At 35.3% G+C, this 70,623-nt stretch overlaps 3 protein-coding genes and 4 long non-coding RNA genes across 8 annotated transcripts; 3 read left to right on the top strand and 4 right to left on the bottom strand.

Moving 5' to 3' along the window:
- Positions 1 to 2,162: 2,162 nt before the first annotated feature.
- LOC149893623 (uncharacterized) lies at positions 2,163 to 9,429 on the top strand. Of its 2 annotated transcripts, XM_090091562.1 has the most exons (5): positions 2,163 to 2,216; positions 5,469 to 8,288; positions 8,522 to 8,587; positions 8,847 to 8,903; positions 9,062 to 9,429. In XM_090091562.1, exons 2-5 carry the CDS (start codon positions 5,498 to 5,500, stop codon positions 9,379 to 9,381), a joined length of 3,234 nt encoding a protein of 1,077 aa, XP_089947688.1. In that variant the 5' UTR covers positions 2,163 to 2,216; positions 5,469 to 5,497; the 3' UTR covers positions 9,382 to 9,429. The 2 variants fall into 2 exon arrangements, with proteins under 2 accessions (XP_089947688.1, XP_089947690.1); XM_090091564.1 differs by having other exon boundaries at positions 2,183 to 8,288.
- A 10,241-nt stretch (positions 9,430 to 19,670) lies between these two features.
- Positions 19,671 to 26,954, top strand: LOC149893622 (uncharacterized). The gene is made up of 5 exons (XM_090091550.1): positions 19,671 to 19,743; positions 22,996 to 25,815; positions 26,049 to 26,114; positions 26,374 to 26,430; positions 26,589 to 26,954. The coding sequence occupies exons 2-5, from the start codon at positions 23,025 to 23,027 to the stop codon at positions 26,906 to 26,908; spliced, it is 3,234 nt and encodes a 1,077-aa protein (XP_089947676.1). The 5' UTR covers positions 19,671 to 19,743; positions 22,996 to 23,024; the 3' UTR covers positions 26,909 to 26,954.
- On the bottom strand, positions 19,694 to 27,855 carry LOC149893621 (uncharacterized). Its single transcript, XR_016453866.1, has 2 exons — positions 27,604 to 27,855; positions 19,694 to 26,796 (listed from the first exon to the last, which is right to left on the bottom strand). It is a non-coding gene; the product is annotated as an uncharacterized LOC149893621 (long non-coding RNA).
- An 895-nt stretch (positions 27,856 to 28,750) lies between these two features.
- On the bottom strand, positions 28,751 to 36,894 carry LOC149893620 (uncharacterized). The gene is made up of 2 exons (XR_016453873.1): positions 36,468 to 36,894; positions 28,751 to 32,282 (listed from the first exon to the last, which is right to left on the bottom strand). It is a non-coding gene; the product is annotated as an uncharacterized LOC149893620 (long non-coding RNA).
- Positions 36,895 to 41,462: 4,568 nt separating this feature from the next.
- LOC149893619 (uncharacterized) lies at positions 41,463 to 48,738 on the top strand. The gene is made up of 5 exons (XM_090091697.1): positions 41,463 to 41,526; positions 44,779 to 47,597; positions 47,831 to 47,896; positions 48,156 to 48,212; positions 48,371 to 48,738. Exons 2-5 carry the CDS (start codon positions 45,110 to 45,112, stop codon positions 48,688 to 48,690), a joined length of 2,931 nt encoding a protein of 976 aa, XP_089947823.1. The 5' UTR covers positions 41,463 to 41,526; positions 44,779 to 45,109; the 3' UTR covers positions 48,691 to 48,738.
- On the bottom strand, positions 45,417 to 49,637 carry LOC149893618 (uncharacterized). The gene is made up of 2 exons (XR_016453870.1): positions 49,386 to 49,637; positions 45,417 to 48,578 (listed from the first exon to the last, which is right to left on the bottom strand). It is a non-coding gene; the product is annotated as an uncharacterized LOC149893618 (long non-coding RNA).
- Positions 49,638 to 50,532: 895 nt separating this feature from the next.
- On the bottom strand, positions 50,533 to 58,676 carry LOC149893617 (uncharacterized). The gene is made up of 2 exons (XR_016453872.1): positions 58,250 to 58,676; positions 50,533 to 54,064 (listed from the first exon to the last, which is right to left on the bottom strand). It is a non-coding gene; the product is annotated as an uncharacterized LOC149893617 (long non-coding RNA).
- Between the last annotated feature and the right edge of the window lie 11,947 nt (positions 58,677 to 70,623).

The raw sequence follows: 70,623 nt of genomic DNA, 5'->3' as shown, positions 1-70,623 counted from the left end.
TAGTTTCTGCACCACAAGCCAAGCACTAGTTCAAACTGGAGATAATAAAAGGAAATCGAATGATCTCACTTCTCAAACCACTGAGCTGCCATTGGTCGGCAGTCTCTTGTTTGGAGACCATTGAGCTGCCATTGGTTGGCTGTTTAATCGTTGCGATTGGTCGGCAGTTTTATCGTTGGAGACCATTGAGAGATATAAAAGGAATTTTTTTTTTGAGCACAACATTAAACGTTAAATCGTTAGATGTTGTTATAAAGGCACCATTAGAATGCGATGTCCTCAAATATTTTCCTCGATATTTTAATAAGTAAACAAAAACAAAACTAAGTCTTGCAACTGGCGAAAACTTTCAATAAGCAAACAAAGCAACAACTTTCCTTTCGAGTTTTTTACATTTTAAACAAAAGACAAACAAAGAAAAAAAAAAAACAAACAAAAACAAAAACAAAAACAAAAAAACAAAACAAAAACAAAACAGAAAAGGGAGAATGAGTGAGTCGACTGATTTCGCTCAACTGTCTTAAACGAGAAGTCATAAACGTTTGCTTGTGCCAGCAAGTTGCAAATTAAGTTGTAAATGAACTGCACCGCAAAAGCTTAACCACAGTTTATTAAGCATATTAAGCCTTTGCTGACATGTTAAGACATTTTAAGCCTTTGCTATTATCATGAGGCTTTTGCTCCACGAGCCAAAAAAGTACGCTAGAGTTGACAAACTGCATCGCGGTCGAAAAGTGTAATTACGCCAACACTTTTATCCGTTTTAAGCATTTCGTTTTCGCACGAACAACAATTAAAGCAGCTCGTTGAGCTTAACGACGTTCGTATTTTTTTTCGAAGCCAAAACTTCGGCTATAAGTAGAATGAAGAGGCACTTCGAAAAACAACAAAGCTGTTCGCAGTCGATAGCAACGAGCGACAACATCTCTGCGAGTCTGGCATCAAGGTAAACAGTTTTTTTTTACATTTTCATTTGTAAGTGCCACTTTTGTGTACATTATGTATTCAAAAATTTCTTGCTGACGCTAGATTTTTCGTTTTCAATGAACAACAGTTGCAACCTCTAGTCGTTTGCTAAAACAGCTTGCTAGGACAACCAAATCAATCATATGTTGTGAAAATTTCTTTTTGTTCAACTGACTAAGGAAGATCGAGCGAACGCTTTTTTTTTTATAACTTGTTTGTATCATATTGCTATTAAGAAAACAGCGTTGTGTATACTAAACGTGACATAATTGGCAATTATCCGTAACTAAAAATAAGATAGAAATTACAAACTTGATACCATATTTTAATTACTCTAACAAAACTAGACGTCATCGCGTGAGAAAATAAATGTTCATAACACATAACCTATTTTTTTGTTTTTTTTTTCTTCTCTTTTTTCCTTTTAATCTCTTTTCTTTCGTCCAAAAAGCGTTTTGATTTTTGCCTCGCCACAAGCGATGAAATCGATAAAAAAACCTGCTCGGACATTCTCAATTCTCAACAACAAAAGCAATCAAAGTTCTAGCTCTCGAGCACGTGCGCCGACAGGTTGATGAAACCGTTCAAATATGCTCGATCGCTAGAATTTAAAGAAAGAAACAAGCCAGAAACAAACCAAAATAAAAAAAACAAAAACAAAAATGGACATCTTTAGAACGCTTAAATTTTATAAAATATTTTCCTCTGCGTTTTTAACCAGCTAAACTGTCGTAAAGTTTTTTCGGTGCAGTTCATTTAAAAAACTTAGTTTTCAACTTTTAAACGTTTTAGACTTCTCGTTTAAGGCAGTCGAAAGAAATGAGTCGACTCACTCTCTCTCTCCCTATTCGGTTTTGTTTTTGTTTATTTGTTTTTGTTTTTTCTTCGTTTGCCTTCGTTTGCCTTTGTTTGCTTTTGGAAAAGTTGTCGCCATGCGAGACTTAGTTTTTTTTTTTTTTTGCTCAAATTGAGCACAAGTGAGTTTCTAGTCTTGAAAGTGTGCAAAGTGTGGGCCAATCTGGTGGCTGGAGTGATGACACGTGAATGCTGGAAATTCCAGACTTTGAGCGGATTCAGCGTACATAGAAAGAAAATGTAGCATTCACGTGGGTCTCTCCTAAGCGTGCCATTGGTCGGTCTGCTGTCCTTAAGTACCCCCCTCCCCCCCCTCAACGTCACGTTTGCTCAACTTTCTCGGTCTTTGGCGCCCAGAGAAAGCTTGAGGAAGGATAAAAAATGGCGAGGTTTCGGTACTGCGTTTTCTGTTTTTCTTATTTGTTTTTGTTTGTTTGCTTGTTTGTTTGTTTGTTTGTTTGTTAATTTTTTTAATTTTTTTTTTTTTGTTTGTTTGTTTCGTTCGTTTGTTTGTTTGTTTGTTTCGTTTGCTTCGTTTGTTTTGTGATGTTTTGTTTTCCCTTCTTGATGGCACAAAACAGAAGCAAACAAGACTTTCGGTTATATTCGGTTATATTCGGTTCAATAAAAGTTTGTTGGTTTCTGCACAACAACAACAACAACCACAACAACAAAAGTCCCTCTGTCCCTCAAAAGCAGTTTCTCCTCTGTCCTAAAGAAGAGCCTCTTTGTAATCGATCTTGTCTGAATGCAGCTCTCCTTTTGCCTACAGGTTTTTATTCCAACCCTTTTGTTGTTGTTAGTGCCATGTTGTTGTTATTGTTATACTCTGTAAAAGCAGTTGTTGCTGTTGTACTTGTTTGTTGTTTCTAAAGACACTGTTGTTGCTGCTGTTAGCGCTGTTAGTAATCACCCACTTGGCTTGTATTTTTGTTTCTTGTTTTTGTTTTTTGTTTTATTTATAAACACTCTCTGAGTAAGTGATGCTGTTGCTGTTGTTGTTGTTACAGTTGCAATGAGTGTTTGTTAATGTTCCCCCACTTGGCTTGTACTTTTGTTTTCTGTTTTGTTTTGTTTTTTTTTTGTTTTTGTTTTTTTTTTCTCAACACTCTCTGAGTAAGTGATGCTGTTGCTGTAGTCGTTGTTATAGTTGCAATGAGTGTTTGTTAATGTTCACCAACTTGGCTTGTTTATAATCTATTTTATTTTATCAACACTCTCTGAGTCAGTGATGGTGTTGCTGTTGCTGTTGTCGTTATTATGCTTGCAATGGGAGTTGTTACTGTTCACCCACTTTGCTTGTTTTGTTTTTATTTCTTTATTTTATCAACACCCTTTGAGCCAGTGATGCTGTTGCTGTTGTTGTTGTTATAGTTGCAATGAGTGTTGTTAATGTTCACCCACTTTGCTTGTGTTTTTGTTTTTGTTTATCAACACCCTTTGTGTCAGTGATGCTGTTGCTGTTGTTCTTATTACAGTTGCAATGAGTGTTTGTTAATGTTCACCAACTTGGCTTGTTTATAATCTATTTTGTTTTATCAACACTCTCTGAGTCAGTGATGCTGATGCTGTTGTTGTTATTGTGCTTGCAATAAGTGTTGCTAATGTTCACCCACTTTGCTTGTTTTGTTTGTGCTTTTGTTTTTGTTTATCAACACCCTTTGAGTCACTGATGCTGTTGCTGTTGGTGTTATTATAGTTGCAATGAGTGTTAATGTTCACCCACTTTGCTTGCTTTGTTTGTTTGTTGCTTTTTTTTTTTATCAACACCCTGCGAGTTAGTGATGCTGTTGCTGCTTTTGTCATTTTACTTGTATTTATAGTTGTTACTGTTCAGCCACTTTGCTTGTTTTTTAATCTGTTTTATTTTATCACCACTCTCTGAGTCAGTGATGATGTTGCTGATGCTGTTGTTGTTATTTTACTTGCAATGATAGCTGTTACTGTTCAGCCACTTTGCTTGTTTTGTTTGTTTGTTTGTTTGTTTTTTTTATCAATATCCTCTGAGTAAGTGATGCTGTTGCTGTTGTTGTTGTTATAGTTGCAATGAGTGTTTGTTAATGTTCCCCCCCTTGGCTTGTACTTCTGTTTTCTGTTTTGTTTTGTTTTTGTTTTTTTTGTTGTTTTTTTTCTCAACACTCTCTGAGTAAGTGATGCTGTTGCTGTAGTCGTTGTTATAGTTGCAATGAGTGTTTGTTAATGTTCACAAACTTGGCATGTTTATAATCTATTTTATTTTATCAACACTCTCTGAGTCAGTGATGCTGATGCTGTTGTTGTTATTATGCTTGCAATAAGTGTTGTTAATGTTCACCCACTCTGCTTGTTTTGTTTGTGCCTTTGTTTTTGTTTATCAACACCCTTTGAGTCACTGATGCTGTTGCTGTTGGTGTTATTATAGTTGCAATGAGTGTTAATGTTCACCCACTTTGCTTGCTTTATTTGTTTGTTGCTTTTTTTTTTATCAACACCCTGCGAGTTAGTGATGCTGTTGCTGCTTTTGTCATTTTACTTGTATTTATAGTTGTTACTGTTTAGCCACTTTGCTTGTTTTTTAATCTGTTTTATTTTATCACCACTCTCTGAGTCAGTGATGATGTTGCTGATGCTGTTGTTGTTATTTTACTTGCAATGATAGCTGTTACTGTTCAGCCACTTTGCTTGTTTTTTTTTTGTTTTTGTTTTGTTTGTTTGTTTGTTTGTTTTTTTATATATCCTCTGAGTTAGTGATGCTGTTGTTGTTATTATGCTTTCAATGAGAGCTGTTACTGTTCACCCACTTTGTTTGTTTATAATCTGTTTTATTTTATCAACACTCTCTGAGTCAGTGATGCTGATGCTGATGCTGTTGTTGTTATTATGCTTGCAGTGAGAGTTGTTACTGTTCACCCACTTTGCTTGCTTATTGTCTATTTTATTTTGTCAACACTCTCTGAGTCAGTGATGCTGATGCTGATGCTGTTGTTGTTATTATGCTTGCAATGAGAGTTGTTACTGTTCACCCAATTTGCTTGTTTTGTTTTTTTATTTGTTTTTTTGTTTGTTTTTGTTTTGCTTGTTTTTTTTTATCAATACCCTCTGAGTCAGTGATGCTGTTGCTGTTGTTGTTGTTGTTGTTATAGTTGCAATGAGTGTTTGTTAATGTTCCCCCACTTGGCTTGTACTTTTGTTTTCTTTTTTGTTATGTCAACACTCTCTGAGTCAGTGATGCTGATGCTGTTGTTATTATGCTTGCAATGAGAGTTGTTACTGTTGTAGTTATGTCTGTCATTTGTCCTTGTTAGCAAGTTCTATTTGCCCTCTCTTGCCTTTTTTCAACACAGTTTCTTTCTTTGAGTCATATGGTTGCGAGATCCTCTCAAACTCCATCTCTTTATTTATTTGTTTCTTTTTTTTTTTTTTTTTTCTCATTCTCCTTCTCATAATAGCAATCACTGCTGCCACCATGCATGTAATGCTAGTTGCTCTCATTCTTTTTCATTTGCTAGTGGAAACTTTGTTTCTTCTTGTTGCTCTCTTTTCTTTCTTTTTTCTCTTTTGCAGAGGATTCGAAAAAACACAGCTCTTCCCTGCAGTTGTAAACATTCCAGGATTCCAGGATGCAGGCAGAAGAAAAACACTCTCACTAACTGTCTTCTTTTTTTTAGCATAAACCGTTGCAAACAAACACCTGAACATGTCTTCTTCACAAGAAAACAACACTGTTGTTGCCCCTTCTCCGAACTCTAAAGCGAAAAAAAAGAAAAGAAGGCAGTCACAAGAACAGAGAGACTTAAAGCTCAAAAACAAAGTCAGGGCCGCATTAGTTGCAGCGTGTGGCTCCGTAAACAGGGTTGTACCTTTCTATGGTACCAAGAAGAGGTACGCTGTTAGCTGTCCGATGCCTTTGTGCAAACATTCCTCCACAAGCATTAAAAGACACTTGACTAAAAAAGATCATTCTTGGACTTTGGATGAAGCTTCCATCTTTTACTCTGCAATGGTCAGGAAGTTTCAGCATGCTCGTCTCGAACGCAAGTCCGGCTGTCCAAAACCTTACCCCTGTTTGCAATGTTGGAAGTATTACGACCGACTGGACATACACTTGAAAGAGACTCATTTCTACGATTCCAAGACGATCAAACAAAAGATTGCAGAGGCAAAGCGATACGACAACGACAAGCTCTATGTCCCTCAATTTATTCGACCTGCCTTCTTTGGTATTAAGCCAGTAGCTGAACAAGCGTCTGCATCAGGCTCTGCATCCTCTGCTCCTGGGCCTTCCTCCTCTTTTTCTTCTCCGGTTCTTTCCTCTGATCCTCTTTTAAGCTTGCCCTCATCAGTTGCTGGTTCGTCCGAGGCTCCTTCTGCAAACCACTGCACCTCTGTAGAAAACAAAGAGCTGAACACCGAATCCGTCCTAGACTCTGATTTTAATTCCTTAAAGCACTTGGTTTCCAACTCCTCCGTCTTGACAGAAGATAAGAGACTCTTGTTTCAGCTGGACAAAGATGCTTTTCACTTTTATTACCAGTCAGCAGATGAGCTCTTCAGAGATTTTGAAAAGTGGCTTGTGGTAGCCAACAACAACACTTTGTCACAAGCAAAGATCTACAAAAATGCAGTTGTTGAAATATTGACATGTTGTGACAGCACGCTGACGCTGCACCCGAACGCTCTCACCAATTCCAACGTTTTGGAGGATAGATACTTTTCCATGCACTTTAAAAACATTCAGCTCAATTCCAAGCTGAGTGAACTTGACCAAACAAAAGCCATGTCTTGTCACACGTTGTACAACCGCCTTGTCTACCTTTGTCTCCTGTTTCGTTTCAGTGAAGCCAGGAATGTCTATTTCGGACTTTCTCATGAGGCCATCCGACGTTTGCGCTGCAAGGTGGAGGAGTTACAAAAAGTGCTGAGGCCCTTTCGTTCTTTGAGGAGGAGCCTTGTGAAAAGCAAAAAATGCATCAACATCATCAATGTCAGTTTGCTGAACGAATATGGCAAGTCTGCATACGTAAGACAGTTAGTGGAATCGATTAGAAAGCCGTCTCTTACACCGACTAGAGACAATGCTGTGTCTCTACGAAACCATCTTCTGCTCTCTGTCACTGTAATTAACAGTTTAAGAAAATCTAACATTGCTCTTTTAAACATTAGAGACTACATGGCTGCTGAGAAGAGTGAGTGTGGATATTGCATTGTGCAAGAGCGCTACAAAACAGCATACAAGTACGGAGCCAAAAACATTCTAGTGCCGAACGACTTGAAAGTGTTGATCGATATTTATTTGCTGAGATACAGAGACCTTCTTGTCAACGACTCTCACTACATGGCTGCAGACACCAAGACTGTTTTGGAGTTGAGCGACTGCTACAGGCCCCTTTTTCCATCGATGAGACCCAACAAAGACGAATGTGTGACACTCGGTGCAACTAGAGTGCCTGTTTACCAGATGGGTTCCTCTGCTATCTCCTCTTGCCTGACGTCCTGCTTCAGAAAAAGCCAAGTAAACATTCCCATGAAGCGTCTTACTCCCACTTGCATTCGCGGTTCGATAGCCACTTACTTTGCCAACAACAGCAAAGAAGATCGCGAGCGGTTTGCTACACTCTACATGAAGCACAGCAGGAACACAATGGATAGCTTTTATGTGTCCCAGTGGAACGCTGCAGAGGAGTTGCGCTTTGCCCTGGGCATCGGACAGTCCTTCGGAGTCATAGAGTCTTTGACTGTTGAAAAGTCTGAGAGACCACCAAAGAAGGAGAAGGATGTGATGGACTGGCTCCAAACTAATGCAGAGGAGTACGGTTTTCATGAGGTTGAGGACATCTTTGAGGAAGATTTAGACTCCGGTTCTGACTCTGAAGAATGTGCTGCTACTTTCAGCTGTACCACAGTGGTTCCGTTTTCTCCAGCTGTAGAAAACAATGTTCCTTTAGAGGATAGCAACGACCATGCCGTAGATTTCTTGTGTGAACCTACCTCAACTCCTGTTTCGTCTGTTCCATCTGAACAAACAATCGCTGGTCCAGTTCTTGAACTATCCCCTGCTCTTGCACAACTAGTTCCTAACGAACAAGCTGTTTGTATGGATGTAGATCAGACTCTAGCTGTTCCTGTTGGCACAGCTTGTTCTCCTCTTGCATTAACATTATTTCCTGATGAACCGGATTTTATTGAACACCATGCAAAACTTTCTCCAGTTTACTTTAATGAGCAAGTGGTTGCCAAACCTGTTTCTGCTTCTCCTTCTCAGCAAGTCGCTTTCTGTCCTTCAAAAGAGGTCTTTTCTGTTCCTCTGACTCCTAGCCTTGTTGCTTTTCAGCAAACATTGGCCAAACCCAGTTTGTTTCTTTCATCTGATCCAGTTTCAGCTGTTCCTGTCCAACAGGCTGGTACTGTTCTTGCAAAGCAGCTCTCACCTTATGCTGTTCAATCTGTTGGTAGCCTATTTAGCCAAAGTCTTGCCTCTACATCCAGAGGTAAATTCTTTTTGATTTTTGATTTTTGATTTTTATGCAAATCTCAACACGCTTTCAAAAAATGAAAATGCCCAAATCAACTCCTTGCCCTATTGTTATTGTTAGAGCTGTAAAAAAAACAAAACAAAACAAAAAAACAACACAGAAGTGTGTATGTATTTGTTGCAGGACTAATTCTGTGATTGCTTAAATGTTTATACAAGTGAATGATACTAAAACTGATTATGTTTTAGAAGTAAAAGATCCAAGAAGAAAAAAAATCAAGTTGGAAATGCCATCTTTCACTCAAGAACTCATCGGTAATGTAAAACCTAATTTATACAAAGATATATAAACACAAACCTCTTCTTGCACAATTTCAGATGGTTAACTGTTAACAAAAACTAGCCATCATTGCTAAGTGCACTTTTAGAAAGTTGTGTCTACCCGATTTCTAATGATGAAGTTAGAAACATCACCGTTAGAAATCATGCACAGCTTGTTATCATCTCTAACACTTAGAAACTGTTGATGGTTTTTATGAATTAGAAAAATGAACATGGTTTTATTTTATTTCAGGATCAACTCAGCCAAGAACAAAGGAAAACAAAGCAGAAGTTAGCCAATGCCATTTAGGTAATCTTTCAAAAACCAGTTATTGCTATCAGTGCAAACAATAAGGTCAACAAAAAAAAAATAAATAAAAAAACAGAATAAATCTTGTCTTACTTCAGAACCAAATGAATATTTGATTTAATCACTTTGTGTTATGACTTGAGTTTGTAAAATTTTAGATGAAATAGTTGAAGAGCTGAATGCTTGCCCTGGCCACAACGAATGGTTCAACACCAGAAGTTTTCCACGATGTGCAGCTTTGGTGTTGGCATACATCTTGCAAGACGTGTTTACAGATGTAAGCTCAAGTTGCTCGTACAAAGATTACCTTGGCATCTTGGCAAATCATAGCAGTGACAAGCTCATTCATGTCTTGCAAAAGTACTCCTACCAAAGCCATATTAAAGACAAAATTAAAAACATGAAGCTAAAAATTCAAAAAGAGGGTAGTTTAGAAAAGTTTGTTCAATATGGCAATATCGTGAAACCATTTATGTAGTTTAGATAAGTTTGTTCAGTTTGGCAATAAAGATGGGCCTTTTGTGTAGTTTGTTTTATCTATGCTTTTGCAAATATTTTTATCTGTTTCGCTAAAGACATAATAAACAAGAAGTTCTGTTAAACTGTTCTCACATTTCTTATTTAAAGATAGTTCAAACTTTTTTTTATCTTTAAAAAAAAAAAAAAGAAGTCGTTTTGTTATTCTGTGAAAACTTTTAATAGAGTTGCATTTAGAATTACTTCTGATGTTTTTAAGAGTTTGTTAAAAAGCAAAATAATATTTCCTGTGATGTTAAACTGCATAAGTGAAATTTAAAAAAGGAAAACTGCTCCAACCATTTTTCGGAAAAAGAAATCAAAAAGTTCCTTATTTTAAAAGATCTAGACATCCATTTCTTCTTCAGCAAAATAGCGAGGCTTTTTTATGAACTCTTACTCTCTATTTTTTCATATCTTTACACAAAGGATTTTGTTTAGATCAATGTAAACATACATAGAAGTATATTATGTTTTTTTTTTTTTTTTTGTTTTTATGCAGTCTAACTTTTGTTTCACTTCTATTTTATTTTACGTTTATCTTGTATTTTATCATGCCTTATTGGTTTTTGCGTTTTGTGATGTCAAGCTGCGTAAGCTAAACTTAAAAGGGGAAAACTACGCTAACTTTTCTTTGAAAAAATATTCAAGAAGTACCTTAAACGAAAGAGAAAGCACACGAATCTTGCCATCCAATTCTTCTTCTGCAAAGTAGCGAGGCTTTTTATGTACTTTTGCTCTCTAATTTATCTCTATTTACGCAAAGGGTTTTATTTCAATGTAAACACGTATAAAAGAATACTTTGTTAAAAATAATGTTAAAGGAGTTGCGTAAAAAAAAACGTCTGAATAAAGTTTCTTTACAAAAAAAACAACTAAGAAACAAGCGCGCCTAAGAAAAACCAGATCGCGATTCACTAAGTCAAAAAACGAAAGAAACAAAGTTTAAAAGGTCTTTCTAGACAACAAATTCTATTTTTGGCAATGCAGTTTTTGTATTTATGCAACCTAACTTTTGTTTGACTTCTATTTTATTTTACGTTTACCTTGTATTTTATCTTGCCTTTTTGTGTTTTTTGATGTCAAGCTACATAATCTAAACTTAAAAGAAGGAAACTAGGCTAACTTTTCTAGTAGAATATTATGTTGTTGGTTTTGTATGCAGCCTAACTTTAGTTTCATCTATATTTTATTTTGCGTTTATCTTATATTTTATCTTGTCTTTTTGAGTTTTGTATTTTGTGATGTCAAGCTACATAATTTAAACTTAAAAGAAGAAAACTAGGCTAACTTTTCTTTGAAAAATTGTTCAAAAACTACCTTACACCGATAGAGATAGCTCACGAATTTAAAAAGTTGCATCTATTCATCTTCTTCTTCAGCAAAGTAAAGCTTTTTATGCACTTTTACTCTCTAACTTACCTATATTTGCGTAAAGGATTTTATTTAATTCAATTTAAACATAACTAGTAGAATATTATGTTGTTGGTTTTGTATGCAGCCTAACTTTAGTTTCATCTATATTTTATTTTGCGTTTATCTTATATTTTATCTTGTCTTTTTGAGTTTTATATTTTGTGATGTCAAGCTACATAAGCTAAACTTTAAAGAGGAAATTTACGCTAACCTGTCTTTGAAAAACTATTCAAAAACTACCTTTAACAAAGTAGCGAGGCTTTTTATGCGCTTTTACTCTCTAACATACCTATTTTTGCGCAAAGGATTTTATTTAATTCAATTTAAACATGCCTAGTAGATTATTATGTTGTTGGTTTTTTATGCAGCCTAACTTTAGCTACATCTATTTTTCATTTTACGTTTGTCTTATATTTTATTTTATCTTTTTGTGTTCTGTGATGTCAAGCTACATAAGCTAATGTTAAAAGAGGAAAGCTGCGCTAACCTTTCTTTGAAAAACTATTCGAAATCTATTTTTGAGATAATCTAGATTTAAAAGAGGAACACTACGCTAATTTTGCTTTGAAAAAACTCTCGAAAACTAACTTATTCGATAGAGATAGCACACAAATTTAAAAAATTGTATCTACTCATCCACTTCTTCTACAGCAAAGTACTGAGGCTTTTTATGCACTTTTATTCTCTAACATACCTATATTTGCGCAAAGGATTTTATTTAACTCAATGTAAACATACATAGAAGAGTATTGTTACCCGTTTGTTTTATGCAGCCTAACTTTAGTTTCATCTATACATTATATTGCGTTTACCTTATATTTTATCTTGCCTTTGTTAGTTTTGTGTTTTGTTATGTCAAGCTTCATAATCTAATCTTAAAAGGGGAAAACTGCGCTAACTTTTCTTTGAAAAAGTACTCAAAAAGGACCTAAATCGATATAGATAGCTCACAATTTTAAAAAGTTGCATATAGTCATCTTCTTCTTCAGCAAAGTATCGAGGCTTTTTATGGATTTTTACTCTAACTTTCCTATATTTGCGCAAAGGACATTATTTAATTCAACTTAAACATGCCTAGTAGATTATTATGTTGTTGGTTTTTTATGCAGTCTAAACTTTGTTACATCTATATTTTACGATTAACTTATATTTTATCTTGCCTTTTTGAGCTTTGTGTTCTGTGATGTCAAGCTACATAGTCTAAACATAAAAGAGGAAAACTACGCTAAACTTGCTTTGAAAAACTATTCAAAAACTACCTTTAACAAAGTAGCGAGGCTTTTCATGCACTTTTACTCTCTAACATACCTACATTTGCGCAAAGGATTTTATTTAATTCAATTTAAACATGCCTAGTAGATTATTATGTTGTTGGTTTTTTATGCAGCCTAACTTTAGTTTCATCTATATTATGTTTTAGGTTTATCATATATTTTATCTTTTCTTTTTGAGTTTTGAGTTTTGTGATGCCAAGCAACTTAAGCTAAACTTAAAAGTGGAATGCTACGCTAACCTTTCTTTGAAAATCTATTCATAAACTACCCTAGACAAAAGCTAGATTTAAAAGAGGAAAACTACACTATTTTTACTTTGAAAAAACTTTCGAAAACTACCTTAATCGATAGAGATAGCACACGATTTTAAAAAATTGCATATAGTCATCCACTACTTCTGCAGCAAAGTAGCGAGGCTCTTTATGCACTTTTTCTCACTAGTTTGCTTATATTTACGCAAAGGAATTCATTTAATTCAATCCAAACATATATAGAAGATTATTATGTTACGATTTTTTTTTTCTTTTATGCAGCCTAACATTTATTTCACCTACATTTTATTTTACGATTAACTTTTATATTACCTTTCCTTTTAGTGTTTTGTGTTTTGTGATGTCAAGCTACATAAGCCAAACTTTAAAGAGGAAAACTACGCTAAGCTTTCTTTGAAAAACTATTCAAAAACTACCTTAAACAAAGTAGCGAGGCTTTTTATGCACTTTTACTCTCTAACATACCTACATTTGTGCATAGGGTTTTATTAGATTCTAGTAGGTTATTACGTTGTTGTTTTTTTATGCAGTCTAACTTTAGCTTCATCTATATTTTATTTTACGTTTATCTTATATTTTATTTTGTCTTTTTGAATTTTGTGTTTTGTGATGTCAAGCTACATAAGCTAAACTTAAAAGAGGAAAGCTACGCTAACCTTTCTTTGAAAAGCTGTTCAAAAACTACCTTAGACATAATCTAGATTTAAAAGAGAAAGACTACGCTATTTTTGCTTTGAAAAATCTTTCGAAAACTACCTTAATCGATAGAGATAGCACAGGATTTTAAAAAGTTGTATCTAGTCATCCACTTCTTTCACAGCAAAGTAGCGAGGCTTTCTATGCGCTTTTACTCTCTAACATACCTATTTTTGCGCAAAGGATTTTATTTAATTCAATTTAAACATGCCTAGTAGATTATTATGTTGTTGGTTTTTTATGCTGCCTAACTTTAGCTACATCTATTTTTCATTTTACGTTTGTCTTATATTTTATTTTATCTTTTTGTGTTCTGTGATGTCAAGCTACATAAGCTAATGTTAAAAGAGGAAAGCTGCGCTAACCTTTCTTTGAAAAACTATTCGAAATCTATTTTTGAGATAATCTAGATTTAAAAGAGGAACACTACGCTAATTTTGCTTTGAAAAAACTCTCGAAAACTACCTTATTCAATAGAGATAGCACACAAATTTAAAAAATTGTATCTACTCATCCACTTCTTCTTTTTATGGATTTTTACTCTCTTATTTACCCAAATTTGCGCAAAGGACTTTACTTAATTCAACTTAAACATGTCTAGTAGATTATTAAGTTGTTTGTTTTTTATGCAGCCTAACTTTAGTTTCATTTATATTTTATTTTACGTTTATCTGATACTTTATCTTGTCTTTTTGTGTGTTGTTTTGTCAAGCTACATAAGCTAAACTTAAAAGTGGAAAAGTACGCTAACCTTTCTTTGAAAATCTATTCAAAAACTGCCTTAGACATAAGCTAGATTTAAAAGAGGAAGACTACGCTATTTATGCTTTTAAAAAACTTTCGAAAAATACCTTAATCCATTGAGGTAGTGCACGAATTTACAAAGTTGTATCTAGTCATCCACTTCTTCTATAGCAAAGTAGCGAGGCTTTTTATGCACTTTTGCGTTCTAATTTATCTCTGTTTACGCATATGGTTTTTGTTTATTTCTATGTAATGATATACAAAAGAGTATTTTGTTAAAGATTATGCTGCAGGAGCTGCGTAAAAAAACTCTGGCGACCTTTCCTTAAGAAAAAAGCAACTGAAAGACATGTGCGCCTTAGAAAATTCAAATCGCGATTCACCAAATTAAAAGACGAAAAGAACGACCTTTAAAAGCTCTCACTAGACATTTGTGTTTATGATAGGCAATGCAGTTTTTGATTTTATGCAGCCTAACATTTGTTTCATCTATATCTTATTTTACGTTTATCTTATACTTTATCTTGCCTTTTTGAGTTTAGTATTTTGTGATGTCATGCTAAATAAACTATACTTTGCTAATTTTTATTTGAAAAAATATTCAAAAACTACCTGAATTATAAGCTAGATCTAAAGGAGGAAAACTACGCTAACTTTTCTTTAAAAAAAATATTTAAAAACTACCTTAAACATAAGCTATATCCAAAAGAGGAAAACTATGCTAACTTTTCTTTAAAAAAATATTTAAAAACTACCTTAAACATAAGCTAGATCTAAAAGAGGAAAACTACGCTAACTTTTCTTTGAAAAAATACTCAAAAACTACCTTAAACATAAGCTAGATCTAAAAGAGGAAAACTACGCTAACTTTTCTTTGAAAAAATACTCAAAAACTACCTTAAACATAAGCTAGATCTAAAAGAGGAAAACTACGCTAACAATTCTTTGAAAAAATATTCGAAAACTACCTTTAAACATGATTTAGATTTAATAGATGAAAACTACGCTAACATTTCTTTGAAAAAACATTCAAAAACTACCTTTAAACATGATTTAAATTTAATAGATGAAAACTACGCTAACATTTCTTTGAAAAAACATTCAAAAACTACCTTTAAACATGATTTAAATTTAAAAAAGGAAAACTACGCTAACATTTCTTTGAAAAAATATTCAAAAAGTACCTTAATCGAAAGAGATAGCACACGAAATTAAAAAGTTGCATTTAGTCATCCGTTTCTTCTTCATCAAAGTAGCGAGGCGTTTATGCACTTTTTATTCTCTAAGTTATCTCTACTTACGCAAAAGGCTTTTGTTTATTTCAATGTAAAACTTTTCAAAAGAGTATTTTGTTAAAGATTATGCTGCAGGGGCTGTGTAAGAAAACTCTGGTGACCTTTCTTTAAGAAAAAGCAACTAAAGTAGATGTGCGCCTAAGAAAATCCAAATTGCGATTCACTAAATTAAAAGACATATACAACAAACTTTAAAAGTGAAACTATTTTTACAAGCGTATTTGGTAAAGATGAAATGTTCTTATGACATTTTAACGTTACGAAAGGGATTTTCTTCTGTTCAAATATTTATTACAATTTAAAGTGTTAAATAATGTTACAGAAACGACCTAAAACGCCTGTTGTATTAATTTAAACGAACAAAATAGATAAAAAAAAAGAAAAACTATCATTAAAAAAAAAAAAGTAAAAAAAGAAAAGAAATAGAAGTTGAGGAAAAATAAAAATAAGAACTTCTAACAAAGAGCTCTTCTTTTTATTTTTCAGATTTTAGATGCTTAATTCCTTGAATGAAAAGTTGAACTGATGACTCACTACTAAGGTTGTTCCTAGCCTTCCGTTCTCAAACTAGGCCATTCTGAGAGGCTGTTTGATTAAGTACCGTTGATAGTAGTATCGCACGTAAGAGACTTCTAAAACTCTGATTATTATTAATTCCTGGAATGAAGAGATGACTTCATACTCACTAACGAGGTTGTTCTTAGCCATCCGTTCTTAAACTAAGCAAAACAGTGAAGTTGTTTGATTAAGTATCACAGTTTGCTGATTTGCACATGCACCATTGCCGAAACTGTGATGCTTGGTTCCTTGATTGGATTGAAGAAGCTCATCACCATGCATTTTACAAGCTGTCCGTTGTTATGTTTTGCAATTCAGTGGTTCTGTTTTGCAATTCATTTTCTGTTTGTTTAAGTATCATCGATGGTGGTGTCGTGCATGCAAACTTTCCGAAACTCTGATGCTTGTTTTTCTTGAATGGAGAGATGAGCTTATACTTTAGGTGACTTTTAAAACTGCAGTAATTAGTGCCTCGAATGGAAAAACGAACTCATTCATTACAGACCAAGGTTGTTCCTGGCCATCCGTTAACATATTAGGCAACAGTACAGCGAAGCTGTTTGTTTTACAAGCTTTTGTCGTTTCGAGAAATCACTACATTAAGCATTCGATGGTGATACACGACTGATGGCCAGGTTCTGATTTTCGAATGAAAAGAAGAGTCGCATCCGACCACCGGTCGGCTTTCGACGCAAAACAGCTGTACACACTCGTCCAACGATCCAGTGACTAACTGTTGCAACGAGAAAGTTAGCTTTATTTGTCGTGCAGATTGTCCGCTTTGACGTAAAATGCTAGAAATTTGCTGAACGCTCGGTTTGCGCCGCCCAAGAGTCATTCTGTTTCTGCGTTGCCAGCGTCTGTCGGCTAAATACAACTGTAGACTCCGCGCAAGCTTTTTCACCGCAAAAGTTGTACAGAGCCACACCGAAGGCTAAAATCGACTTTAAGGTCGAAGGTTAAAATCGACCCTAGAGGTTTGAAAACGACGTCACGAAATTTTCAAGACATCATCGAAGAAAATTACGGCGGCCAGATGCAACTCTTAGTACTAACTCTACTAATCTTAGTACGTTAAGCATTCCAGTCGAGAGATCAGACGTTTTTTCGTCACCTAAGAGACCGGCCGATGCGTTTGCGACGCTGCGGAAAGAAAGAAGATGGCAAACCACAGGGTTGTTACCGTAACAAACCTCCGTGAGTACCTCCATCTCGAGTGGCTTTTGAAGAAACGTTCGTTTTAAACTCAAAGGGATGGTTGTTAAAGCTCACAAACGCCTGGTTAACGATTTTCTAACGGCAGACACCGTGTTTACAATGGATACAGACCGATTAACTGAGCCCAAAGCGCAAGATCTATCAGAAAACTCCTCTAGGTCGATGCAACGAGACGACTAGACACGTGCGTCTAAAGGCATTTTACAATTGAAGGACGCCCCTCGTGGGCCCTTTAACCTTAACACTAAACTCCTGCTTGATATCCTCGTCCCCAGGTTTCCAAACCGTAACCCCAACCCCCTCTAATCCTAACCCCCTTACCCTCTAACTCTCCCCCCTCAAAAAAACAAAAAACATAAAAAAGCAAACAAAACGAAAAAAAAACTTGCTTCCCTCCTCACTTTTAGCTCTAGGATGCAACACCTTTTTGCCGCCCTCCGCTAGAAGGGAGTAGGGAGTAACGAAAGCTTGACATCAAAGTAGCGTTTCGTATGAGATTTGTTTGCCAAAATTTGAGCGTTTTTAAAAAAGCCAAGACTTCGTCAGAGGGGTTTCTTCTTTTCTCCTAAAGCTATCGATCGATTAAAAAGCTCAAAGCAAAGAAATTCAAAACAAAATACAAAAACGGGAAGTTTTAGTTTCTGCACCACAAGCCAAGCACTAGTTCAAACTGGAGATAATAAAAGGAAATCGAATGATCTCACTTCTCAAACCACTGAGCTGCCATTGGTCGGCAGTCTCTTGTTTGGAGACCATTGAGCTGCCATTGGTTGGCTGTTTAATCGTTGCGATTGGTCGGCAGTTTTATCGTTGGAGACCATTGAGAGATATAAAAGGAATTTTTTTTTTGAGCACAACATTAAACGTTAAATCGTTAGATGTTGTTATAAAGGCACCATTAGAATGCGATGTCCTCAAATATTTTCCTCGATATTTTAATAAGTAAACAAAAACAAAACTAAGTCTTGCAACTGGCGAAAACTTTCAATAAGCAAACAAAGCAACAACTTTCCTTTCGAGTTTTTTACATTTTAAACAAAAGACAAACAAAGAAAAAAAAAAAACAAACAAAAACAAAAACAAAAACAAAAAAACAAAACAAAAACAAAACAGAAAAGGGAGAATGAGTGAGTCGACTGATTTCGCTCAACTGTCTTAAACGAGAAGTCATAAACGTTTGCTTGTGCCAGCAAGTTGCAAATTAAGTTGTAAATGAACTGCACCGCAAAAGCTTAACCACAGTTTATTAAGCATATTAAGCCTTTGCTGACATGTTAAGACATTTTAAGCCTTTGCTATTATCATGAGGCTTTTGCTCCACGAGCCAAAAAAGTACGCTAGAGTTGACAAACTGCATCGCGGTCGAAAAGTGTAATTACGCCAACACTTTTATCCGTTTTAAGCATTTCGTTTTCGCACGAACAACAATTAAAGCAGCTCGTTGAGCTTAACGACGTTCGTATTTTTTTTCGAAGCCAAAACTTCGGCTATAAGTAGAATGAAGAGGCACTTCGAAAAACAACAAAGCTGTTCGCAGTCGATAGCAACGAGCGACAACATCTCTGCGAGTCTGGCATCAAGGTAAACAGTTTTTTTTTACATTTTCATTTGTAAGTGCCACTTTTGTGTACATTATGTATTCAAAAATTTCTTGCTGACGCTAGATTTTTCGTTTTCAATGAACAACAGTTGCAACCTCTAGTCGTTTGCTAAAACAGCTTGCTAGGACAACCAAATCAATCATATGTTGTGAAAATTTCTTTTTGTTCAACTGACTAAGGAAGATCGAGCGAACGCTTTTTTTTTTATAACTTGTTTGTATCATATTGCTATTAAGAAAACAGCGTTGTGTATACTAAACGTGACATAATTGGCAATTATCCGTAACTAAAAATAAGATAGAAATTACAAACTTGATACCATATTTTAATTACTCTAACAAAACTAGACGTCATCGCGTGAGAAAATAAATGTTCATAACACATAACCTATTTTTTTGTTTTTTTTTTCTTCTCTTTTTTCCTTTTAATCTCTTTTCTTTCGTCCAAAAAGCGTTTTGATTTTTGCCTCGCCACAAGCGATGAAATCGATAAAAAAACCTGCTCGGACATTCTCAATTCTCAACAACAAAAGCAATCAAAGTTCTAGCTCTCGAGCACGTGCGCCGACAGGTTGATGAAACCGTTCAAATATGCTCGATCGCTAGAATTTAAAGAAAGAAACAAGCCAGAAACAAACCAAAATAAAAAAAACAAAAACAAAAATGGACATCTTTAGAACGCTTAAATTTTATAAAATATTTTCCTCTGCGTTTTTAACCAGCTAAACTGTCGTAAAGTTTTTTCGGTGCAGTTCATTTAAAAAACTTAGTTTTCAACTTTTAAACGTTTTAGACTTCTCGTTTAAGGCAGTCGAAAGAAATGAGTCGACTCACTCTCTCTCTCCCTATTCGGTTTTGTTTTTGTTTATTTGTTTTTGTTTTTTCTTCGTTTGCCTTCGTTTGCCTTTGTTTGCTTTTGGAAAAGTTGTCGCCATGCGAGACTTAGTTTTTTTTTTTTTTTGCTCAAATTGAGCACAAGTGAGTTTCTAGTCTTGAAAGTGTGCAAAGTGTGGGCCAATCTGGTGGCTGGAGTGATGACACGTGAATGCTGGAAATTCCAGACTTTGAGCGGATTCAGCGTACATAGAAAGAAAATGTAGCATTCACGTGGGTCTCTCCTAAGCGTGCCATTGGTCGGTCTGCTGTCCTTAAGTACCCCCCTCCCCCCCCTCAACGTCACGTTTGCTCAACTTTCTCGGTCTTTGGCGCCCAGAGAAAGCTTGAGGAAGGATAAAAAATGGCGAGGTTTCGGTACTGCGTTTTCTGTTTTTCTTATTTGTTTTTGTTTGTTTGCTTGTTTGTTTGTTTGTTTGTTTGTTAATTTTTTTAATTTTTTTTTTTTTGTTTGTTTGTTTCGTTCGTTTGTTTGTTTGTTTGTTTCGTTTGCTTCGTTTGTTTTGTGATGTTTTGTTTTCCCTTCTTGATGGCACAAAACAGAAGCAAACAAGACTTTCGGTTATATTCGGTTATATTCGGTTCAATAAAAGTTTGTTGGTTTCTGCACAACAACAACAACAACCACAACAACAAAAGTCCCTCTGTCCCTCAAAAGCAGTTTCTCCTCTGTCCTAAAGAAGAGCCTCTTTGTAATCGATCTTGTCTGAATGCAGCTCTCCTTTTGCCTACAGGTTTTTATTCCAACCCTTTTGTTGTTGTTAGTGCCATGTTGTTGTTATTGTTATACTCTGTAAAAGCAGTTGTTGCTGTTGTACTTGTTTGTTGTTTCTAAAGACACTGTTGTTGCTGCTGTTAGCGCTGTTAGTAATCACCCACTTGGCTTGTATTTTTGTTTCTTGTTTTTGTTTTTTGTTTTATTTATAAACACTCTCTGAGTAAGTGATGCTGTTGCTGTTGTTGTTGTTACAGTTGCAATGAGTGTTTGTTAATGTTCCCCCACTTGGCTTGTACTTTTGTTTTCTGTTTTGTTTTGTTTTTTTTTTGTTTTTGTTTTTTTTTTCTCAACACTCTCTGAGTAAGTGATGCTGTTGCTGTAGTCGTTGTTATAGTTGCAATGAGTGTTTGTTAATGTTCACCAACTTGGCTTGTTTATAATCTATTTTATTTTATCAACACTCTCTGAGTCAGTGATGGTGTTGCTGTTGCTGTTGTCGTTATTATGCTTGCAATGGGAGTTGTTACTGTTCACCCACTTTGCTTGTTTTGTTTTTATTTCTTTATTTTATCAACACCCTTTGAGCCAGTGATGCTGTTGCTGTTGTTGTTGTTATAGTTGCAATGAGTGTTGTTAATGTTCACCCACTTTGCTTGTGTTTTTGTTTTTGTTTATCAACACCCTTTGTGTCAGTGATGCTGTTGCTGTTGTTCTTATTACAGTTGCAATGAGTGTTTGTTAATGTTCACCAACTTGGCTTGTTTATAATCTATTTTGTTTTATCAACACTCTCTGAGTCAGTGATGCTGATGCTGTTGTTGTTATTGTGCTTGCAATAAGTGTTGCTAATGTTCACCCACTTTGCTTGTTTTGTTTGTGCTTTTGTTTTTGTTTATCAACACCCTTTGAGTCACTGATGCTGTTGCTGTTGGTGTTATTATAGTTGCAATGAGTGTTAATGTTCACCCACTTTGCTTGCTTTGTTTGTTTGTTGCTTTTTTTTTTTATCAACACCCTGCGAGTTAGTGATGCTGTTGCTGCTTTTGTCATTTTACTTGTATTTATAGTTGTTACTGTTCAGCCACTTTGCTTGTTTTTTAATCTGTTTTATTTTATCACCACTCTCTGAGTCAGTGATGATGTTGCTGATGCTGTTGTTGTTATTTTACTTGCAATGATAGCTGTTACTGTTCAGCCACTTTGCTTGTTTTGTTTGTTTGTTTGTTTGTTTTTTTTATCAATATCCTCTGAGTAAGTGATGCTGTTGCTGTTGTTGTTGTTATAGTTGCAATGAGTGTTTGTTAATGTTCCCCCCCTTGGCTTGTACTTCTGTTTTCTGTTTTGTTTTGTTTTTGTTTTTTTTGTTGTTTTTTTTCTCAACACTCTCTGAGTAAGTGATGCTGTTGCTGTAGTCGTTGTTATAGTTGCAATGAGTGTTTGTTAATGTTCACAAACTTGGCATGTTTATAATCTATTTTATTTTATCAACACTCTCTGAGTCAGTGATGCTGATGCTGTTGTTGTTATTATGCTTGCAATAAGTGTTGTTAATGTTCACCCACTCTGCTTGTTTTGTTTGTGCCTTTGTTTTTGTTTATCAACACCCTTTGAGTCACTGATGCTGTTGCTGTTGGTGTTATTATAGTTGCAATGAGTGTTAATGTTCACCCACTTTGCTTGCTTTATTTGTTTGTTGCTTTTTTTTTTATCAACACCCTGCGAGTTAGTGATGCTGTTGCTGCTTTTGTCATTTTACTTGTATTTATAGTTGTTACTGTTTAGCCACTTTGCTTGTTTTTTAATCTGTTTTATTTTATCACCACTCTCTGAGTCAGTGATGATGTTGCTGATGCTGTTGTTGTTATTTTACTTGCAATGATAGCTGTTACTGTTCAGCCACTTTGCTTGTTTTTTTTTTGTTTTTGTTTTGTTTGTTTGTTTGTTTGTTTTTTTATATATCCTCTGAGTTAGTGATGCTGTTGTTGTTATTATGCTTTCAATGAGAGCTGTTACTGTTCACCCACTTTGTTTGTTTATAATCTGTTTTATTTTATCAACACTCTCTGAGTCAGTGATGCTGATGCTGATGCTGTTGTTGTTATTATGCTTGCAGTGAGAGTTGTTACTGTTCACCCACTTTGCTTGCTTATTGTCTATTTTATTTTGTCAACACTCTCTGAGTCAGTGATGCTGATGCTGATGCTGTTGTTGTTATTATGCTTGCAATGAGAGTTGTTACTGTTCACCCAATTTGCTTGTTTTGTTTTTTTATTTGTTTTTTTGTTTGTTTTTGTTTTGCTTGTTTTTTTTTATCAATACCCTCTGAGTCAGTGATGCTGTTGCTGTTGTTGTTGTTGTTGTTATAGTTGCAATGAGTGTTTGTTAATGTTCCCCCACTTGGCTTGTACTTTTGTTTTCTTTTTTGTTATGTCAACACTCTCTGAGTCAGTGATGCTGATGCTGTTGTTATTATGCTTGCAATGAGAGTTGTTACTGTTGTAGTTATGTCTGTCATTTGTCCTTGTTAGCAAGTTCTATTTGCCCTCTCTTGCCTTTTTTCAACACAGTTTCTTTCTTTGAGTCATATGGTTGCGAGATCCTCTCAAACTCCATCTCTTTATTTATTTGTTTCTTTTTTTTTTTTTTTTTTCTCATTCTCCTTCTCATAATAGCAATCACTGCTGCCACCATGCATGTAATGCTAGTTGCTCTCATTCTTTTTCATTTGCTAGTGGAAACTTTGTTTCTTCTTGTTGCTCTCTTTTCTTTCTTTTTTCTCTTTTGCAGAGGATTCGAAAAAACACAGCTCTTCCCTGCAGTTGTAAACATTCCAGGATTCCAGGATGCAGGCAGAAGAAAAACACTCTCACTAACTGTCTTCTTTTTTTTAGCATAAACCGTTGCAAACAAACACCTGAACATGTCTTCTTCACAAGAAAACAACACTGTTGTTGCCCCTTCTCCGAACTCTAAAGCGAAAAAAAAGAAAAGAAGGCAGTCACAAGAACAGAGAGACTTAAAGCTCAAAAACAAAGTCAGGGCCGCATTAGTTGCAGCGTGTGGCTCCGTAAACAGGGTTGTACCTTTCTATGGTACCAAGAAGAGGTACGCTGTTAGCTGTCCGATGCCTTTGTGCAAACATTCCTCCACAAGCATTAAAAGACACTTGACTAAAAAAGATCATTCTTGGACTTTGGATGAAGCTTCCATCTTTTACTCTGCAATGGTCAGGAAGTTTCAGCATGCTCGTCTCGAACGCAAGTCCGGCTGTCCAAAACCTTACCCCTGTTTGCAATGTTGGAAGTATTACGACCGACTGGACATACACTTGAAAGAGACTCATTTCTACGATTCCAAGACGATCAAACAAAAGATTGCAGAGGCAAAGCGATACGACAACGACAAGCTCTATGTCCCTCAATTTATTCGACCTGCCTTCTTTGGTATTAAGCCAGTAGCTGAACAAGCGTCTGCATCAGGCTCTGCATCCTCTGCTCCTGGGCCTTCCTCCTCTTTTTCTTCTCCGGTTCTTTCCTCTGATCCTCTTTTAAGCTTGCCCTCATCAGTTGCTGGTTCGTCCGAGGCTCCTTCTGCAAACCACTGCACCTCTGTAGAAAACAAAGAGCTGAACACCGAATCCGTCCTAGACTCTGATTTTAATTCCTTAAAGCACTTGGTTTCCAACTCCTCCGTCTTGACAGAAGATAAGAGACTCTTGTTTCAGCTGGACAAAGATGCTTTTCACTTTTATTACCAGTCAGCAGATGAGCTCTTCAGAGATTTTGAAAAGTGGCTTGTGGTAGCCAACAACAACACTTTGTCACAAGCAAAGATCTACAAAAATGCAGTTGTTGAAATATTGACATGTTGTGACAGCACGCTGACGCTGCACCCGAACGCTCTCACCAATTCCAACGTTTTGGAGGATAGATACTTTTCCATGCACTTTAAAAACATTCAGCTCAATTCCAAGCTGAGTGAACTTGACCAAACAAAAGCCATGTCTTGTCACACGTTGTACAACCGCCTTGTCTACCTTTGTCTCCTGTTTCGTTTCAGTGAAGCCAGGAATGTCTATTTCGGACTTTCTCATGAGGCCATCCGACGTTTGCGCTGCAAGGTGGAGGAGTTACAAAAAGTGCTGAGGCCCTTTCGTTCTTTGAGGAGGAGCCTTGTGAAAAGCAAAAAATGCATCAACATCATCAATGTCAGTTTGCTGAACGAATATGGCAAGTCTGCATACGTAAGACAGTTAGTGGAATCGATTAGAAAGCCGTCTCTTACACCGACTAGAGACAATGCTGTGTCTCTACGAAACCATCTTCTGCTCTCTGTCACTGTAATTAACAGTTTAAGAAAATCTAACATTGCTCTTTTAAACATTAGAGACTACATGGCTGCTGAGAAGAGTGAGTGTGGATATTGCATTGTGCAAGAGCGCTACAAAACAGCATACAAGTACGGAGCCAAAAACATTCTAGTGCCGAACGACTTGAAAGTGTTGATCGATATTTATTTGCTGAGATACAGAGACCTTCTTGTCAACGACTCTCACTACATGGCTGCAGACACCAAGACTGTTTTGGAGTTGAGCGACTGCTACAGGCCCCTTTTTCCATCGATGAGACCCAACAAAGACGAATGTGTGACACTCGGTGCAACTAGAGTGCCTGTTTACCAGATGGGTTCCTCTGCTATCTCCTCTTGCCTGACGTCCTGCTTCAGAAAAAGCCAAGTAAACATTCCCATGAAGCGTCTTACTCCCACTTGCATTCGCGGTTCGATAGCCACTTACTTTGCCAACAACAGCAAAGAAGATCGCGAGCGGTTTGCTACACTCTACATGAAGCACAGCAGGAACACAATGGATAGCTTTTATGTGTCCCAGTGGAACGCTGCAGAGGAGTTGCGCTTTGCCCTGGGCATCGGACAGTCCTTCGGAGTCATAGAGTCTTTGACTGTTGAAAAGTCTGAGAGACCACCAAAGAAGGAGAAGGATGTGATGGACTGGCTCCAAACTAATGCAGAGGAGTACGGTTTTCATGAGGTTGAGGACATCTTTGAGGAAGATTTAGACTCCGGTTCTGACTCTGAAGAATGTGCTGCTACTTTCAGCTGTACCACAGTGGTTCCGTTTTCTCCAGCTGTAGAAAACAATGTTCCTTTAGAGGATAGCAACGACCATGCCGTAGATTTCTTGTGTGAACCTACCTCAACTCCTGTTTCGTCTGTTCCATCTGAACAAACAATCGCTGGTCCAGTTCTTGAACTATCCCCTGCTCTTGCACAACTAGTTCCTAACGAACAAGCTGTTTGTATGGATGTAGATCAGACTCTAGCTGTTCCTGTTGGCACAGCTTGTTCTCCTCTTGCATTAACATTATTTCCTGATGAACCGGATTTTATTGAACACCATGCAAAACTTTCTCCAGTTTACTTTAATGAGCAAGTGGTTGCCAAACCTGTTTCTGCTTCTCCTTCTCAGCAAGTCGCTTTCTGTCCTTCAAAAGAGGTCTTTTCTGTTCCTCTGACTCCTAGCCTTGTTGCTTTTCAGCAAACATTGGCCAAACCCAGTTTGTTTCTTTCATCTGATCCAGTTTCAGCTGTTCCTGTCCAACAGGCTGGTACTGTTCTTGCAAAGCAGCTCTCACCTTATGCTGTTCAATCTGTTGGTAGCCTATTTAGCCAAAGTCTTGCCTCTACATCCAGAGGTAAATTCTTTTTGATTTTTGATTTTTGATTTTTATGCAAATCTCAACACGCTTTCAAAAAATGAAAATGCCCAAATCAACTCCTTGCCCTATTGTTATTGTTAGAGCTGTAAAAAAAACAAAACAAAACAAAAAAACAACACAGAAGTGTGTATGTATTTGTTGCAGGACTAATTCTGTGATTGCTTAAATGTTTATACAAGTGAATGATACTAAAACTGATTATGTTTTAGAAGTAAAAGATCCAAGAAGAAAAAAAATCAAGTTGGAAATGCCATCTTTCACTCAAGAACTCATCGGTAATGTAAAACCTAATTTATACAAAGATATATAAACACAAACCTCTTCTTGCACAATTTCAGATGGTTAACTGTTAACAAAAACTAGCCATCATTGCTAAGTGCACTTTTAGAAAGTTGTGTCTACCCGATTTCTAATGATGAAGTTAGAAACATCACCGTTAGAAATCATGCACAGCTTGTTATCATCTCTAACACTTAGAAACTGTTGATGGTTTTTATGAATTAGAAAAATGAACATGGTTTTATTTTATTTCAGGATCAACTCAGCCAAGAACAAAGGAAAACAAAGCAGAAGTTAGCCAATGCCATTTAGGTAATCTTTCAAAAACCAGTTATTGCTATCAGTGCAAACAATAAGGTCAACAAAAAAAAAATAAATAAAAAAACAGAATAAATCTTGTCTTACTTCAGAACCAAATGAATATTTGATTTAATCACTTTGTGTTATGACTTGAGTTTGTAAAATTTTAGATGAAATAGTTGAAGAGCTGAATGCTTGCCCTGGCCACAACGAATGGTTCAACACCAGAAGTTTTCCACGATGTGCAGCTTTGGTGTTGGCATACATCTTGCAAGACGTGTTTACAGATGTAAGCTCAAGTTGCTCGTACAAAGATTACCTTGGCATCTTGGCAAATCATAGCAGTGACAAGCTCATTCATGTCTTGCAAAAGTACTCCTACCAAAGCCATATTAAAGACAAAATTAAAAACATGAAGCTAAAAATTCAAAAAGAGGGTAGTTTAGAAAAGTTTGTTCAATATGGCAATATCGTGAAACCATTTATGTAGTTTAGATAAGTTTGTTCAGTTTGGCAATAAAGATGGGCCTTTTGTGTAGTTTGTTTTATCTATGCTTTTGCAAATATTTTTATCTGTTTCGCTAAAGACATAATAAACAAGAAGTTCTGTTAAACTGTTCTCACATTTCTTATTTAAAGATAGTTCAAACTTTTTTTTATCTTTAAAAAAAAAAAAAAGAAGTCGTTTTGTTATTCTGTGAAAACTTTTAATAGAGTTGCATTTAGAATTACTTCTGATGTTTTTAAGAGTTTGTTAAAAAGCAAAATAATATTTCCTGTGATGTTAAACTGCATAAGTGAAATTTAAAAAAGGAAAACTGCTCCAACCATTTTTCGGAAAAAGAAATCAAAAAGTTCCTTATTTTAAAAGATCTAGACATCCATTTCTTCTTCAGCAAAATAGCGAGGCTTTTTTATGAACTCTTACTCTCTATTTTTTCATATCTTTACACAAAGGATTTTGTTTAGATCAATGTAAACATACATAGAAGTATATTATGTTTTTTTTTTTTTTTTTGTTTTTATGCAGTCTAACTTTTGTTTCACTTCTATTTTATTTTACGTTTATCTTGTATTTTATCATGCCTTATTGGTTTTTGCGTTTTGTGATGTCAAGCTGCGTAAGCTAAACTTAAAAGGGGAAAACTACGCTAACTTTTCTTTGAAAAAATATTCAAGAAGTACCTTAAACGAAAGAGAAAGCACACGAATCTTGCCATCCAATTCTTCTTCTGCAAAGTAGCGAGGCTTTTTATGTACTTTTGCTCTCTAATTTATCTCTATTTACGCAAAGGGTTTTATTTCAATGTAAACACGTATAAAAGAATACTTTGTTAAAAATAATGTTAAAGGAGTTGCGTAAAAAAAAACGTCTGAATAAAGTTTCTTTACAAAAAAAACAACTAAGAAACAAGCGCGCCTAAGAAAAACCAGATCGCGATTCACTAAGTCAAAAAACGAAAGAAACAAAGTTTAAAAGGTCTTTCTAGACAACAAATTCTATTTTTGGCAATGCAGTTTTTGTATTTATGCAACCTAACTTTTGTTTGACTTCTATTTTATTTTACGTTTACCTTGTATTTTATCTTGCCTTTTTGTGTTTTGTGATGTCAAGCTACATAATCTAAACTTAAAAGAAGGAAACTAGGCTAACTTTTCTAGTAGAATATTATGTTGTTGGTTTTGTATGCAGCCTAACTTTAGTTTCATCTATATTTTATTTTGCGTTTATCTTATATTTTATCTTGTCTTTTTGAGTTTTGTATTTTGTGATGTCAAGCTACATAATTTAAACTTAAAAGAAGAAAACTAGGCTAACTTTTCTTTGAAAAATTGTTCAAAAACTACCTTACACCGATAGAGATAGCTCACGAATTTAAAAAGTTGCATCTATTCATCTTCTTCTTCAGCAAAGTAAAGCTTTTTATGCACTTTTACTCTCTAACTTACCTATATTTGCGTAAAGGATTTTATTTAATTCAATTTAAACATAACTAGTAGAATATTATGTTGTTGGTTTTGTATGCAGCCTAACTTTAGTTTCATCTATATTTTATTTTGCGTTTATCTTATATTTTATCTTGTCTTTTTGAGTTTTATATTTTGTGATGTCAAGCTACATAAGCTAAACTTTAAAGAGGAAATTTACGCTAACCTGTCTTTGAAAAACTATTCAAAAACTACCTTTAACAAAGTAGCGAGGCTTTTTATGCGCTTTTACTCTCTAACATACCTATTTTTGCGCAAAGGATTTTATTTAATTCAATTTAAACATGCCTAGTAGATTATTATGTTGTTGGTTTTTTATGCAGCCTAACTTTAGCTACATCTATTTTTCATTTTACGTTTGTCTTATATTTTATTTTATCTTTTTGTGTTCTGTGATGTCAAGCTACATAAGCTAATGTTAAAAGAGGAAAGCTGCGCTAACCTTTCTTTGAAAAACTATTCGAAATCTATTTTTGAGATAATCTAGATTTAAAAGAGGAACACTACGCTAATTTTGCTTTGAAAAAACTCTCGAAAACTAACTTATTCGATAGAGATAGCACACAAATTTAAAAAATTGTATCTACTCATCCACTTCTTCTACAGCAAAGTACTGAGGCTTTTTATGCACTTTTATTCTCTAACATACCTATATTTGCGCAAAGGATTTTATTTAACTCAATGTAAACATACATAGAAGAGTATTGTTACCCGTTTGTTTTATGCAGCCTAACTTTAGTTTCATCTATACATTATATTGCGTTTACCTTATATTTTATCTTGCCTTTGTTAGTTTTGTGTTTTGTTATGTCAAGCTTCATAATCTAATCTTAAAAGGGGAAAACTGCGCTAACTTTTCTTTGAAAAAGTACTCAAAAAGGACCTAAATCGATATAGATAGCTCACAATTTTAAAAAGTTGCATATAGTCATCTTCTTCTTCAGCAAAGTATCGAGGCTTTTTATGGATTTTTACTCTAACTTTCCTATATTTGCGCAAAGGACATTATTTAATTCAACTTAAACATGCCTAGTAGATTATTATGTTGTTGGTTTTTTATGCAGTCTAAACTTTGTTACATCTATATTTTACGATTAACTTATATTTTATCTTGCCTTTTTGAGCTTTGTGTTCTGTGATGTCAAGCTACATAGTCTAAACATAAAAGAGGAAAACTACGCTAAACTTGCTTTGAAAAACTATTCAAAAACTACCTTTAACAAAGTAGCGAGGCTTTTCATGCACTTTTACTCTCTAACATACCTACATTTGCGCAAAGGATTTTATTTAATTCAATTTAAACATGCCTAGTAGATTATTATGTTGTTGGTTTTTTATGCAGCCTAACTTTAGTTTCATCTATATTATGTTTTAGGTTTATCATATATTTTATCTTTTCTTTTTGAGTTTTGAGTTTTGTGATGCCAAGCAACTTAAGCTAAACTTAAAAGTGGAATGCTACGCTAACCTTTCTTTGAAAATCTATTCATAAACTACCCTAGACAAAAGCTAGATTTAAAAGAGGAAAACTACACTATTTTTACTTTGAAAAAACTTTCGAAAACTACCTTAATCGATAGAGATAGCACACGATTTTAAAAAATTGCATATAGTCATCCACTACTTCTGCAGCAAAGTAGCGAGGCTCTTTATGCACTTTTTCTCACTAGTTTGCTTATATTTACGCAAAGGAATTCATTTAATTCAATCCAAACATATATAGAAGATTATTATGTTACGATTTTTTTTTTCTTTTATGCAGCCTAACATTTATTTCACCTACATTTTATTTTACGATTAACTTTTATATTACCTTTCCTTTTAGTGTTTTGTGTTTTGTGATGTCAAGCTACATAAGCCAAACTTTAAAGAGGAAAACTACGCTAAGCTTTCTTTGAAAAACTATTCAAAAACTACCTTAAACAAAGTAGCGAGGCTTTTTATGCACTTTTACTCTCTAACATACCTACATTTGTGCATAGGGTTTTATTAGATTCTAGTAGGTTATTACGTTGTTGTTTTTTTATGCAGTCTAACTTTAGCTTCATCTATATTTTATTTTACGTTTATCTTATATTTTATTTTGTCTTTTTGAATTTTGTGTTTTGTGATGTCAAGCTACATAAGCTAAACTTAAAAGAGGAAAGCTACGCTAACCTTTCTTTGAAAAGCTGTTCAAAAACTACCTTAGACATAATCTAGATTTAAAAGAGAAAGACTACGCTATTTTTGCTTTGAAAAATCTTTCGAAAACTACCTTAATCGATAGAGATAGCACAGGATTTTAAAAAGTTGTATCTAGTCATCCACTTCTTTCACAGCAAAGTAGCGAGGCTTTCTATGCGCTTTTACTCTCTAACATACCTATTTTTGCGCAAAGGATTTTATTTAATTCAATTTAAACATGCCTAGTAGATTATTATGTTGTTGGTTTTTTATGCTGCCTAACTTTAGCTACATCTATTTTTCATTTTACGTTTGTCTTATATTTTATTTTATCTTTTTGTGTTCTGTGATGTCAAGCTACATAAGCTAATGTTAAAAGAGGAAAGCTGCGCTAACCTTTCTTTGAAAAACTATTCGAAATCTATTTTTGAGATAATCTAGATTTAAAAGAGGAACACTACGCTAATTTTGCTTTGAAAAAACTCTCGAAAACTACCTTATTCAATAGAGATAGCACACAAATTTAAAAAATTGTATCTACTCATCCACTTCTTCTTTTTATGGATTTTTACTCTCTTATTTACCCAAATTTGCGCAAAGGACTTTACTTAATTCAACTTAAACATGTCTAGTAGATTATTAAGTTGTTTGTTTTTTATGCAGCCTAACTTTAGTTTCATTTATATTTTATTTTACGTTTATCTGATACTTTATCTTGTCTTTTTGTGTGTTGTTTTGTCAAGCTACATAAGCTAAACTTAAAAGTGGAAAAGTACGCTAACCTTTCTTTGAAAATCTATTCAAAAACTGCCTTAGACATAAGCTAGATTTAAAAGAGGAAGACTACGCTATTTATGCTTTTAAAAAACTTTCGAAAAATACCTTAATCCATTGAGGTAGTGCACGAATTTACAAAGTTGTATCTAGTCATCCACTTCTTCTATAGCAAAGTAGCGAGGCTTTTTATGCACTTTTGCGTTCTAATTTATCTCTGTTTACGCATATGGTTTTTGTTTATTTCTATGTAATGATATACAAAAGAGTATTTTGTTAAAGATTATGCTGCAGGAGCTGCGTAAAAAAACTCTGGCGACCTTTCCTTAAGAAAAAAGCAACTGAAAGACATGTGCGCCTTAGAAAATTCAAATCGCGATTCACCAAATTAAAAGACGAAAAGAACGACCTTTAAAAGCTCTCACTAGACATTTGTGTTTATGATAGGCAATGCAGTTTTTGATTTTATGCAGCCTAACATTTGTTTCATCTATATCTTATTTTACGTTTATCTTATACTTTATCTTGCCTTTTTGAGTTTAGTATTTTGTGATGTCATGCTAAATAAACTATACTTTGCTAATTTTTATTTGAAAAAATATTCAAAAACTACCTGAATTATAAGCTAGATCTAAAGGAGGAAAACTACGCTAACTTTTCTTTAAAAAAAATATTTAAAAACTACCTTAAACATAAGCTATATCCAAAAGAGGAAAACTATGCTAACTTTTCTTTAAAAAAATATTTAAAAACTACCTTAAACATAAGCTAGATCTAAAAGAGGAAAACTACGCTAACTTTTCTTTGAAAAAATACTCAAAAACTACCTTAAACATAAGCTAGATCTAAAAGAGGAAAACTACGCTAACTTTTCTTTGAAAAAATACTCAAAAACTACCTTAAACATAAGCTAGATCTAAAAGAGGAAAACTACGCTAACAATTCTTTGAAAAAATATTCGAAAACTACCTTTAAACATGATTTAGATTTAATAGATGAAAACTACGCTAACATTTCTTTGAAAAAACATTCAAAAACTACCTTTAAACATGATTTAAATTTAATAGATGAAAACTACGCTAACATTTCTTTGAAAAAACATTCAAAAACTACCTTTAAACATGATTTAAATTTAAAAAAGGAAAACTACGCTAACATTTCTTTGAAAAAATATTCAAAAAGTACCTTAATCGAAAGAGATAGCACACGAAATTAAAAAGTTGCATTTAGTCATCCGTTTCTTCTTCATCAAAGTAGCGAGGCGTTTATGCACTTTTTATTCTCTAAGTTATCTCTACTTACGCAAATGGCTTTTGTTTATTTCAATGTAAAACTTTTCAAAAGAGTATTTTGTTAAAGATTATGCTGCAGGGGCTGTGTAAGAAAACTCTGGTGACCTTTCTTTAAGAAAAAGCAACTAAAGTAGATGTGCGCCTAAGAAAATCCAAATTGCGATTCACTAAATTAAAAGACATATACAACAAACTTTAAAAGTGAAACTATTTTTACAAGCGTATTTGGTAAAGATGAAATGTTCTTATGACATTTTAACGTTACGAAAGGGATTTTCTTCTGTTCAAATATTTATTACAATTTAAAGTGTTAAATAATGTTACAGAAACGACCTAAAACGCCTGTTGTATTAATTTAAACGAACAAAATAGATAAAAAAAAAGAAAAACTATCATTAAAAAAAAAAAAGTAAAAAAAGAAAAGAAATAGAAGTTGAGGAAAAATAAAAATAAGAACTTCTAACAAAGAGCTCTTCTTTTTATTTTTCAGATTTTAGATGCTTAATTCCTTGAATGAAAAGTTGAACTGATGACTCACTACTAAGGTTGTTCCTAGCCTTCCGTTCTCAAACTAGGCCATTCTGAGAGGCTGTTTGATTAAGTACCGTTGATAGTAGTATCGCACGTAAGAGACTTCTAAAACTCTGATTATTATTAATTCCTGGAATGAAGAGATGACTTCATACTCACTAACGAGGTTGTTCTTAGCCATCCGTTCTTAAACTAAGCAAAACAGTGAAGTTGTTTGATTAAGTATCACAGTTTGCTGATTTGCACATGCACCATTGCCGAAACTGTGATGCTTGGTTCCTTGATTGGATTGAAGAAGCTCATCACCATGCATTTTACAAGCTGTCCGTTGTTATGTTTTGCAATTCAGTGGTTCTGTTTTGCAATTCATTTTCTGTTTGTTTAAGTATCATCGATGGTGGTGTCGTGCATGCAAACTTTCCGAAACTCTGATGCTTGTTTTTCTTGAATGGAGAGATGAGCTTATACTTTAGGTGACTTTTAAAACTGCAGTAATTAGTGCCTCGAATGGAAAAACGAACTCATTCATTACAGACCAAGGTTGTTCCTGGCCATCCGTTAACATATTAGGCAACAGTACAGCGAAGCTGTTTGTTTTACAAGCTTTTGTCGTTTCGAGAAATCACTACATTAAGCATTCGATGGTGATACACGACTGATGGCCAGGTTCTGATTTTCGAATGAAAAGAAGAGTCGCATCCGACCACCGGTCGGCTTTCGACGCAAAACAGCTGTACACACTCGTCCAACGATCCAGTGACTAACTGTTGCAACGAGAAAGTTAGCTTTATTTGTCGTGCAGATTGTCCGCTTTGACGTAAAATGCTAGAAATTTGCTGAACGCTCGGTTTGCGCCGCCCAAGAGTCATTCTGTTTCTGCGTTGCCAGCGTCTGTCGGCTAAATACAACTGTAGACTCCGCGCAAGCTTTTTCACCGCAAAAGTTGTACAGAGCCACACCGAAGGCTAAAATCGACTTTAAGGTCGAAGGTTAAAATCGACCCTAGAGGTTTGAAAACGACGTCACGAAATTTTCAAGACATCATCGAAGAAAATTACGGCGGCCAGATGCAACTCTTAGTACTAACTCTACTAATCTTAGTACGTTAAGCATTCCAGTCGAGAGATCAGACGTTTTTTCGTCACCTAAGAGACCGGCCGATGCGTTTGCGACGCTGCGGAAAGAAAGAAGATGGCAAACCACAGGGTTGTTACCGTAACAAACCTCCGTGAGTACCTCCATCTCGAGTGGCTTTTGAAGAAACGTTCGTTTTAAACTCAAAGGGATGGTTGTTAAAGCTCACAAACGCCTGGTTAACGATTTTCTAACGGCAGACACCGTGTTTACAATGGATACAGACCGATTAACTGAGCCCAAAGCGCAAGATCTATCAGAAAACTCCTCTAGGTCGATGCAACGAGACGACTAGACACGTGCGTCTAAAGGCATTTTACAATTGAAGGACGCCCCTCGTGGGCCCTTTAACCCTAACCCTAACCCTAACCCTAACCCTAACCCTAACCCTAACCCTAACCCTAACCCTAACCCTAACCCTAACCCTAACCCTAACCCTAACCCTAACCCTAACCCTAACCCAACCCTAACCCTAACCCTAACCCTAACCCTAACCCTAACCCTAACCCTAACCCTAACCCTAACCCTAACCCTAAACTACCTTAAACTAAGTAGCGAGGCTTTTTATGCGCTTTTACTCTCTAACATACCTATTTTTGCGCAAAGGATTTTATTTAATTCAATTTAAACATGCCTAGTAGATTATTATGGTGTTGGTTTTTTATACAGCCTAACTTTAGCTACATCTATTTTTCATTTTACGTTTGTCTTATATTTTATTTTATCTTTTTGTGTTCTGTGATGTCAAGCTACATAAGCTAAACTTTAAAGAGGAAAACTACGCTAACCTTTCTTTGAAAAACAATTCAAAAACTACCTTAAACAAAGTAGCGAGGCTTTTTATGCGCTTTTACTCTCTAACATACCTATTTTTGCGAAAAGGATTTTATTTAATTCAATTTAAACATGCCTAGTAGATTATTATGTTGTTGGTTTTTTATGCAGCCTAACTTTAGCTACATCTATTTTTCATTTTACGTTTGTCTTATATTTTTTTTTATCTTTTTGTGTTCTGTGATGTCAAGCTACATAAGCTAATGTTAAAAGAGGAAAGCTGCGCTAACCTTTCTTTGAAAAACTATTCGAAATCTATTTTTGAGATAATCTAGATTTAAAAGAGGAACACTACGCTAATTTTGCTTTGAAAAAACTCTCGAAAACTACCTTATTCAATAGAGATAGCACACAAATTTAAAAAATTGTATCTACTCATCCACTTCTTCTTTTTATGGATTTTTACTCTCTTATTTACCCAAATTTGCGCAAAGGACTTTACTTAATTCAACTTAAACATGTCTAGTAGATTATTAAGTTGTTTGTTTTTTATGCAGCCTAACTTTAGTTTCATTTATATTTTATTTTACGTTTATCTGATATTTTATCTTGTCTTTTTGTGTGTTGTTTTGTCAAGCTACATAAGCTAAACTTAAAAGTGGAAAAGTACGCTAACCTTTCTTTGAAAATCTATTCAAAAACTGCCTTAGACATAAGCTAGATTTAAAAGAGGAAGACTACGCTATTTATGCTTTTAAAAAACTTTCGAAAAATACCTTAATCCATTGAGGTAGTGCACGAATTTACAAAGTTGTATCTAGTCATCCACTTCTTCTATAGCAAAGTAGCGAGGCTTTTTATGCACTTTTGCGTTCTAATTTATCTCTGTTTACGCATATGGTTTTTGTTTATTTCTATGTAATGATATACAAAAGAGTATTTTGTTAAAGATTATGCTGCAGGAGCTGCGTAAAAAAACTCTGGCGACCTTTCCTTAAGAAAAAAGCTACTGAGAGACATGTGCGCCTTAGAAAATTCAAATCGCGATTCACCAAAAATAAAAGACGAAAAGAACGAACTTTAAAAGCTCTCACTAGACATTTGTGTTTATGATAGGCAATGCAGTTTTTGATTTTATGCAGCCTAACATTTGTTTCATCTATATCTTATTTTACGTTTATCTTATACTTTATCTTGCCTTTTTGAGTTTAGTATTTTGTGATGTCATGCTAAATAAACTATACTTTGCTAATTTTTATTTGAAAAAATATTCAAAAACTATCTGAATTATAAGCTAGATCTAAAGGAGGAAAACTACGCTAACTTTTCTTTGAAAAAATACTCAAAAACTACCTTAAACATAAGCTAGATCTAAAAGAGGAAAACTACGCTAACTTTTCTTTGAAAAAATACTCAAAAACTACCTTAAACATAAGCTAAATCTAAAAGAGGAAAACTACGCTAACTTTTCTGTGAAAAAATATTCGAAAACTACCTTTAAACATGATTTAGATTTAATAGATGAAAACTACGCTAACATTTCTTTGAAAAAACATTCAAAAACTACCTTTAAACATGATTTAAATTTAAAAAAGGAAAACTACGCTAACATTTCTTTGAAAAAACATTCAAAAACTACCTTTAAACATGATTTAAATTTAAAAAAGGAAAACTACGCTAACATTTCTTTGAAAAAATATTCAAAAAGTACCTTAATCGAAAGAGATAGCACACGAAATTAAAAAGTTGCATCTAGTCATCCGTTTCTTCTTCATCAAAGTAGCGAGGCGTTTATGCACTTTTTATTCTCTAATTTATCTCTATTTACGCAAATGGCTTTTGTTTATTTCAATGTAAAACTTTTCAAAAGAGTATTTTGTTAAAGATTATGCTGCAGGAGCTGTGTAAGAGAACTCTGGTGACCTTTCTTTAAGAAAAAGCAACTAAAGTAGATGTGCGCCTAAAAAAATCCAAATTGCGATTCACTAAATTAAAAGACATATACAACAAACATTAAAAGTGAAACTATTCTTACAAGCGTATTTGGTAAAGATGAAATGTTCTTATGACATTTTAACGTTACGAAAAGGATTTTCTTCTGTTCAAATATTTATTACAATTAAAAGTGTTAAATAATGTTACAGAAACGACCTAAAACGCCTGTTATATTAATTTAAACGAACAAAATAGATAAAAAAAAAAAGAAAAACTATCATTAAAAAAAAAAAAGAAAAAAAGAAAAGAAATAGAAGTTGAGGAAAAATAAAAATAAGAACTTCTAACAAAGAGCTCTTCTTTTTATTTTTCAGATTTTAGATGCTTAATTCCTTGAATGAAAAGTTGAACTGATGACCCACTACTAAGGTTGTTCCTAGCCTTCCGTTCTCAAACTAGGCCATTCTGAGAGGCTGTTTGATTAAGTACCGTTGATTAGTAGTATCGCACGTAAGAGACTTCTAAAACTCTGATTATTAATTCCTTGAATAAAGAGATGACTTCATACTCACTAACGAGGTTGTTCTTAGCCATCCGTTCTCAAACTAAGCAAAACAGTGAAGTTGTTTGATTAAGTATCACAGTTTGCTGATTTGCACATGCACCATTGCCGAAACTGTGATGCTTGGTTCCTTGATTGGATTGAAGAAGCTCATCACCATGCTTTTTACAAGCTGTCCGTTGTTATGTTTTGCAATTCAGTGGTTCTGTTTTGCAATTCATTTTCTGTTTGTTTAAGTATCATCGATGGTGGTGTCGTGCATGCAAACTTTCCGAAACTCTGATGCTTGTTTTTCTTGAATGGAGAGATGAGCTTATACTTTAGGTGACTTTTAAAACTGCAGTAATTAGTGCCTCGAATGGAAAAACGAACTCATTCATTACAGACCAAGGTTGTTCCTGGCCATCCGTTAACATATTAGGCAACAGTACAGCGAAGCTGTTTGTTTTACAAGCTTTTGTCGTTTCGAGAAATCACTACATTAAGCATTCGATGGTGATACACGACTGATGGCCAGGTTCTGATTTTCGAATGAAAAGAAGAGTCGCATCCGACCACCGGTCGGCTTTCGACGCAAAACAGCTGTACACACTCGTCCAACGATCCAGTGACTAACTGTTGCAACGAGAAAGTTAGCTTTATTTGTCGTGCAGATTGTCCGCTTTGACGTAAAATGCTAGAAATTTGCTGAACGCTCGGTTTGCGCCGCCCAAGAGTCATTCTGTTTCTGCGTTGCCAGCGTCTGTCGGCTAAATACAACTGTAGACTCCGCGCAAGCTTTTTCACCGCAAAAGTTGTACAGAGCCACACCGAAGGCTAAAATCGACTTTAAGGTCGAAGGTTAAAATCGACCCTAGAGGTTTGAAAACGACGTCACGAAATTTTCAAGACATCATCGAAGAAAATTACGGCGGCCAGATGCAACTCTTAGTACTAACTCTACTAATCTTAGTACGTTAAGCATTCCAGTCGAGAGATCAGACGTTTTTTCGTCACCTAAGAGACCGGCCGATGCGTTTGCGACGCTGCGGAAAGAAAGAAGATGGCAAACCACAGGGTTGTTACCGTAACAAACCTCCGTGAGTACCTCCATCTCGAGTGGCTTTTGAAGAAACGTTCGTTTTAAACTCAAAGGGATGGTTGTTAAAGCTCACAAACGCCTGGTTAACGATTTTCTAACGGCAGACACCGTGTTTACAATGGATACAGACCGATTAACTGAGCCCAAAGCGCAAGATCTATCAGAAAACTCCTCTAGGTCGATGCAACGAGACGACTAGACACGTGCGTCTAAAGGCATTTTACAATTGAAGGACGCCCCTCGTGGGCCCTTTAACCTTAACACTAAACTCCTGCTTGATATCCTCGTCCCCAGGTTTCCAAACCGTAACCCCAACCCCCTCTAATCCTAACCCCCTTACCCTCTAACTCTCCCCCCTCAAAAAAACAAAAAACATAAAAAAGCAAACAAAACGAAAAAAAAACTTGCTTCCCTCCTCACTTTTAGCTCTAGGATGCAACACCTTTTTGCCGCCCTCCGCTAGAAGGGAGTAGGGAGTAACGAAAGCTTGACATCAAAGTAGCGTTTCGTATGAGATTTGTTTGCCAAAATTTGAGCGTTTTTAAAAAAGCCAAGACTTCGTCAGAGGGGTTTCTTCTTTTCTCCTAAAGCTATCGATCGATTAAAAAGCTCAAAGCAAAGAAATTCAAAACAAAATACAAAAACGGGAAGTTTTAGTTTCTGCACCACAAGCCAAGCACTAGTTCAAACTGGAGATAATAAAAGGAAATCGAATGATCTCACTTCTCAAACCACTGAGCTGCCATTGGTCGGCAGTCTCTTGTTTGGAGACCATTGAGCTGCCATTGGTTGGCTGTTTAATCGTTGCGATTGGTCGGCAGTTTTATCGTTGGAGACCATTGAGAGATATAAAAGGAATTTTTTTTTTGAGCACAACATTAAACGTTAAATCGTTAGATGTTGTTATAAAGGCACCATTAGAATGCGATGTCCTCAAATATTTTCCTCGATATTTTAATAAGTAAACAAAAACAAAACTAAGTCTTGCAACTGGCGAAAACTTTCAATAAGCAAACAAAGCAACAACTTTCCTTTCGAGTTTTTTACATTTTAAACAAAAGACAAACAAAGAAAAAAAAAAAACAAACAAAAACAAAAACAAAAACAAAAAAACAAAACAAAAACAAAACAGAAAAGGGAGAATGAGTGAGTCGACTGATTTCGCTCAACTGTCTTAAACGAGAAGTCATAAACGTTTGCTTGTGCCAGCAAGTTGCAAATTAAGTTGTAAATGAACTGCACCGCAAAAGCTTAACCACAGTTTATTAAGCATATTAAGCCTTTGCTGACATGTTAAGACATTTTAAGCCTTTGCTATTATCATGAGGCTTTTGCTCCACGAGCCAAAAAAGTACGCTAGAGTTGACAAACTGCATCGCGGTCGAAAAGTGTAATTACGCCAACACTTTTATCCGTTTTAAGCATTTCGTTTTCGCACGAACAACAATTAAAGCAGCTCGTTGAGCTTAACGACGTTCGTATTTTTTTTCGAAGCCAAAACTTCGGCTATAAGTAGAATGAAGAGGCACTTCGAAAAACAACAAAGCTGTTCGCAGTCGATAGCAACGAGCGACAACATCTCTGCGAGTCTGGCATCAAGGTAAACAGTTTTTTTTTACATTTTCATTTGTAAGTGCCACTTTTGTGTACATTATGTATTCAAAAATTTCTTGCTGACGCTAGATTTTTCGTTTTCAATGAACAACAGTTGCAACCTCTAGTCGTTTGCTAAAACAGCTTGCTAGGACAACCAAATCAATCATATGTTGTGAAAATTTCTTTTTGTTCAACTGACTAAGGAAGATCGAGCGAACGCTTTTTTTTTTATAACTTGTTTGTATCATATTGCTATTAAGAAAACAGCGTTGTGTATACTAAACGTGACATAATTGGCAATTATCCGTAACTAAAAATAAGATAGAAATTACAAACTTGATACCATATTTTAATTACTCTAACAAAACTAGACGTCATCGCGTGAGAAAATAAATGTTCATAACACATAACCTATTTTTTTGTTTTTTTTTTCTTCTCTTTTTTCCTTTTAATCTCTTTTCTTTCGTCCAAAAAGCGTTTTGATTTTTGCCTCGCCACAAGCGATGAAATCGATAAAAAAACCTGCTCGGACATTCTCAATTCTCAACAACAAAAGCAATCAAAGTTCTAGCTCTCGAGCACGTGCGCCGACAGGTTGATGAAACCGTTCAAATATGCTCGATCGCTAGAATTTAAAGAAAGAAACAAGCCAGAAACAAACCAAAATAAAAAAAACAAAAACAAAAATGGACATCTTTAGAACGCTTAAATTTTATAAAATATTTTCCTCTGCGTTTTTAACCAGCTAAACTGTCGTAAAGTTTTTTCGGTGCAGTTCATTTAAAAAACTTAGTTTTCAACTTTTAAACGTTTTAGACTTCTCGTTTAAGGCAGTCGAAAGAAATGAGTCGACTCACTCTCTCTCTCCCTATTCGGTTTTGTTTTTGTTTATTTGTTTTTGTTTTTTCTTCGTTTGCCTTCGTTTGCCTTTGTTTGCTTTTGGAAAAGTTGTCGCCATGCGAGACTTAGTTTTTTTTTTTTTTTGCTCAAATTGAGCACAAGTGAGTTTCTAGTCTTGAAAGTGTGCAAAGTGTGGGCCAATCTGGTGGCTGGAGTGATGACACGTGAATGCTGGAAATTCCAGACTTTGAGCGGATTCAGCGTACATAGAAAGAAAATGTAGCATTCACGTGGGTCTCTCCTAAGCGTGCCATTGGTCGGTCTGCTGTCCTTAAGTACCCCCCTCCCCCCCCTCAACGTCACGTTTGCTCAACTTTCTCGGTCTTTGGCGCCCAGAGAAAGCTTGAGGAAGGATAAAAAATGGCGAGGTTTCGGTACTGCGTTTTCTGTTTTTCTTATTTGTTTTTGTTTGTTTGCTTGTTTGTTTGTTTGTTTGTTTGTTAATTTTTTTAATTTTTTTTTTTTTGTTTGTTTGTTTCGTTCGTTTGTTTGTTTGTTTGTTTCGTTTGCTTCGTTTGTTTTGTGATGTTTTGTTTTCCCTTCTTGATGGCACAAAACAGAAGCAAACAAGACTTTCGGTTATATTCGGTTATATTCGGTTCAATAAAAGTTTGTTGGTTTCTGCACAACAACAACAACAACCACAACAACAAAAGTCCCTCTGTCCCTCAAAAGCAGTTTCTCCTCTGTCCTAAAGAAGAGCCTCTTTGTAATCGATCTTGTCTGAATGCAGCTCTCCTTTTGCCTACAGGTTTTTATTCCAACCCTTTTGTTGTTGTTAGTGCCATGTTGTTGTTATTGTTATACTCTGTAAAAGCAGTTGTTGCTGTTGTACTTGTTTGTTGTTTCTAAAGACACTGTTGTTGCTGCTGTTAGCGCTGTTAGTAATCACCCACTTGGCTTGTATTTTTGTTTCTTGTTTTTGTTTTTTGTTTTATTTATAAACACTCTCTGAGTAAGTGATGCTGTTGCTGTTGTTGTTGTTACAGTTGCAATGAGTGTTTGTTAATGTTCCCCCACTTGGCTTGTACTTTTGTTTTCTGTTTTGTTTTGTTTTTTTTTTGTTTTTGTTTTTTTTTTCTCAACACTCTCTGAGTAAGTGATGCTGTTGCTGTAGTCGTTGTTATAGTTGCAATGAGTGTTTGTTAATGTTCACCAACTTGGCTTGTTTATAATCTATTTTATTTTATCAACACTCTCTGAGTCAGTGATGGTGTTGCTGTTGCTGTTGTCGTTATTATGCTTGCAATGGGAGTTGTTACTGTTCACCCACTTTGCTTGTTTTGTTTTTATTTCTTTATTTTATCAACACCCTTTGAGCCAGTGATGCTGTTGCTGTTGTTGTTGTTATAGTTGCAATGAGTGTTGTTAATGTTCACCCACTTTGCTTGTGTTTTTGTTTTTGTTTATCAACACCCTTTGTGTCAGTGATGCTGTTGCTGTTGTTCTTATTACAGTTGCAATGAGTGTTTGTTAATGTTCACCAACTTGGCTTGTTTATAATCTATTTTGTTTTATCAACACTCTCTGAGTCAGTGATGCTGATGCTGTTGTTGTTATTGTGCTTGCAATAAGTGTTGCTAATGTTCACCCACTTTGCTTGTTTTGTTTGTGCTTTTGTTTTTGTTTATCAACACCCTTTGAGTCACTGATGCTGTTGCTGTTGGTGTTATTATAGTTGCAATGAGTGTTAATGTTCACCCACTTTGCTTGCTTTGTTTGTTTGTTGCTTTTTTTTTTTATCAACACCCTGCGAGTTAGTGATGCTGTTGCTGCTTTTGTCATTTTACTTGTATTTATAGTTGTTACTGTTCAGCCACTTTGCTTGTTTTTTAATCTGTTTTATTTTATCACCACTCTCTGAGTCAGTGATGATGTTGCTGATGCTGTTGTTGTTATTTTACTTGCAATGATAGCTGTTACTGTTCAGCCACTTTGCTTGTTTTGTTTGTTTGTTTGTTTGTTTTTTTTATCAATATCCTCTGAGTAAGTGATGCTGTTGCTGTTGTTGTTGTTATAGTTGCAATGAGTGTTTGTTAATGTTCCCCCCCTTGGCTTGTACTTCTGTTTTCTGTTTTGTTTTGTTTTTGTTTTTTTTGTTGTTTTTTTTCTCAACACTCTCTGAGTAAGTGATGCTGTTGCTGTAGTCGTTGTTATAGTTGCAATGAGTGTTTGTTAATGTTCACAAACTTGGCATGTTTATAATCTATTTTATTTTATCAACACTCTCTGAGTCAGTGATGCTGATGCTGTTGTTGTTATTATGCTTGCAATAAGTGTTGTTAATGTTCACCCACTCTGCTTGTTTTGTTTGTGCCTTTGTTTTTGTTTATCAACACCCTTTGAGTCACTGATGCTGTTGCTGTTGGTGTTATTATAGTTGCAATGAGTGTTAATGTTCACCCACTTTGCTTGCTTTATTTGTTTGTTGCTTTTTTTTTTATCAACACCCTGCGAGTTAGTGATGCTGTTGCTGCTTTTGTCATTTTACTTGTATTTATAGTTGTTACTGTTTAGCCACTTTGCTTGTTTTTTAATCTGTTTTATTTTATCACCACTCTCTGAGTCAGTGATGATGTTGCTGATGCTGTTGTTGTTATTTTACTTGCAATGATAGCTGTTACTGTTCAGCCACTTTGCTTGTTTTTTTTTTGTTTTTGTTTTGTTTGTTTGTTTGTTTGTTTTTTTATATATCCTCTGAGTTAGTGATGCTGTTGTTGTTATTATGCTTTCAATGAGAGCTGTTACTGTTCACCCACTTTGTTTGTTTATAATCTGTTTTATTTTATCAACACTCTCTGAGTCAGTGATGCTGATGCTGATGCTGTTGTTGTTATTATGCTTGCAGTGAGAGTTGTTACTGTTCACCCACTTTGCTTGCTTATTGTCTATTTTATTTTGTCAACACTCTCTGAGTCAGTGATGCTGATGCTGATGCTGTTGTTGTTATTATGCTTGCAATGAGAGTTGTTACTGTTCACCCAATTTGCTTGTTTTGTTTTTTTATTTGTTTTTTTGTTTGTTTTTGTTTTGCTTGTTTTTTTTTATCAATACCCTCTGAGTCAGTGATGCTGTTGCTGTTGTTGTTGTTGTTGTTATAGTTGCAATGAGTGTTTGTTAATGTTCCCCCACTTGGCTTGTACTTTTGTTTTCTTTTTTGTTATGTCAACACTCTCTGAGTCAGTGATGCTGATGCTGTTGTTATTATGCTTGCAATGAGAGTTGTTACTGTTGTAGTTATGTCTGTCATTTGTCCTTGTTAGCAAGTTCTATTTGCCCTCTCTTGCCTTTTTTCAACACAGTTTCTTTCTTTGAGTCATATGGTTGCGAGATCCTCTCAAACTCCATCTCTTTATTTATTTGTTTCTTTTTTTTTTTTTTTTTTCTCATTCTCCTTCTCATAATAGCAATCACTGCTGCCACCATGCATGTAATGCTAGTTGCTCTCATTCTTTTTCATTTGCTAGTGGAAACTTTGTTTCTTCTTGTTGCTCTCTTTTCTTTCTTTTTTCTCTTTTGCAGAGGATTCGAAAAAACACAGCTCTTCCCTGCAGTTGTAAACATTCCAGGATTCCAGGATGCAGGCAGAAGAAAAACACTCTCACTAACTGTCTTCTTTTTTTTAGCATAAACCGTTGCAAACAAACACCTGAACATGTCTTCTTCACAAGAAAACAACACTGTTGTTGCCCCTTCTCCGAACTCTAAAGCGAAAAAAAAGAAAAGAAGGCAGTCACAAGAACAGAGAGACTTAAAGCTCAAAAACAAAGTCAGGGCCGCATTAGTTGCAGCGTGTGGCTCCGTAAACAGGGTTGTACCTTTCTATGGTACCAAGAAGAGGTACGCTGTTAGCTGTCCGATGCCTTTGTGCAAACATTCCTCCACAAGCATTAAAAGACACTTGACTAAAAAAGATCATTCTTGACTTTGGATGAAGCTTCCATCTTTTACTCTGCAATGGTCAGGAAGTTTCAGCATGCTCGTCTCGAACGCAAGTCCGGCTGTCCAAAACCTTACCCCTGTTTGCAATGTTGGAAGTATTACGACCGACTGGACATACACTTGAAAGAGACTCATTTCTACGATTCCAAGACGATCAAACAAAAGATTGCAGAGGCAAAGCGATACGACAACGACAAGCTCTATGTCCCTCAATTTATTCGACCTGCCTTCTTTGGTATTAAGCCAGTAGCTGAACAAGCGTCTGCATCAGGCTCTGCATCCTCTGCTCCTGGGCCTTCCTCCTCTTTTTCTTCTCCGGTTCTTTCCTCTGATCCTCTTTTAAGCTTGCCCTCATCAGTTGCTGGTTCGTCCGAGGCTCCTTCTGCAAACCACTGCACCTCTGTAGAAAACAAAGAGCTGAACACCGAATCCGTCCTAGACTCTGATTTTAATTCCTTAAAGCACTTGGTTTCCAACTCCTCCGTCTTGACAGAAGATAAGAGACTCTTGTTTCAGCTGGACAAAGATGCTTTTCACTTTTATTACCAGTCAGCAGATGAGCTCTTCAGAGATTTTGAAAAGTGGCTTGTGGTAGCCAACAACAACACTTTGTCACAAGCAAAGATCTACAAAAATGCAGTTGTTGAAATATTGACATGTTGTGACAGCACGCTGACGCTGCACCCGAACGCTCTCACCAATTCCAACGTTTTGGAGGATAGATACTTTTCCATGCACTTTAAAAACATTCAGCTCAATTCCAAGCTGAGTGAACTTGACCAAACAAAAGCCATGTCTTGTCACACGTTGTACAACCGCCTTGTCTACCTTTGTCTCCTGTTTCGTTTCAGTGAAGCCAGGAATGTCTATTTCGGACTTTCTCATGAGGCCATCCGACGTTTGCGCTGCAAGGTGGAGGAGTTACAAAAAGTGCTGAGGCCCTTTCGTTCTTTGAGGAGGAGCCTTGTGAAAAGCAAAAAATGCATCAACATCATCAATGTCAGTTTGCTGAACGAATATGGCAAGTCTGCATACGTAAGACAGTTAGTGGAATCGATTAGAAAGCCGTCTCTTACACCGACTAGAGACAATGCTGTGTCTCTACGAAACCATCTTCTGCTCTCTGTCACTGTAATTAACAGTTTAAGAAAATCTAACATTGCTCTTTTAAACATTAGAGACTACATGGCTGCTGAGAAGAGTGAGTGTGGATATTGCATTGTGCAAGAGCGCTACAAAACAGCATACAAGTACGGAGCCAAAAACATTCTAGTGCCGAACGACTTGAAAGTGTTGATCGATATTTATTTGCTGAGATACAGAGACCTTCTTGTCAACGACTCTCACTACATGGCTGCAGACACCAAGACTGTTTTGGAGTTGAGCGACTGCTACAGGCCCCTTTTTCCATCGATGAGACCCAACAAAGACGAATGTGTGACACTCGGTGCAACTAGAGTGCCTGTTTACCAGATGGGTTCCTCTGCTATCTCCTCTTGCCTGACGTCCTGCTTCAGAAAAAGCCAAGTAAACATTCCCATGAAGCGTCTTACTCCCACTTGCATTCGCGGTTCGATAGCCACTTACTTTGCCAACAACAGCAAAGAAGATCGCGAGCGGTTTGCTACACTCTACATGAAGCACAGCAGGAACACAATGGATAGCTTTTATGTGTCCCAGTGGAACGCTGCAGAGGAGTTGCGCTTTGCCCTGGGCATCGGACAGTCCTTCGGAGTCATAGAGTCTTTGACTGTTGAAAAGTCTGAGAGACCACCAAAGAAGGAGAAGGATGTGATGGACTGGCTCCAAACTAATGCAGAGGAGTACGGTTTTCATGAGGTTGAGGACATCTTTGAGGAAGATTTAGACTCCGGTTCTGACTCTGAAGAATGTGCTGCTACTTTCAGCTGTACCACAGTGGTTCCGTTTTCTCCAGCTGTAGAAAACAATGTTCCTTTAGAGGATAGCAACGACCATGCCGTAGATTTCTTGTGTGAACCTACCTCAACTCCTGTTTCGTCTGTTCCATCTGAACAAACAATCGCTGGTCCAGTTCTTGAACTATCCCCTGCTCTTGCACAACTAGTTCCTAACGAACAAGCTGTTTGTATGGATGTAGATCAGACTCTAGCTGTTCCTGTTGGCACAGCTTGTTCTCCTCTTGCATTAACATTATTTCCTGATGAACCGGATTTTATTGAACACCATGCAAAACTTTCTCCAGTTTACTTTAATGAGCAAGTGGTTGCCAAACCTGTTTCTGCTTCTCCTTCTCAGCAAGTCGCTTTCTGTCCTTCAAAAGAGGTCTTTTCTGTTCCTCTGACTCCTAGCCTTGTTGCTTTTCAGCAAACATTGGCCAAACCCAGTTTGTTTCTTTCATCTGATCCAGTTTCAGCTGTTCCTGTCCAACAGGCTGGTACTGTTCTTGCAAAGCAGCTCTCACCTTATGCTGTTCAATCTGTTGGTAGCCTATTTAGCCAAAGTCTTGCCTCTACATCCAGAGGTAAATTCTTTTTGATTTTTGATTTTTGATTTTTATGCAAATCTCAACACGCTTTCAAAAAATGAAAATGCCCAAATCAACTCCTTGCCCTATTGTTATTGTTAGAGCTGTAAAAAAAACAAAACAAAACAAAAAAACAACACAGAAGTGTGTATGTATTTGTTGCAGGACTAATTCTGTGATTGCTTAAATGTTTATACAAGTGAATGATACTAAAACTGATTATGTTTTAGAAGTAAAAGATCCAAGAAGAAAAAAAATCAAGTTGGAAATGCCATCTTTCACTCAAGAACTCATCGGTAATGTAAAACCTAATTTATACAAAGATATATAAACACAAACCTCTTCTTGCACAATTTCAGATGGTTAACTGTTAACAAAAACTAGCCATCATTGCTAAGTGCACTTTTAGAAAGTTGTGTCTACCCGATTTCTAATGATGAAGTTAGAAACATCACCGTTAGAAATCATGCACAGCTTGTTATCATCTCTAACACTTAGAAACTGTTGATGGTTTTTATGAATTAGAAAAATGAACATGGTTTTATTTTATTTCAGGATCAACTCAGCCAAGAACAAAGGAAAACAAAGCAGAAGTTAGCCAATGCCATTTAGGTAATCTTTCAAAAACCAGTTATTGCTATCAGTGCAAACAATAAGGTCAACAAAAAAAAAATAAATAAAAAAACAGAATAAATCTTGTCTTACTTCAGAACCAAATGAATATTTGATTTAATCACTTTGTGTTATGACTTGAGTTTGTAAAATTTTAGATGAAATAGTTGAAGAGCTGAATGCTTGCCCTGGCCACAACGAATGGTTCAACACCAGAAGTTTTCCACGATGTGCAGCTTTGGTGTTGGCATACATCTTGCAAGACGTGTTTACAGATGTAAGCTCAAGTTGCTCGTACAAAGATTACCTTGGCATCTTGGCAAATCATAGCAGTGACAAGCTCATTCATGTCTTGCAAAAGTACTCCTACCAAAGCCATATTAAAGACAAAATTAAAAACATGAAGCTAAAAATTCAAAAAGAGGGTAGTTTAGAAAAGTTTGTTCAATATGGCAATATCGTGAAACCATTTATGTAGTTTAGATAAGTTTGTTCAGTTTGGCAATAAAGATGGGCCTTTTGTGTAGTTTGTTTTATCTATGCTTTTGCAAATATTTTTATCTGTTTCGCTAAAGACATAATAAACAAGAAGTTCTGTTAAACTGTTCTCACATTTCTTATTTAAAGATAGTTCAAACTTTTTTTTATCTTTAAAAAAAAAAAAAAGAAGTCGTTTTGTTATTCTGTGAAAACTTTTAATAGAGTTGCATTTAGAATTACTTCTGATGTTTTTAAGAGTTTGTTAAAAAGCAAAATAATATTTCCTGTGATGTTAAACTGCATAAGTGAAATTTAAAAAAGGAAAACTGCTCCAACCATTTTTCGGAAAAAGAAATCAAAAAGTTCCTTATTTTAAAAGATCTAGACATCCATTTCTTCTTCAGCAAAATAGCGAGGCTTTTTTATGAACTCTTACTCTCTATTTTTTCATATCTTTACACAAAGGATTTTGTTTAGATCAATGTAAACATACATAGAAGTATATTATGTTTTTTTTTTTTTTTTTGTTTTTATGCAGTCTAACTTTTGTTTCACTTCTATTTTATTTTACGTTTATCTTGTATTTTATCATGCCTTATTGGTTTTTGCGTTTTGTGATGTCAAGCTGCGTAAGCTAAACTTAAAAGGGGAAAACTACGCTAACTTTTCTTTGAAAAAATATTCAAGAAGTACCTTAAACGAAAGAGAAAGCACACGAATCTTGCCATCCAATTCTTCTTCTGCAAAGTAGCGAGGCTTTTTATGTACTTTTGCTCTCTAATTTATCTCTATTTACGCAAAGGGTTTTATTTCAATGTAAACACGTATAAAAGAATACTTTGTTAAAAATAATGTTAAAGGAGTTGCGTAAAAAAAAACGTCTGAATAAAGTTTCTTTACAAAAAAAACAACTAAGAAACAAGCGCGCCTAAGAAAAACCAGATCGCGATTCACTAAGTCAAAAAACGAAAGAAACAAAGTTTAAAAGGTCTTTCTAGACAACAAATTCTATTTTTGGCAATGCAGTTTTTGTATTTATGCAACCTAACTTTTGTTTGACTTCTATTTTATTTTACGTTTACCTTGTATTTTATCTTGCCTTTTTGTGTTTTGTGATGTCAAGCTACATAATCTAAACTTAAAAGAAGGAAACTAGGCTAACTTTTCTAGTAGAATATTATGTTGTTGGTTTTGTATGCAGCCTAACTTTAGTTTCATCTATATTTTATTTTGCGTTTATCTTATATTTTATCTTGTCTTTTTGAGTTTTGTATTTTGTGATGTCAAGCTACATAATTTAAACTTAAAAGAAGAAAACTAGGCTAACTTTTCTTTGAAAAATTGTTCAAAAACTACCTTACACCGATAGAGATAGCTCACGAATTTAAAAAGTTGCATCTATTCATCTTCTTCTTCAGCAAAGTAAAGCTTTTTATGCACTTTTACTCTCTAACTTACCTATATTTGCGTAAAGGATTTTATTTAATTCAATTTAAACATAACTAGTAGAATATTATGTTGTTGGTTTTGTATGCAGCCTAACTTTAGTTTCATCTATATTTTATTTTGCGTTTATCTTATATTTTATCTTGTCTTTTTGAGTTTTATATTTTGTGATGTCAAGCTACATAAGCTAAACTTTAAAGAGGAAATTTACGCTAACCTGTCTTTGAAAAACTATTCAAAAACTACCTTTAACAAAGTAGCGAGGCTTTTTATGCGCTTTTACTCTCTAACATACCTATTTTTGCGCAAAGGATTTTATTTAATTCAATTTAAACATGCCTAGTAGATTATTATGTTGTTGGTTTTTTATGCAGCCTAACTTTAGCTACATCTATTTTTCATTTTACGTTTGTCTTATATTTTATTTTATCTTTTTGTGTTCTGTGATGTCAAGCTACATAAGCTAATGTTAAAAGAGGAAAGCTGCGCTAACCTTTCTTTGAAAAACTATTCGAAATCTATTTTTGAGATAATCTAGATTTAAAAGAGGAACACTACGCTAATTTTGCTTTGAAAAAACTCTCGAAAACTAACTTATTCGATAGAGATAGCACACAAATTTAAAAAATTGTATCTACTCATCCACTTCTTCTACAGCAAAGTACTGAGGCTTTTTATGCACTTTTATTCTCTAACATACCTATATTTGCGCAAAGGATTTTATTTAACTCAATGTAAACATACATAGAAGAGTATTGTTACCCGTTTGTTTTATGCAGCCTAACTTTAGTTTCATCTATACATTATATTGCGTTTACCTTATATTTTATCTTGCCTTTGTTAGTTTTGTGTTTTGTTATGTCAAGCTTCATAATCTAATCTTAAAAGGGGAAAACTGCGCTAACTTTTCTTTGAAAAAGTACTCAAAAAGGACCTAAATCGATATAGATAGCTCACAATTTTAAAAAGTTGCATATAGTCATCTTCTTCTTCAGCAAAGTATCGAGGCTTTTTATGGATTTTTACTCTAACTTTCCTATATTTGCGCAAAGGACATTATTTAATTCAACTTAAACATGCCTAGTAGATTATTATGTTGTTGGTTTTTTATGCAGTCTAAACTTTGTTACATCTATATTTTACGATTAACTTATATTTTATCTTGCCTTTTTGAGCTTTGTGTTCTGTGATGTCAAGCTACATAGTCTAAACATAAAAGAGGAAAACTACGCTAAACTTGCTTTGAAAAACTATTCAAAAACTACCTTTAACAAAGTAGCGAGGCTTTTCATGCACTTTTACTCTCTAACATACCTACATTTGCGCAAAGGATTTTATTTAATTCAATTTAAACATGCCTAGTAGATTATTATGTTGTTGGTTTTTTATGCAGCCTAACTTTAGTTTCATCTATATTATGTTTTAGGTTTATCATATATTTTATCTTTTCTTTTTGAGTTTTGAGTTTTGTGATGCCAAGCAACTTAAGCTAAACTTAAAAGTGGAATGCTACGCTAACCTTTCTTTGAAAATCTATTCATAAACTACCCTAGACAAAAGCTAGATTTAAAAGAGGAAAACTACACTATTTTTACTTTGAAAAAACTTTCGAAAACTACCTTAATCGATAGAGATAGCACACGATTTTAAAAAATTGCATATAGTCATCCACTACTTCTGCAGCAAAGTAGCGAGGCTCTTTATGCACTTTTTCTCACTAGTTTGCTTATATTTACGCAAAGGAATTCATTTAATTCAATCCAAACATATATAGAAGATTATTATGTTACGATTTTTTTTTTCTTTTATGCAGCCTAACATTTATTTCACCTACATTTTATTTTACGATTAACTTTTATATTACCTTTCCTTTTAGTGTTTTGTGTTTTGTGATGTCAAGCTACATAAGCCAAACTTTAAAGAGGAAAACTACGCTAAGCTTTCTTTGAAAAACTATTCAAAAACTACCTTAAACAAAGTAGCGAGGCTTTTTATGCACTTTTACTCTCTAACATACCTACATTTGTGCATAGGGTTTTATTAGATTCTAGTAGGTTATTACGTTGTTGTTTTTTTATGCAGTCTAACTTTAGCTTCATCTATATTTTATTTTACGTTTATCTTATATTTTATTTTGTCTTTTTGAATTTTGTGTTTTGTGATGTCAAGCTACATAAGCTAAACTTAAAAGAGGAAAGCTACGCTAACCTTTCTTTGAAAAGCTGTTCAAAAACTACCTTAGACATAATCTAGATTTAAAAGAGAAAGACTACGCTATTTTTGCTTTGAAAAATCTTTCGAAAACTACCTTAATCGATAGAGATAGCACAGGATTTTAAAAAGTTGTATCTAGTCATCCACTTCTTTCACAGCAAAGTAGCGAGGCTTTCTATGCGCTTTTACTCTCTAACATACCTATTTTTGCGCAAAGGATTTTATTTAATTCAATTTAAACATGCCTAGTAGATTATTATGTTGTTGGTTTTTTATGCTGCCTAACTTTAGCTACATCTATTTTTCATTTTACGTTTGTCTTATATTTTATTTTATCTTTTTGTGTTCTGTGATGTCAAGCTACATAAGCTAATGTTAAAAGAGGAAAGCTGCGCTAACCTTTCTTTGAAAAACTATTCGAAATCTATTTTTGAGATAATCTAGATTTAAAAGAGGAACACTACGCTAATTTTGCTTTGAAAAAACTCTCGAAAACTACCTTATTCAATAGAGATAGCACACAAATTTAAAAAATTGTATCTACTCATCCACTTCTTCTTTTTATGGATTTTTACTCTCTTATTTACCCAAATTTGCGCAAAGGACTTTACTTAATTCAACTTAAACATGTCTAGTAGATTATTAAGTTGTTTGTTTTTTATGCAGCCTAACTTTAGTTTCATTTATATTTTATTTTACGTTTATCTGATACTTTATCTTGTCTTTTTGTGTGTTGTTTTGTCAAGCTACATAAGCTAAACTTAAAAGTGGAAAAGTACGCTAACCTTTCTTTGAAAATCTATTCAAAAACTGCCTTAGACATAAGCTAGATTTAAAAGAGGAAGACTACGCTATTTATGCTTTTAAAAAACTTTCGAAAAATACCTTAATCCATTGAGGTAGTGCACGAATTTACAAAGTTGTATCTAGTCATCCACTTCTTCTATAGCAAAGTAGCGAGGCTTTTTATGCACTTTTGCGTTCTAATTTATCTCTGTTTACGCATATGGTTTTTGTTTATTTCTATGTAATGATATACAAAAGAGTATTTTGTTAAAGATTATGCTGCAGGAGCTGCGTAAAAAAACTCTGGCGACCTTTCCTTAAGAAAAAAGCAACTGAAAGACATGTGCGCCTTAGAAAATTCAAATCGCGATTCACCAAATTAAAAGACGAAAAGAACGACCTTTAAAAGCTCTCACTAGACATTTGTGTTTATGATAGGCAATGCAGTTTTTGATTTTATGCAGCCTAACATTTGTTTCATCTATATCTTATTTTACGTTTATCTTATACTTTATCTTGCCTTTTTGAGTTTAGTATTTTGTGATGTCATGCTAAATAAACTATACTTTGCTAATTTTTATTTGAAAAAATATTCAAAAACTACCTGAATTATAAGCTAGATCTAAAGGAGGAAAACTACGCTAACTTTTCTTTAAAAAAAATATTTAAAAACTACCTTAAACATAAGCTATATCCAAAAGAGGAAAACTATGCTAACTTTTCTTTAAAAAAATATTTAAAAACTACCTTAAACATAAGCTAGATCTAAAAGAGGAAAACTACGCTAACTTTTCTTTGAAAAAATACTCAAAAACTACCTTAAACATAAGCTAGATCTAAAAGAGGAAAACTACGCTAACTTTTCTTTGAAAAAATACTCAAAAACTACCTTAAACATAAGCTAGATCTAAAAGAGGAAAACTACGCTAACAATTCTTTGAAAAAATATTCGAAAACTACCTTTAAACATGATTTAGATTTAATAGATGAAAACTACGCTAACATTTCTTTGAAAAAACATTCAAAAACTACCTTTAAACATGATTTAAATTTAATAGATGAAAACTACGCTAACATTTCTTTGAAAAAACATTCAAAAACTACCTTTAAACATGATTTAAATTTAAAAAAGGAAAACTACGCTAACATTTCTTTGAAAAAATATTCAAAAAGTACCTTAATCGAAAGAGATAGCACACGAAATTAAAAAGTTGCATTTAGTCATCCGTTTCTTCTTCATCAAAGTAGCGAGGCGTTTATGCACTTTTTATTCTCTAAGTTATCTCTACTTACGCAAATGGCTTTTGTTTATTTCAATGTAAAACTTTTCAAAAGAGTATTTTGTTAAAGATTATGCTGCAGGGGCTGTGTAAGAAAACTCTGGTGACCTTTCTTTAAGAAAAAGCAACTAAAGTAGATGTGCGCCTAAGAAAATCCAAATTGCGATTCACTAAATTAAAAGACATATACAACAAACTTTAAAAGTGAAACTATTTTTACAAGCGTATTTGGTAAAGATGAAATGTTCTTATGACATTTTAACGTTACGAAAGGGATTTTCTTCTGTTCAAATATTTATTACAATTTAAAGTGTTAAATAATGTTACAGAAACGACCTAAAACGCCTGTTGTATTAATTTAAACGAACAAAATAGATAAAAAAAAAGAAAAACTATCATTAAAAAAAAAAAAGTAAAAAAAGAAAAGAAATAGAAGTTGAGGAAAAATAAAAATAAGAACTTCTAACAAAGAGCTCTTCTTTTTATTTTTCAGATTTTAGATGCTTAATTCCTTGAATGAAAAGTTGAACTGATGACTCACTACTAAGGTTGTTCCTAGCCTTCCGTTCTCAAACTAGGCCATTCTGAGAGGCTGTTTGATTAAGTACCGTTGATAGTAGTATCGCACGTAAGAGACTTCTAAAACTCTGATTATTATTAATTCCTGGAATGAAGAGATGACTTCATACTCACTAACGAGGTTGTTCTTAGCCATCCGTTCTTAAACTAAGCAAAACAGTGAAGTTGTTTGATTAAGTATCACAGTTTGCTGATTTGCACATGCACCATTGCCGAAACTGTGATGCTTGGTTCCTTGATTGGATTGAAGAAGCTCATCACCATGCATTTTACAAGCTGTCCGTTGTTATGTTTTGCAATTCAGTGGTTCTGTTTTGCAATTCATTTTCTGTTTGTTTAAGTATCATCGATGGTGGTGTCGTGCATGCAAACTTTCCGAAACTCTGATGCTTGTTTTTCTTGAATGGAGAGATGAGCTTATACTTTAGGTGACTTTTAAAACTGCAGTAATTAGTGCCTCGAATGGAAAAACGAACTCATTCATTACAGACCAAGGTTGTTCCTGGCCATCCGTTAACATATTAGGCAACAGTACAGCGAAGCTGTTTGTTTTACAAGCTTTTGTCGTTTCGAGAAATCACTACATTAAGCATTCGATGGTGATACACGACTGATGGCCAGGTTCTGATTTTCGAATGAAAAGAAGAGTCGCATCCGACCACCGGTCGGCTTTCGACGCAAAACAGCTGTACACACTCGTCCAACGATCCAGTGACTAACTGTTGCAACGAGAAAGTTAGCTTTATTTGTCGTGCAGATTGTCCGCTTTGACGTAAAATGCTAGAAATTTGCTGAACGCTCGGTTTGCGCCGCCCAAGAGTCATTCTGTTTCTGCGTTGCCAGCGTCTGTCGGCTAAATACAACTGTAGACTCCGCGCAAGCTTTTTCACCGCAAAAGTTGTACAGAGCCACACCGAAGGCTAAAATCGACTTTAAGGTCGAAGGTTAAAATCGACCCTAGAGGTTTGAAAACGACGTCACGAAATTTTCAAGACATCATCGAAGAAAATTACGGCGGCCAGATGCAACTCTTAGTACTAACTCTACTAATCTTAGTACGTTAAGCATTCCAGTCGAGAGATCAGACGTTTTTTCGTCACCTAAGAGACCGGCCGATGCGTTTGCGACGCTGCGGAAAGAAAGAAGATGGCAAACCACAGGGTTGTTACCGTAACAAACCTCCGTGAGTACCTCCATCTCGAGTGGCTTTTGAAGAAACGTTCGTTTTAAACTCAAAGGGATGGTTGTTAAAGCTCACAAACGCCTGGTTAACGATTTTCTAACGGCAGACACCGTGTTTACAATGGATACAGACCGATTAACTGAGCCCAAAGCGCAAGATCTATCAGAAAACTCCTCTAGGTCGATGCAACGAGACGACTAGACACGTGCGTCTAAAGGCATTTTACAATTGAAGGACGCCCCTCGTGGGCCCTTTAACCCTAACCCTAACCCTAACCCTAACCCTAACCCTAACCCTAACCCTAACCCTAACCCTAACCCTAACCCTAACCCTAACCCTAACCCTAACCCTAACCCTAACCCTAACCCAACCCTAACCCTAACCCTAACCCTAACCCTAACCCTAACCCTAACCCTAACCCTAACCCTAACCCTAACCCTAAACTACCTTAAACTAAGTAGCGAGGCTTTTTATGCGCTTTTACTCTCTAACATACCTATTTTTGCGCAAAGGATTTTATTTAATTCAATTTAAACATGCCTAGTAGATTATTATGGTGTTGGTTTTTTATACAGCCTAACTTTAGCTACATCTATTTTTCATTTTACGTTTGTCTTATATTTTATTTTATCTTTTTGTGTTCTGTGATGTCAAGCTACATAAGCTAAACTTTAAAGAGGAAAACTACGCTAACCTTTCTTTGAAAAACAATTCAAAAACTACCTTAAACAAAGTAGCGAGGCTTTTTATGCGCTTTTACTCTCTAACATACCTATTTTTGCGAAAAGGATTTTATTTAATTCAATTTAAACATGCCTAGTAGATTATTATGTTGTTGGTTTTTTATGCAGCCTAACTTTAGCTACATCTATTTTTCATTTTACGTTTGTCTTATATTTTTTTTTATCTTTTTGTGTTCTGTGATGTCAAGCTACATAAGCTAATGTTAAAAGAGGAAAGCTGCGCTAACCTTTCTTTGAAAAACTATTCGAAATCTATTTTTGAGATAATCTAGATTTAAAAGAGGAACACTACGCTAATTTTGCTTTGAAAAAACTCTCGAAAACTACCTTATTCAATAGAGATAGCACACAAATTTAAAAAATTGTATCTACTCATCCACTTCTTCTTTTTATGGATTTTTACTCTCTTATTTACCCAAATTTGCGCAAAGGACTTTACTTAATTCAACTTAAACATGTCTAGTAGATTATTAAGTTGTTTGTTTTTTATGCAGCCTAACTTTAGTTTCATTTATATTTTATTTTACGTTTATCTGATATTTTATCTTGTCTTTTTGTGTGTTGTTTTGTCAAGCTACATAAGCTAAACTTAAAAGTGGAAAAGTACGCTAACCTTTCTTTGAAAATCTATTCAAAAACTGCCTTAGACATAAGCTAGATTTAAAAGAGGAAGACTACGCTATTTATGCTTTTAAAAAACTTTCGAAAAATACCTTAATCCATTGAGGTAGTGCACGAATTTACAAAGTTGTATCTAGTCATCCACTTCTTCTATAGCAAAGTAGCGAGGCTTTTTATGCACTTTTGCGTTCTAATTTATCTCTGTTTACGCATATGGTTTTTGTTTATTTCTATGTAATGATATACAAAAGAGTATTTTGTTAAAGATTATGCTGCAGGAGCTGCGTAAAAAAACTCTGGCGACCTTTCCTTAAGAAAAAAGCTACTGAGAGACATGTGCGCCTTAGAAAATTCAAATCGCGATTCACCAAAAATAAAAGACGAAAAGAACGAACTTTAAAAGCTCTCACTAGACATTTGTGTTTATGATAGGCAATGCAGTTTTTGATTTTATGCAGCCTAACATTTGTTTCATCTATATCTTATTTTACGTTTATCTTATACTTTATCTTGCCTTTTTGAGTTTAGTATTTTGTGATGTCATGCTAAATAAACTATACTTTGCTAATTTTTATTTGAAAAAATATTCAAAAACTATCTGAATTATAAGCTAGATCTAAAGGAGGAAAACTACGCTAACTTTTCTTTGAAAAAATACTCAAAAACTACCTTAAACATAAGCTAGATCTAAAAGAGGAAAACTACGCTAACTTTTCTTTGAAAAAATACTCAAAAACTACCTTAAACATAAGCTAAATCTAAAAGAGGAAAACTACGCTAACTTTTCTGTGAAAAAATATTCGAAAACTACCTTTAAACATGATTTAGATTTAATAGATGAAAACTACGCTAACATTTCTTTGAAAAAACATTCAAAAACTACCTTTAAACATGATTTAAATTTAAAAAAGGAAAACTACGCTAACATTTCTTTGAAAAAACATTCAAAAACTACCTTTAAACATGATTTAAATTTAAAAAAGGAAAACTACGCTAACATTTCTTTGAAAAAATATTCAAAAAGTACCTTAATCGAAAGAGATAGCACACGAAATTAAAAAGTTGCATCTAGTCATCCGTTTCTTCTTCATCAAAGTAGCGAGGCGTTTATGCACTTTTTATTCTCTAATTTATCTCTATTTACGCAAATGGCTTTTGTTTATTTCAATGTAAAACTTTTCAAAAGAGTATTTTGTTAAAGATTATGCTGCAGGAGCTGTGTAAGAGAACTCTGGTGACCTTTCTTTAAGAAAAAGCAACTAAAGTAGATGTGCGCCTAAAAAAATCCAAATTGCGATTCACTAAATTAAAAGACATATACAACAAACATTAAAAGTGAAACTATTCTTACAAGCGTATTTGGTAAAGATGAAATGTTCTTATGACATTTTAACGTTACGAAAAGGATTTTCTTCTGTTCAAATATTTATTACAATTAAAAGTGTTAAATAATGTTACAGAAACGACCTAAAACGCCTGTTATATTAATTTAAACGAACAAAATAGATAAAAAAAAAAAGAAAAACTATCATTAAAAAAAAAAAAGAAAAAAAGAAAAGAAATAGAAGTTGAGGAAAAATAAAAATAAGAACTTCTAACAAAGAGCTCTTCTTTTTATTTTTCAGATTTTAGATGCTTAATTCCTTGAATGAAAAGTTGAACTGATGACCCACTACTAAGGTTGTTCCTAGCCTTCCGTTCTCAAACTAGGCCATTCTGAGAGGCTGTTTGATTAAGTACCGTTGATTAGTAGTATCGCACGTAAGAGACTTCTAAAACTCTGATTATTAATTCCTTGAATAAAGAGATGACTTCATACTCACTAACGAGGTTGTTCTTAGCCATCCGTTCTCAAACTAAGCAAAACAGTGAAGTTGTTTGATTAAGTATCACAGTTTGCTGATTTGCACATGCACCATTGCCGAAACTGTGATGCTTGGTTCCTTGATTGGATTGAAGAAGCTCATCACCATGCTTTTTACAAGCTGTCCGTTGTTATGTTTTGCAATTCAGTGGTTCTGTTTTGCAATTCATTTTCTGTTTGTTTAAGTATCATCGATGGTGGTGTCGTGCATGCAAACTTTCCGAAACTCTGATGCTTGTTTTTCTTGAATGGAGAGATGAGCTTATACTTTAGGTGACTTTTAAAACTGCAGTAATTAGTGCCTCGAATGGAAAAACGAACTCATTCATTACAGACCAAGGTTGTTCCTGGCCATCCGTTAACATATTAGGCAACAGTACAGCGAAGCTGTTTGTTTTACAAGCTTTTGTCGTTTCGAGAAATCACTACATTAAGCATTCGATGGTGATACACGACTGATGGCCAGGTTCTGATTTTCGAATGAAAAGAAGAGTCGCATCCGACCACCGGTCGGCTTTCGACGCAAAACAGCTGTACACACTCGTCCAACGTCCAGTGACTAACTGTTGCAACGAGAAAGTTAGCTTTATTTGTCGTGCAGATTGTCCGCTTTGACGTAAAATGCTAGAAATTTGCTGAACGCTCGGTTTGCGCCGCCCAAGAGTCATTCTGTTTCTGCGTTGCCAGCGTCTGTCGGCTAAATACAACTGTAGACTCCGCGCAAGCTTTTTCACCGCAAAAGTTGTACAGAGCCACACCGAAGGCTAAAATCGACTTTAAGGTCGAAGGTTAAAATCGACCCTAGAGGTTTGAAAACGACGTCACGAAATTTTCAAGTACATCATCGAAGAAAATTACGGCGGCCAGATGCAACTCTTAGTACTAACTCTACTAATCTTAGTACGCTAAGCATTCCAGTCGAGAGATCAGACGTTTTTTCGTCACCTAAGAGACCGGCCGATGCGTTTGCGACGCTGCGGAAAGAAAGAAGATGGCCAACCACAGGGTTGTTACCGTAACAAACCTCCGTGAGTACCTCCATCTCGAGTGGCTTTTGAAGAAACGTTCGTTTTAAACTCAAAGGGATGGTTGTTAAAGCTCACAAACGCCTGGTTAACGATTTTCTAATGGCAGACACCGTGTTTACAATGGATACAGACCGATTAACTGAGCCCAAAGCGCAAGATCTATCAGAAAACTCCTCTAGGTCGATGCAACGAGACGACTAGACACGTGCGTCTAAAGGCATTTTACAATTGAAGGACGCCCCTCGTGGGCCCTAACCCTAACCCTAACCCTAACCCCTAACCCTAACCCTAACCCTAACCCCTAACCCTAACCCTAACCCTAACTCTAACGGAACTAATCCCAAAAAGTTGGATCAAGCACAACTTGACAAATGTGCTTGATCCCACGTTTGTGGGATCAAGCACATTTGTCAACTTGTGCGAATTTAAATCCAAGTCTAAGGTGATGATTCCAGCCCCACCTGAAAGAGTGTCAACATAATTTATAGTGGCGACGTCTGAGGATGCTGTGTGGTTCAGCAAAATTGGTGTGTTTGTGTGACGTCATGTTAATGCCTGTGTAAACAATATTGGAGTAAGCGACTCGAGTGTCCACGTAGCTTTTCGTGGCGGCATCGCGTAAGCTGGTTGGATCAGAAACGTTGATCAATTTGTGAGAGTTTAAACGCCTCCCGTGATTGTGCTTGATCCGTCTGTTTTTACGCAAAGGCTTGTGCTTACGTCGACGTAATTTTTTGTGGCGGCGCTATGCAGACTGGTGGGCTCGTTCACGTTGATCAGTTTGTGAGAGTTTAAATCCAAGCCTGAGGTGATGACTCCACCGCCAGTCCCACCTGAACGAGTTTCGACGTAATTTCTTGTGGCGGCGTCGTGTGAGTTTGTCGGTTCAGCCAGGTTGATGATTTTGTTAAAATCCAAGTCTGAGGTGATGGTGCTGGATCCATCCGTTCTTATAAAAACGTTGCTGGCGAGGTCTGTTGAAAGAGTGTCAAAATAAACGCTGAATTCGCTTCTGTTGAATTTGTCAATCATTTTTTATTATTGCAATTCCGGATTACCAAAGTGTGTTTACCACGTCTTGAAAGTCCTTTCCTTTATCCAATTTTTTCAAGACGTAAAGGCACAAGTGTCCGCAATAAGAACTGTTGCCAAACTGAACCCTTTCGCTGTTGTAAAAGACTGGACTTTTCAAGTAGTCAACGAGTTCCACAAGTGGAGGTTGGGCGTAAGAGTCAAAGTTGTATTTTTCATCCCCGTCTTTTTACCAGCAGACCCAATGAAACCCATTTGTGCTGGAGTCTCCCGTGTTGACGATCCCGCATTCTTTTTTCCTTACCTTTTTTTGAAGATCGTCCCTAACAAAAACGCCTTTAAAATTTTTTATTTTTAATTTTTTTGCCGCCTCGATCAGCTGAACGTTTGACAAAGGTTCGTTCGGCAAGATGATTTCTTCAACATTTAGGAAATTGTTACTCATTTTGTGACAATTTTTTTAAAAAAAATCTTTTGGACATTTTTTGAATTGCTTGCAAATCCCGTAAAAATCTCCGGTAATGCCCGTAAGCCAACGTGCGTATCCCGTCTTCCAAGGCGATTCTTTTATCATCGCCTGCGCTCAGCGCTACTTTGTTAATTTCTTCCGTGTACAATTCATGCAAAATTGACCTGATTACGCTCATGCACTTTACCATTTCTTACTTAATCACCAAGCAGTTTTTGTAATCTTCATGAGTGATGTATTTTTTAACCACATTTCTTTTCACCCCTTTGCATTTTTTGGTAATCTTTTTAATGAAGTTTGTATGAATACAATTTTGACCAGAGACCGACAAAGTCCTCAATCTGTTTTCCCGAGGTATCATCCTTAAACATCCCAATCACCTTTTTGGTTGCACCTACCTTGAAACCAACGCTTTTAACGGCAGGATGGTCTTTGTCAAATTCACTCGTGTCGAATCTGCTCTCCACATCCTCAAAAATGCCTTTGAAAGAATCGTCCGTCTTGATTTCATAAATCAACGAATCCGGTGGGACGAGGTTTGCAGATCGCCCAGCCGTACAAGTTGTTAGAGTCCAAGTACTGAATTGACTCTTTGCTCGGATCGAACGAGTCTCCCATGTATTTGTTGTTAGATTTTCCAAACCGGTTCGATATCATGCTGACTCCTCCGCGCATCCCTTTCTTGATCATCAATATCATGTCAAAATCGCTCAACATTCCAATTTTATTTTGGTCATCTTGAGCGGGGCGTCCCATGCCAATCCAGGAGACGTAAAGTACCACGCAGGATCGAGTTTGTATTTGTTGATGCAAACGTTTCTGAAATTCTCAAAAGCTTCTCTGCCAGCATCAGCACGTCTGACACGTTTTACAAATCATGATAATCTCTAAACGTTTTGCATTGAAATTCTTCCCATACTGTTTTGGCGTGCAAATAACTTTCATCACTTATTCCCTCGTCGTTAAGTTTGGAAAAGAACAACACTTGGGGTGGTAATTGCGTCTCAGAAAGCTTTTCAATCAAGTTTACCCAATTGTAAGGGTAAACCCCTTTTCTGAGCAACAAGTCAAACTGCTTTCCAGAGAAGTAATGACCAATGTTCCTGCGTTGATCTTTGGTCAAATTTTTGGACAAAGCGTCTAAACTGGAAGTCATGAATCTGAAACTGTCGATAAATCTCAACTCTCCCTTTATTTCAGTCAACTTACCCTCTTTCATAACCTCTCCCGCTTTAATTTCTTTTGAAAAGCTAATGTACTTTTCCTCATTGTTAGGGATGCAACTTAATTTTCATCCTGATAACTTCTTGATGAACAAGTCGCTGTCGTACCCAAATAAATTGTGAAAGACAACAGTGAAGAATTTTGGAATTTTATATTTTGTATTGCAAGTTTTATGAGATGCTCCTCGATACTTTCTTGTCAGGTTTCAGTGGTACCGCACTTTGTCTATTCCGAGATCTTCTTCGCAAATGTGACACACTCTCGCGGCATTAAAATCTTTTCTATCCTCATCGGTCATAACCATCTTTTTTGGAAATTTTCTCGGCAATAAATTATGTGCTTGACCAACGCTTCCGCGCTGCTCATTCTCTGAAGGCACTTTCTGCAGTAATGCGATTTGTATTGATGTGATGATGCTTGTTAGGAAATTAGTTGACTCAAACTTTTAATCAAACAATAATACGAAGTCTCTTCGTTTGAAAGCGTCAAATCCTTTTGATGCTTTCGATCGACTTGTTTGGATAAAAGGGTAGATGGTCTTAATTTCACACCCAAAGACATGCACGCCAATGTCTTTGTTATTTTCCTCAAATTTTTTATTTGCGGCAACGATACTGGAAATTTCATTCCTTCCCAATTCAACTCTTTCCACTTTTCAATCAATTCTTTATCATTTTTCGCGTCATTTTTAGGTCTTTTAGATCATTTGAATTCATGCAAAGCTTCCTTCATTTTCAAGGCTCTCATCACACATCACTTGAGGTATTCGTTGTCTTTGTTAACCATGTTGATAATTGACTTTTTGCTCAACAAAAAAGGCTCAAGAGGAATGTAAGACCTCGCACTGATGGGGTTGTAATCGATCATGTTAATGTCCATCCTCAAGATGGTGGAAACTCTGCAATTTGATCCCATCTCGTTGTACTTGGCCATGTTTTCAAGGATGGCTTCTTTGGCTCTGTTGTAAAATTCTCCCAAATCCGTCGCCTCCAAAACAATTGCAGAGTTGGACGAAAAAAAGGCAGTCTGTTCCATCAGTTAGAGTTACCACCTCTCCAGTGGCAATGTTTGCGCACTCCATCTCGCACGTGAGGGCAAAGTAAACTTTTTTGTTTTTATTTTCTCTCAGGATTTTTATCGCTCCCTTTCTCGCCAGGTTTCAAAAAGAAGATACGTCATGCTGCTCTTTTTTGACTTGATGTGAAAATTGTATGGCGACCCGAGCCATCGCATGCCTCGTCAATTTAAACTCAATTTTTAGATTGATAATTATGTAAACTGTTGGTCTCACGAGCGATTTAAGATTATCAAGTTTTTTTCCTCATTTCAATCCCCACATCGCTCACTTTTTTCTTGACCGGTTCTGGGACGTACGGATTTACCCACTTTACAACATCGTTAAAGTTATTCTAAACAAAAGAAGAAACGTTTTTTGCAGTTTTCGTCATTTTGAATATTATCCATAAACCAAAACAGGTGATGAATCTGGAACTGGTTCATCAAGGATATGATGTGACGGACGCAAAGCAGAAACCGGACGCGGAGCTGATGGATGTGTGTTTGAAAGACTGAGCGCTCTCACGAGATTAGCCTTTCGCATTTCGGAATAATTATTCACTTTTTGAACTTTGGCGATTTCTCGCAATTTTTTAACAGTTTTGCTTTCCATTTTTATCAATGAAATATTTTTATTTAAGTCATTTCAATTTTTTAAATTTTTTCTGTTTAAGAATTTTTTTAATTTTCATATCTCTTTTTGCGTTTTTGCCAATTTCCCAGAATTAAAAATTTCAATCTTGATTCCGTTGGCCACTTTTCCATCTTGACTCTCCAAATATTTCCTTCCGTCTTTCGTGTCCCGAATCCCTTTTAAAGGGAACCATATTCAGTCACTTCACCTGTTTCAACATTAGTCAGTCTTCCATTAGACTCGAATGTCATCAGTCTGTCAGAAATGACTACTGCATATACGTATTTGCAGGCGTTGGTGTTCAAAATTGAATATTTAAGACCAATTCAGCAGTTTCAGAAACTTTCCTCTCTTTTTGCTTGCTTATGTCGACAAAGAATAATGGGAATAATTTTATGTAATCCATCAAAGATAATCCAAATTGGCAAACAAGTTCTTTTGTACCATAATATTTATCATCAAAAGAGAATGCGTCTGAATGAGCCATTGTAATCTTTTTTTCTCCAAAATTCAAGTCGTAATTGTAGTTTGGATACTTTATTCCATTAACGGTCAAGTAAAAATTGCTAACATTGCTGTGATCGAATATGGATGGATTGACAGTTTGACTTGAAGATCTATTTTGTTGGATTCCCAATATGACGAATCTCGGTATGCTTTTATCAATGATTCTTCCAAGTGACCACTAAAGTTGAGTTTGTCCAGATGGAAGAGACTGCCTTTCAACCCTGTTTGATTTAAACGCCACTGGAATGGTCAACTTTCTCCTCATCAAATCCAAATAATTGTTTTTCTCAATCACGTCCAATTCAATTCTGGGCATGAAAAGTCTAAATATTTTAACGTCAATCATTCCTGCAGCAACGCTCTCAGCTCTGTATACGGCGTCGTCATATTCTTTCTTTTCAAATCTAAGTGTGTGTCTAAAGCCATAAACAGCTTTATTGTATGTTTCGCAATATCCAAAAATGTGCTTCAAAGGTGTTCTAACCAAAAAAGCTCCAATGGACGTTGTGTCTGCGAACTTGTGATATCGCCTATTGTTAAACACAGCATTTCCAGTTGCGTTTGACGTATCTTTATACCACATCTGTTTAAGCCCGTCTGCCAGCTGAAATCCGTAAGGGTTTTTTAATAATCCAAGCATCATTGTTCCTTAACCTGGATAATTAACTCTCTCGACTTGTTCGCCTGATAAATCATATGTAATTTCGCTGAACAAGTACATCACCGCGTTGTTCACCAACGCGATAATATCAGTAGCCGTGTAAGCATTTCCATCACTTTTTTTTCAACATTCCTTCAATAAGTATGTACGCCTCTGACGGAACTGTCTGCACAGACTGACAATCAATCTCAAACGTGATCTCGCCTGAAGAATTTAAATCAAGATTCGTTGGAAGGTACTCAAAGAAATCAATTTTTTCAATCCCAGTGTCATATTCTGAAACTTCTGTCACTCTCAATTTTTCTTTGTTTATCATTTTTTATATAAAAAATAAAAAAAATTTAAATTTTTTTTCATGCAATCCTCATTCTATTTCCCATTTTCACGAGATCTTGAATTTTAGCTGCGCTCTTTTTTGTCTTTTTTCTTCTGCGTATGGACGACCAAAACAATTTTTATGCAATTCTTCCATTGGATGAATTGATCTCGTATATGTATTTGAACTCTAAGGAACTTCATTCACAATATTATTTATCAGATCAGCTTGTCCCATATCCGGATTCACCGTCACCGAATCCGGCTTTACCGTTCCAGTCACGGAATACACTTTTTTCGATCGCTCTCTTGCCTTTGTCAATGGCGACGTCTTTTGCAGTGGATATGGCGGAAGAGGCCAATTCTTTACCAGCAGATTTAGTTGCCATGATCGCTTCTCTTCCAAGTTCGCTTTTTGCCGCCTTTTTTAATAAATGAAGAGACGATCTTGACGCGCTTGAAGCTGCCGCCCTTTTAAAAAACTTTTTAATTGTGTCCATAAAACCTCCTCCTCCCACAACGTGCTTTTTTACATAACTTCTGTTGTTTATGATTAGCATTTTTAAATGAGAAAATATTTTTTTATTACATATCAATATACCTCTGCAACGATTTATATTGGTCTTTATTTATCTCTCCTTGTCTCAACAATTCGTCGCAAATCGCAACAGCTTCGTTTCTTGAGGCAACATTTCCAGCATGCCAAGCAGCGATGCCCAAGTTAAACCCTTGCACAAGAGCATTAGGGTCGCTTGGAAGTATAATTACTCCATGACCTTTTCTATCCTTTGTATTAATTCTAATTTTATCCCAAATTGGAGAAATGATTGTGGCATACTTTTCACTTCTAGAGGCTCTTGGCTTGTTTGGATTTGCTTTAGATTCAATTGCATGCGTATTGATAAGTATTGTTTCAAAATTTTTAAGGTCTTTATCCGTGTGCTTGCTTTTATCAGGTTTTGACCTTGAAATCAGCTCCCAAACTCCTTTTGTTCCAGTATATTTTTTTTCACCAATAATAACCTCATTGTTATCGATGGTTATTAATTCTTTACCAATGTACATTTCACCACCTTTTTTTGCATGAATTCCAAATACTCTGTCACAGGCTTCTTTTTTCATCGCGTAATGCATCAAATAATGAGACGCGATGCCTCCCAAATTCATTCTTTTAAGAGGTCTTGATCTATCGGGAGTCTTTAAACTTTCAAAAGACGCCTTGCTTTCAGAATAAGTCAAAGCCAATCGGCTGTTATCACCAACTCTGTTATCAACCACTCTGTTGGCGATGCTCGTCAGCTCGTTTATCACCTTTTCATCACTTTCAATCAGAGGCTTGTATATTGCTCAAATCAGCCTGAAAATTCGCATTTGAAATTCTAATGTTGATGATTTCCTGATAAATCTTTTCTCTGTTCTCAATAATATTTCTTACAATCTCATCCCTCTTGTTCGGGTCTTGTATTTTAAAAAAGGAGAATTTTTATAATACAAAAAAAAAATCCTAAACAAAATCATTGGTGTGATTGCGTTTATGATCCCTTCATTTTTTTAAATTTTCACTTGTGAAATCCCTGAAAAAATCATTTCTTAAACATGTTGTTAAATGCTTTTATCGCTTCCTTTCTTCCCTCGTTTATCAAAGACGATGTAATTTCGTCGATGCTGCTTTTAGTTTTTGTTCTTATTTCGTTCATCATGAACTTAAATTTTCGAAGCTCACTCAAAATAAATTCATACTCCGAATCGCTCACAACACCGTCCATTAAAGATTTTGAAATGTGGTTGCTTATGGTGTTCAGTTTAGACTCTGCAAAAACTTTTACTTTCTCATGCTTTTCGGTTTTTAAAATCAACACTTAAAGCAACACTCGCGCACGCAATCGCAACAGGAGCGGCAGCAATGGTCGTTAAAATTCCAACTCCAACAGCGCCAAGTGCGAGGCATCAAATCATCTGCATAAGATATAACTCTTACAGCTCGATGGTACTTTTTGCTAAGCGCCATTTTTTCCTTTTCCAACTCAATCTCTTTTTGAATCTCGTTGATTTTTTGAAGACGGTAATGATGCCCGTCTTCCGATGGAGCTGATGGAAGAACTGGGTAAATTTTACTGTTTATCTCCATTTTTTTAATTAAGTAATGATTTATTTTAATACGAATCAATACGGTTAACTTTACAGAGTTTTTCTCCTTTTTTTAATGATGATATCGTGATTGCTGTTATTGCTCACGTCCATAATGATATCATCAATGGACTCTGAAAGAATAACTTCGTTTTTGTGATCGCTCAATTTATTCATCAACGTCACGACGGCAACACCTTTGTCCAATTTCAAACTCACGGATAATGATATTTGCGTGTGTGAAAGGGTTGCAAATTTTATATCTTTTTGAGCAAAAATTTCATGCTGACCGTTTATGTTATAATAAGTGGAGTGATCCAATTTTTTTTTAACCACAATAATGTTGCTCGGTCTTCTTCGCTCCAAATCTCTAATTTTTTCCTCCAAATGGCTATTTAAGTCAATTTTTACAAATATAATTTTTTCATGCATTTTATTTTCTTAAACAGATCAACTCTTTATTATCCACCCACGAGTTGAATGAATCTGGATATCCGTACCATTTGACGAATGATTTGTACATTTGGTGACGAATGACTTTTTCAATTCTAAAAATGTCTTCAGTTTTATGCATTTCTTGTTCGTAAAAAGTGCCTTGAATTTCTTCACCATGATTGTCGGTTATTTTATCCGTGGGTGAGTCTGTGAACTGAAAATTTGGGTTCTTGTCTTTATGTTTACACCTTTCCATACTGGTTAAACCAGGCCCTGTTATTATTCTTTTTATCCTTGGCTTCAACTGCAATCATTTTAATGGAAGAGTAATTTGTGTTGTTGTATTTATCAACCATTTCATCTAAAACATCAATATATTTATTGGTGTTGTTGGCTGAAAAGTATTTAAACATTTTTTCTTTCATCGTTCTATTCCATCGTTCAACGACACAACTTTTTTCTTCGTTTTCAGTGGAGTATAACTGCACGCCCAACCCTTTCACGTGCTTGTTGTAAAATTCTTTTCCTTTATCCACCCACATTTTATTGCACCTTCTTTCATTGAATATTTTACTTAAAGCGTCGGCCACTCAAGACCAGATTTACTTTTTAAGGGTGCATCCATCCGTACTTAGAAATTACATCAATAACCATGAGCAAGTATTTTATGCCATTATTGAATTTTGAAAAGGATTGCATGTCGAATAAATCAGCAGCCCATATTTCATTAATGTAATTCACAATCACTTTTCTTCTTCTGAAACGATGAATCACTGGTTTATGAAGTTCGTTTGCAAGCTGATCTGTCCATCTTAGATCCTTTGGATCCACATGAATCAGGTAATTTTTTCTTGTCATTTTTTTTTGAGGAGTTTTTTTTCACACCGACTTCGTATGGGTGCATTGAAGCACCTAGTCCGAATTTGGCTTTGCCGTTGATGATGGGTGTAATGATTTTTCTTTCGTTTATTTCTTTTGGGTAGGGTTGGGTATGGAATCCATTTCTTCGAGCATCATTTGATCTGCTAAATTTCTGTTTTTCCGGTCGTTGAAATACTTGTAAGCGAGATCGTGATGGTACGCGGCATTATCCACCCTGTCAACGGGTTTGCTCCAATCCTTATAGGCGTCAGTGGAGGTGAGCCTTTCATCTAAATTCGTACCAGGTCCGGCAAAGTTCATGCCAGGAATGTGCATTTCTCCAGGGAACTTTGCCCAAAGGAGTTTGATTTTGCTGGAGAGTTTGTTGATGGAGTTGACCAAATCTCCTCCTGAAACAAATTTGTTTTTGGATGTTCCGAAAACGGCGCAAGTTCCTTTGAGCATACTTCTGTTGTTTTTGGTGACATCATTTTTTAATTAGAGAGTGTCTGTTTTTTTTTTGGCATTTGACGCAGTACATTTTCATATTTAAAAATTTATTTTAATATAAAAAATAGAAATTACCGATTTGTCATGGAATGTGGGTAAGAGCAAAAGGAACAAGAAGTATTCGAGGAATCATTGTTGAAAGTCGGGTTGTGGAAAGACAACGTTGCTGTTGAACTTGTTGTTAAGACCTGGATGGTTGGATTACAACCATTTGCAAGTGTTTGGGAAATCTCTTTTTCAGTCAGAGTGCAAAATACTGAAAAGTTCATTAGAGAAAAGATCGCCATAAGAGATTATTCTTGATTTGTTCAAGGTTCAAGGTGAAATAGAAAAATTAAACGTGAGTCCTGATATTG

This window comes from Hydra viridissima, unplaced genomic scaffold (genome assembly GCF_058129835.1).
Source record: "Hydra viridissima isolate aposymbiotic clone 2 unplaced genomic scaffold, HvirCarnegie_v1 scaffold_1, whole genome shotgun sequence".
In the NCBI taxonomy this organism is placed as follows: domain Eukaryota; kingdom Metazoa; phylum Cnidaria; class Hydrozoa; order Anthoathecata; family Hydridae; genus Hydra; species Hydra viridissima.
This window is presented reverse-complemented; position numbering and strand designations above follow the sequence as displayed.

Bases quoted from the DNA above. Each gene is read 5' to 3' on its own strand.
- LOC149893619 (XM_090091697.1), top strand. From the start codon at position 45,110: ATGGTCAGGAAGTTTCAGCATGCTCGTCTCGAACGCAAGTCCGGCTGT. The intron at 47,598-47,830 runs GTAAATTCTTTT...ATTATGTTTTAG, and splicing joins TCTTGCCTCTACATCCAGAG to AAGTAAAAGATCCAAGAAGA. The intron at 48,213-48,370 runs GTAATCTTTCAA...GTAAAATTTTAG, and splicing joins AGTTAGCCAATGCCATTTAG to ATGAAATAGTTGAAGAGCTG.
- LOC149893623 (XM_090091562.1), top strand. From the start codon at position 5,498: ATGTCTTCTTCACAAGAAAACAACACTGTTGTTGCCCCTTCTCCGAAC. The intron at 8,588-8,846 runs GTAATGTAAAAC...ATTTTATTTCAG, and splicing joins TTTCACTCAAGAACTCATCG to GATCAACTCAGCCAAGAACA. The intron at 8,904-9,061 runs GTAATCTTTCAA...GTAAAATTTTAG, and splicing joins AGTTAGCCAATGCCATTTAG to ATGAAATAGTTGAAGAGCTG.
- LOC149893622 (XM_090091550.1), top strand. From the start codon at position 23,025: ATGTCTTCTTCACAAGAAAACAACACTGTTGTTGCCCCTTCTCCGAAC. The intron at 25,816-26,048 runs GTAAATTCTTTT...ATTATGTTTTAG, and splicing joins TCTTGCCTCTACATCCAGAG to AAGTAAAAGATCCAAGAAGA. The intron at 26,431-26,588 runs GTAATCTTTCAA...GTAAAATTTTAG, and splicing joins AGTTAGCCAATGCCATTTAG to ATGAAATAGTTGAAGAGCTG.